At 45.7% G+C, this 71,758-nt stretch overlaps 3 protein-coding genes across 4 annotated transcripts; all 3 read right to left on the bottom strand.

Moving 5' to 3' along the window:
- Window positions 1-18,339: 18,339 nt before the first annotated feature.
- LOC100502328 (DBP transcription factor) lies at window positions 18,340-23,301 on the bottom strand. 2 transcript variants are annotated; one of them, NM_001196806.2, is made up of 4 exons: window positions 22,778-23,297; window positions 20,896-21,093; window positions 20,187-20,398; window positions 18,340-19,293 (listed from the first exon to the last, which is right to left on the bottom strand). In NM_001196806.2, exons 1-4 carry the CDS (start codon window positions 22,862-22,864, stop codon window positions 18,726-18,728), a joined length of 1,065 nt encoding a protein of 354 aa, NP_001183735.1. In that variant the 5' UTR covers window positions 22,865-23,297; the 3' UTR covers window positions 18,340-18,725. The 2 variants fall into 2 exon arrangements, with proteins under 2 accessions (NP_001183735.1, XP_008658987.1); XM_008660765.3 differs by lacking the exon at window positions 20,896-21,093 and having other exon boundaries at window positions 18,345-19,293; window positions 22,778-23,301.
- Window positions 23,302-37,269: 13,968 nt separating this feature from the next.
- On the bottom strand, window positions 37,270-46,124 carry LOC100276855 (uncharacterized). The gene is made up of 8 exons (NM_001371579.1): window positions 45,628-46,124; window positions 44,306-44,373; window positions 44,017-44,218; window positions 43,840-43,937; window positions 43,641-43,710; window positions 43,473-43,544; window positions 43,275-43,388; window positions 37,270-37,887 (listed from the first exon to the last, which is right to left on the bottom strand). Exons 1-8 carry the CDS (start codon window positions 46,009-46,011, stop codon window positions 37,813-37,815), a joined length of 1,083 nt encoding a protein of 360 aa, NP_001358508.1. The 5' UTR covers window positions 46,012-46,124; the 3' UTR covers window positions 37,270-37,812.
- Window positions 46,125-50,319: 4,195 nt separating this feature from the next.
- On the bottom strand, window positions 50,320-51,239 carry LOC103637991 (uncharacterized). The gene is made up of 2 exons (XM_008660991.3): window positions 50,926-51,239; window positions 50,320-50,835 (listed from the first exon to the last, which is right to left on the bottom strand). The coding sequence occupies exons 1-2, from the start codon at window positions 51,032-51,034 to the stop codon at window positions 50,642-50,644; spliced, it is 303 nt and encodes a 100-aa protein (XP_008659213.1). The 5' UTR covers window positions 51,035-51,239; the 3' UTR covers window positions 50,320-50,641.
- Window positions 51,240-71,758: the final 20,519 nt, after the last annotated feature.

Here is a 71,758-nt window from a genome sequence, read left to right as displayed (position 1 = left end):
GCAAAGCATACTTTGCCGAGTGTCATCCCTGGACACTCGGCAAAGTATATTTTTATTTTTTTTATTTTGTCTCTCGAAATTTTTGTGGTATGTTCCTACACTATGTAGACCTACATGTATCATGTGTGGACAATTTTAACAGAGTTTTCAATCGTTAGTAGATTTAGTTCGTTTATTTGAATTTCTTCGGAAAATTTAGATTTGAACTGTAAGTCACTCGAAACTTGGAAAACCGTGCATGCAAAAATGATATTCATGTTACTTAGCATTAGTTACGACCGATTACAGGAGCGGACCGGAAACTTCGAGCACCATGCTCACTCAACATGACCGTAAACTTGCCATTCAGGTGTTTAAAAATTGTATAAAACAGAAACAAAGTCAGAAAATCATGAAACCTGTCCACGTGTCATGATATCATATGTAGAGGCTGTGATAAAAATTTGAAAAAGTTTCGAGAAAGCTGTAACGCACTATGTGTACAAACCTAAGAGATCCACATTGAAACTCTATGATTTCATGTGTGGTTCTTTTAGGTTTCTACACATAATGTCTCACAACTTTCTCCAAACATTCTAAATTTTTTATCACAGACTCTACATATGATATCATGACATGTGGACAAGTTTCATGATTTTCTAAGTTTGTTTGTGTTTTATACAATTTTTAAACAGTTGTGTGGCAAGTTTACGGTCATGTTGAGTGAGCATGGTGCTCGAAGTTTCCGGTCCGCTCCTGAAATCGGTCGTAACTTGTGCTAAGTAGTATGGATATCATTTTTGCATGCACGGTTTTCCAAGTTTCGAGTGACCTGCAGTTCAAATCTGAATTTTCCGAAGAAATTCAAATAAACAAACTAAATGTACTAGTTATAGAAAACACTGTTATAATTGTCCCAAAATGGTACATGTAGGTCTACATAGTGTAGGAACATACCACAAAAAGTTTGGCAGGGAAAATAAAAAAAATAAAAAAGTAATTTGCCGAGTGTCCACAAATGACACTCGGCAAAGGATGGTTTGCCGAGTGCCAGCTGGATGACACTCGGCAAAGAATTGTAAAAGATTCTTTGCCGAGTGTCATCCAGATGGCACTCGGCAAAGAACACTTTGCCGAGTGCCCGTGATCTGGCACTCGGCAAAGAAAATTTTAATATTTTTAAAAAATCTTTGCCGAGTGCCAGATCACGGGCACTCGGCAAAGAAAGCAAATAAACGGCTCTCCCGTTCTTCCTTCTCCTTCTTTCTCTCCACTCCTCTCTCTGTTACGCTTACGCCGCGCCGCTCGCTCTCCGCCGCCGCCTCCCCGTGCCAGCCCGCTCGCCGCGCCGCCGCGCCGCCGCGCCGCCGCCCCGCCGCGCCACCGCGCCCCGCGCTCTCCGCGCCCGCGCTCTCCAAGCCCGCCCGCTCGCCGCGCCGCCGCGACGCGCGCTCGCTCGCGGCCGCCAGCCCCCCGCGCCGCCGCTGTCCGCCTGCTCGCCGCTGTCCGCTCGCCGCTGTCCCCCCGCGCCCGCTCGCCGCTGTCCGCTGTCCGCCCGCTCGCCGCGCCGCCGCTCTCCAAGCCGTCAGCCCGATCGCCGCTGTCCGCGCCTTCGTCCTCGCCTCCGCCGTCCTCGCCTCCGGTACGTAATTGAATAACGATGTAGAAATTAGTTGTAGAAATAAATGTGATTGTCGATTAAATGTGTGGATTAGGTGTAGAAATTAGTTGTAGAAATTAATATTAGTTGGTGATGGTGGATATGGATGTCGATTAAATGTGATTGTCGGCCATCGTGTCGTTGATATATGTGTGGATGTCAGCCATTGTGTTGTCAGTTTTATTTGCAGGTTTTGGAAACCTCCCCGTGCAGGGGAGATGCTGCCGAAATTTTTTATTTACAGACTTGTTTATTTTTTTGCAGAGGTCTTCCTAGCCGTTGCGGGTCTGCCTCGCGTCGCCACTGCACCGACCCGCCACAGCCCCACTAGCCTGACTCCACCGCCACCCTAGGTATAACCTCTACATCCGCATCATGGTCGTAGATCACGTAACCCTGTTAGGCGTCTCCCGTTCGAAAGAGATACGGTCTAGATATGCAGATCTTTGCATATCTACAAATGTATCAGTTTCGAATTGTCCACGTTTTTTGGACAGCCTGCGGTTGCGTAGATGGTGTTAGTTTCCATGCTCTACTCCGGTCCGAGATAGAGTTTCGGCGTCACCTCCCTGTTGTTCTCCGGACAGTACACTCTCCCTGTCAGGACGTGTATCCGGAGAACAGCGGGTAGGTGCTGCCGAAATTTTATCTCGGATCGGAGTAGAGCATGGAAACTAACTCTATCTACGCAACCGCGGGTGGGATTAGGACCTATCATCACCTATTAGAAGGTAGGAACGTAGTGTACATGCATTACATGTCTATATTAAACTATACTCGGTTATATATGTTAGAGGATGGAGGACCGTGAGTGGATGTACACGGGCCGCGTTCGACGTAATGATGTCACCCCAGAATGGATTAGGAAGACCGATGCTTTTGTGGAACGGGCATATGGCGAAGCTGCTAAAGGAGCTAGCCTAGTCCCTTGTCCGTGCAGCAAATGTGACAACCGGAAAAGAAAACCAAAGAAGGCCATGGTAGAACATATTTGGAAGAATGGATTTACGCCGGACTATACTCGGTGGATCTTCCATGGTGAAGCGCATCGCACGAGAGAGGAGGTGGTGAGACAACGCGTCGAGGATTACGATGCTGATGCCGGGGTAGCGGACATGTTGAACGACTATCACGAGGCACAGTTCGCCGAAGGATGTACGGAGGACGAGCCAGAGGCGACCGCAAAGGCATTCTACGACATGTTTGACGCGGCACAGAAACCCCTTCACGGCAAGACAAAGGTTTCTCAACTGGATGCCATTGGGCGTATAATGGCGTTCAAGTCGCAGTATAGCATGAGTCGAGACGCCTTCGATGGTTTGTTGACAGTTATTGGGAGCCTGCTTCCGGAGGATCACGTTCTCCCAAAGAGCATGTACGAGGCACAGAAACTCCTTCGTGCACTCAAGATGACGTATGAGCAGATACATGCTTGTCCGAAGGGCTGCGTCCTATTTAGGAAAGAACACACTGAGGCAAAGTACTGTCCGAAGTGTAAATCGTCTAGGTTCATGGAGGTAGACTCTGGTGATGGACAGAAGAGGCAGCTCGACATCCCCGTGACAATCCTACGCCACCTTCCGTTCATACCGAGGATCCAGCGTCTATACATGACAGAGGAATCCGCGAAACAGATGACATGGCACAAAAAAGGCAAACGATACAATCCTGACAAGATGGTTCACGCATCCGATGGTGAAGCATGGACCCACTTTGATGTCATTCACCATGAGAAAGCTAAAGAGGCTCGTAATGTTCGTGTTGCGCTGGCCACAGATGGGTTCAATCCCTATGGAATGACCGCTGCCCCATACACATGTTGGCCTGTGTTCGTTATCCCCATCAATCTCCCCCCCGGCGTATGCTTTCAAAGACAGAACATATTCGTGTCGTTGATAATTCCTGGACACCCGGGGAATAAAATGGGCGTGTACATGGAGCCTTTGATTGATGAATTGGTCCGTGCTTGGGAGGAAGGGGTATGGACGTACGACCGAGCTACGAAGACAAACTTCAAAATGCATGTTTGGTACCAGTACTCCATGCATGACTTTCCGGCGTACGGGCTATTTTGCGCCTGGTGTGTTCACGGTAAGTTCCCATGCCCAGTTTGCAAGGAAGCTCTTAGGTTCATTTGGTTGAAGAAGGGTGGCAAATATTCGTCATTCGATAAACATCGACAATTTCTCCCTCCTGACCATGCATTCCGACTAGACATCAAGAACTTTACGAAAGGTGTCGTGGTGACAGACCGCCCACCTGCAATGATGACTGGTGCCGAAGTTCGCGAAGAGATAGATGGTCTCGTGGCCAACCCAGAAGGTGGTTTTGTGGGATATGGTGAGCAACATATGTGGACACATAAGTCGGGATTGACTCGGCTCCCCTATTATGATGACCTGCTCCTTCCACACAACATTGACGTGATGCACACTGAAAAGAATGTCGCCGAGGCACTTTGGGCAACAATTATGGAGATTCCTGATAAGTCAAAGGATAACGTAAAGGCAAGAGTGGATCTGGCAGAGTTATGTGATAGACCAAACCAAGAGATGAAGCCGCCTAGTGGTGGTAAGACATGGAGAAGGCCTAAGGCTGATTTTGTCCTGAGCAGGGCCCAGAGGAAGGAAGTACTAGAGTGGATCAAGATGTTAATGTTCCCTGATGGGTATGCAGCTAACCTTAGTAGGGGGGTGAACTTATCTACTCTGCGAGTCTTAGGGATGAAGAGTCATGACTTCCACATATGGATTGAACGAATTCTTCCGGCGATGGTTCGAGGCTATGTCCCTGAGCATGTCTGGCTAGCGCTTGCTGAGTTGAGCTATTTCTTCCGCCAGCTTTGTGCAAAAGAGTTAGCTCGGACCATGATTGCAGACTTGGAAAGGATGGCACCCGTGTTACTATGTAAGCTGGAGAAGATCTTTCCACCCGGCTTCTTCAATCCGATGCAGCATTTGATTATTCATCTCCCGTATGAGGCACGAATGGGGGGGCCCGTGCAGGGACGTTGGTGCTATCCAATCGAGAGATGTCTAAAGACTATCCGAAAGAAATGTAGAAATAAATGCAAAATCGAGGCTTCCATTGCAGAGGCATACATACTGGAGGAGGTGTCAAACTTCACAACAACTTACTATGGTGACAAACTGCCGAGCGTGCATAATCCACCCCCTCGTTACAATGATGGCGACAATGAATCGAATCTCAGCATTTTTCGAGGGCAACTCGGAAGCGCAAGTGGTTCGACCACCAAGACCCTGAGACATGAAGAGTGGCGCCATATCATGCTATATGTATTGACCAACCTTGAAGAGGTGACGCCATACATGGAGCAATTTCTTCATGAATTCTGGCGTCGATCAAGGGACCCAACTCCACAGGAATATGATACCCTTCTTCGAAAGGGTGCGGGAAATGGATTGCCCGATTTCATTTCCTGGTTTAAACGTAAGGTACGTGCTTAGTTTGTCATTTGAAGTTGCTCTTACGTGCGAATAATATAACAATCTAGCGTGTTTGAACTTGCAGGGCCAAAGAGAGCCGTCTATGAGTGCCGAGTTGAGACAAGTAGCCAATGGCTTTGCCTATAGGGTCAGGAAATTTTCTGGGTATGACGTCAATGGATACCGTTTTCGCACAACAAGCTACGACCAAAGCCGGCCCAATCGAAAAACCACGTGTTCTGGAGTCTATACGCCCGGGCTTGACGAGGTCGAGTATTATGGAAGAATTGAAGATATATATGAACTCAATTTTTATGGTTCCAAACCTCTTACTCCAGTGATATTCAAATGTCATTGGTTTGACCCTGATGTTACGAGACGGACACATTCTAATCTTGGGCTAGTCGAAATTCGACAGGATTCCACCTTACCAGGAGACGATGTCTATATTGTGGCCCAACAGGCCACACAAGTGTATTATCTTCCATATGCGTGCCAAACGAAACAACATCTTAAGGGTTGGGATGTTGTGTATAAGGTATCACCGCACGCTAAATTACCTGTTCCAAACGATGAAGATTATAACTTAGACCCGGACACATATGACGGAGAGTTCTTCCAAGAAGATGGGCTCGAAGGGCAATTTGAGATAGACTTAACCGAAGCGATCGGAATGGAAGTAGATATTGAAATGGTTGTTGATGACGAGGATGATGAGGTGGAAAATGAGAATGACTTAGAAATACTTGAAGGCAATGCCAATGAAGAAATTGCGCCTTCAGATGATGTCGACTATGAAATGGTTGATAGTGATGATGACACTTATGATCCGGCTAACCCGGACACATATGAAGATTATTTTTAATCGATGTAATGCTATATTTCATTTATTTTGCATATGTTTCTAAATACATATTTTTTATCTGTGCTTAATTGTTTACTCTTAATTGCAGGTTGTTGGGCAAAGATGGTGGGCGGTGGGACGAGGACGAGGAGGGGGAGGGGGAGGGGGAGGAGGAGCACCCGTAGGACGGAGGAGGAGGCGCAGCAGGACGACGCCGTACAGCAGCAGGTGGAGCAGCAAGCCGCTGTCGATGCGGCACAGCAGGACGACGACGATGCGGCGCAGCAGGACGACGACGACGACGACGCCGCTCAGCAGGACGTCTCAGGTTCTGGCTCCTCAGGTTCGAGGAGTATCTACCTGCGAGGTCCCGCGAGCCTCCCTAAGCGACCCATACTTCGTGACAGACGTCCGCTGATACGACCCGATGGAGAGAGGTAGGTAACTTTACATATTGTTGCTGCCTTTTCATATTATATGTTCAAATTAATAATAGAAACTAATACTTCATCTTAATCACTTGGACAGGTCTTGGATGGTTTTGGAGACTGCAGGGGGTCACGGCCGCAACCCCAATGGCATCCTGGGCCTTCTATGCCGGGAACACTTCCCTGGACTTGTCGAGTACGCCGGAGTGACGAGCCCAGCATACACCTTCGACCACTACGCCGTCGCCCCCGATGCAGTAGATCGGGACGGCAGACAATTCAACAAGGCGGAGCGGGTGAAGCAAGAGCTGTGGGTAAGTCTTCATCGCACTATATTGTTTAATAAGTCGCATTTGTTGCATATTCTTGAAATAATGTATGGATACATCGTCTTTGTGTATGTAGGATTTCTTCAGGTGCGATGCTGGATATGAGGCCAGGGCGGATGTGGTGTCTACGACATGCTGTAAGAAGCTCGTCGTGGACATGCACTACGAGGCGCGCATCCAGGCCATCGTCACTTACCACGGCTCCGTCCTTGGGGAGAAGGTGAACAAGAAGGATGCCCGAACCATGTCGTTGACTCCGGACCAGTACTTGCAGGTAAATACAAAACTTTATTATTGGTACTAAATATGCTTATTTTTTTCTTCTGATATGCTGTGTACTTATATTTTTTTAGATGATTCCTCATTGGTGCGCCGCGCATCCTGAGTGCTGGGAGCAGATGGTGCAGAGGTGGTGCTCGGCTGAGTGGGATGAGGCGCACAACGCTAGCCGGGAACGGCGTTTGCTGATGCAAGGTCCCTCCCACCATCAAGGCAGCCGCAGCCTGGGCAAATACGCGGAAGCATGGGTACGCGCTCTTTTTTATTTAGGTATATAACTTTCGATTAGACATGATTTCTAACCATCTCGTTGGTTTTCTCGCAGTCGGCGGCACATGGTGGCGCGCCTTGCTCCACGTTCTCGGCATATGCCATGGCCCACAAGGGGAAGGCGACGTCCGACGTCACCTACAACCCGGATGACGGGCCCGAGGCGTACACCAACCCCGCCATCCACAGCCGACTCAGTGAGTACACCGCCATGGCCAAGGAGGTCCATGGGCCAGATTACGATCCGAGGACCGAGGACATCGACGGAGATGTCCTCATGAGGGTCGGAGGAGGCAAGAGGCATGGGCGGTACTGGATTGCCGACGGGGCAATCGACTCGTCCTCCACTCCCACTCTCTCTCAGGTGCGAGCAAGGAGCACGAGCGCGAGCCCAGCCATACGACCTCGGCAGGACACCTCACAGCATCGTATCTAGCAACTCCAGGTTATTCCTTATCTATTCATCGTTCATTGATTTTTATATATCTTCTCTTTGCATTATCGTAACATTAGGGCGAAATATTACAGACTCAGCTAGATGATGAGAGGAGGCAACGTGAGGAGCTAGAGAAGAGGATGGCGGAGATGTTCGCGTACATGCAGAGCCTTGGCGCCGCACAGGGTCATGCTCCACCACCTCCGTTGTTCCCTGCAGCTGACCCTACAGAGTTCACTACTCCTGTGAGTATCAAAATTTTAGTACTGCATGATATATATTCATATGTTCTCACACATACAATCTCTTCTCTGTGCAGGGTCAATCGGCGGCGTCGAACAACCCTCATGCTTCGTCCAGCCCTTCGCCGAACCAGTCCAGATGCCCACCTCGTTGATGATTTGTTTTGTGATGATCCAGACTTACCTTTATGAGTGTTGGTGATGTTAGTTACACTTTATCTTGTGAGATACTTGGTGATGTTAGTGATGATGCATACTTGTATCTGTTTTGTGATGATCCTGACTTTAGTGTGATCTGTTTTGTGAGACTTTGTGATATATATGGTGTTGATGATAAATGTGTTCATTCTGTGATGTGCTTGATATATAATGTGATGTGAATGATATATATCTTTTGTTTGTTTGGATGGAACAACAAAAGCAAATAAAAAAGGGACATCCTGGTCACTTTGCCGAGTGTAACACTCGGCAAAGGGTGGCTTTGCCGAGTGCTATGACCATGGCACTCGGCAAAGAAGGGAACCTGGGAACCGGTAAAGACATCTTTGCCGAGTGCTGACAGTGGCACTCGGCAAAGAAGGAAACCTGGGAACCGGCAAAGATATCTTTGCCGAGTGCTTTTGCCAAGACACTCGGCAAAGATACTGGCAATGGGGCCCACTGGAGGGTTCTTTGCCGAGTGCCAGGCCACCAGACACTCGGCAAAGAAACCTTCTTTGCCGAGTGCCATTAGGGCTCTCGGCACAGGGACTGATTGTGGGGTCCACTGGACCAGTCTTTGCCGAGTGTCGCCGTAGGCACTCGGCAAAGGATCCGTCACCGTTACTTGGCGCCGTGACGGTGACTTTTCTTTGCCGAGTGCCAAATGGCACTCGGCAAAGACTTTGCCGAGTGCCCGACAAAAAGTACTCGGCAAAGAAGCTGTTGCCGATGTACAGTTCGCCGAGCGTTCTTTGCCGAGTGTTACACTCGGCAAAGCCGTTGCCGAGTGTGAAATAGCCTTTGCCGTGTGTTTAGAACACACGGCAAAGAAGCTGATTCCGGTAGTGCATGTAGCGTTATTCATGTTATGAGAGAATAATATTATTGAGGTTCTTTTAGAGATCGATAGCTATCTATATCGATCATAGCGTTGAGGGTGCCCTCAGCGCTGCCGCTATGAGAACAGTAACGTGCAGGCACTTGATTGCTTTTTCTCCTGTGGCACTGCTTTTGCATGGAGTTGCCTGTGCATCATATCTGTCTTGCAATTCGCACGTGTACTTATCCCATGCATACAGGCACAGCCGATCGATATGTATAGAGCCTGTCTAACTGTAATGATCGTGGCAAATTCTTTAAGCTTCATCCACCTACTACCGCTGCCATTTCCTGTTAATTAATGTATGCTCAAAGTGGGCGCAAGATCGGCTGCCTTTTTCCGTTTCGAGTATTCGTGGCGCAATGATCGTAACGTCGTGTCCAGCGTGCGCCATTGATTCCAGATCGTCGGAGAACAGCCTGCGCTCCTATATTTACAGATGCATGTAGAATTGCATCGCGTTTCTTTTGTGTTCTCCCGTAGTCTCGTGGTCTTCGTACTCATGTAAATATATTAATTTATAGATTCTATATTTATAGATTCATTAGAGCAACTGCTGCAAAAGACTAGCCGAACGGCTCGTTAAGCTAAATTTTAGCTACTCAACCAATGACGAATGTAGACGAAAATATTGTCGGGATCATCAAGAGCAACTTTGCTATATGATATAGATTTTTATGAACTTTAACAGTGTTTTGCTAAAGTATTTATAAATTTTATTGAATCGGCCGACCTTAATAAACACCCATAAATTCGCCCATGTACTCAACAGCAAAATAAATATCCAATAGACTAGTACTCATCTAACTCGTCAAGCTATCTGACTTTCCAAACAGGCTCCCTCACTAACTAAATTCGGCTAGCCACACCAAGAGTATCTCTAAAAGACTAGCTAAATGGCTGATCAAGCCAAATTTCGACTACTCAACAGCCACACAAGGAGACAATTCAATATATACCGCTCCTAAGCAGGCGGATCTAAACAACACCACTGATAAGATGAGGGGTCTAAGATATACCACTCGTGAGACACTCTTTATTTAAATACTACCATGATACCTACTAATCACTATCTTTCTCTATACTAATCAAGTTTTAAGCTAAAATTTATGTACTTACACTTTACCCCTTAATATACAAAAACCACGATCTAGACATCCCATCAAAATAATATAATATATTTAGATTCAAAATAAAATATTAAAACGTCGCAAAATGTATCATAGTAATTATAATTCACGAAATTTCAGTGCATAATTAATCTGAGTAAAGGTTAGCACAATATTTTAAAATTGCATGCATCTAATTTAAATATTTTATGATGTTTTAATATTATGCATTTTGATTATGATTATTATGATGTATTTTATGATGTTTTATTTTTATTTATATTATTTTGATGGGATATCTAGATCGCGTTTTTCATATTGAGGGGTAAACTGGTCCAAGTACGTCAATTTTAGTGTTAAAACTAGATTAATATAGAGAAAGATAGTGATTAATAGGTATCATGTTATTATTTAAAGAAAAAGTGTCTTACAAGTGGTATATCTTAGGTACTTCATCTTAGTAGTGTGGTATTGTTCAGATCCACCTGCTTAAGAGTAGTATATATTGAATTGTCCCTAAAATAACTTTTCAACAGACTAGCCATCTAAATTGTCTAAGTTATTCGAATCTCTAAATTGAGTCCCTCACTAGCCAAATTTAGCTATCCATTCTGACTAGTCAAACTAGATAGATAATTTGTTGGAGTGAGATGCTATATATAGAGTGACAAGAACTCGATGATTCTTCACAAGATCACAAAGAGAAGAGAAGGGAAGAACTCAAGAGCAAAAGACTTCAAAAATTCAGCAAGGGTGAAATTGAAGCCAACCAAAAGCTGTGGACCGATCCGATGACCCTTCCTCAAATAAAACAATACAGCTCACAGACAGAGTCGATAGACAAAATCGTTCCAGATCTCTTGGCACAAAAGGTAACTACCTAGAGAGGAAAACTAAGAGTTCTAAACAAGAGAGACTAAACAAATGGCAGGCCATAGGTGTTGAACTAACCAGTCTTCCTCTCTATTTATAAATGGTTATTCTACTTTATAAAATACCCCTATTTACATAGAGCATATCCACTCTGCTAGGGGCAAAATAGACCAACTTCTAGGTTTTCGATCCAATGACCACGCACTCCACACGAAGTTGTTTCGCCTTGACGCACCCTTCGCGGCGCCGCCATGTGCCGCCACTGGTTCCCTCCGGAACCATCGCCGCCGAGTTTTGAGGCTCAAACTTAACAAAAACCGCCATCCATAGTGCAGGGTGGTTTTTAGGCTCAACCACCACTGGTTCCCTCCGAAACCATCGTAGTCGAGTTTTGAGGCCCAAACTCAACAAAATCGTCATCCGTAGTGCAGGGTGGTTTTGAGGCTCAACCACCAAATCGCCGTGAGTATCGCACCGTGTGCGTGTCCCCCACGTCCTGGATATGTGTCCTCCAGTCCTTGACCACGCCGCAACACGGCCTGCTCTGCCATGTCGTCACGCGAGTACGTGTCTCAGGTGTGAGCCACCACGGCTGGTCACCCGACGACTTCGGTCCCTAAGTCAAGTCCCAGTGTTTGTCCTTCACCGCTATGGTCGATCGGCACGAACTCGTATGACCTTCACCTTCGTCATCGTCTCTATACTCCGCACCTACACACCGCAATCCAACCGATATGGTTGCACATACATAATCTCACACTCTGGTCAGTCCATTGACTACCCCAGAGTGCTACCCATTGATAATCACTCATAATCAACCCGAACCACAAGGGACAAGTCAACCTTGTGTTCGCAGAAAGCAACACTTAATATGAATGAAGGCAATTCACAGCTCAACAATGAAAACAATGATTTCACACAAGTGGGCCAGAACTAAGATGAAACAGAAGAACAAATACCCCAAAAAACTACAAGATCAATTATAGGCCAGACAAGCAGAACTCAAGGAGTGTTAGAGAAGAGTAGGGAAAATATTTGAGTCAAAGAATTCAAGAAGTTGAAACCACTTTTAAATGTCCCCGAATGATGAAATCCAAAACATCAATCAAGATGACTCACTTAACAACCCTAGTTATGTAGCAAAGGCTTCACAAGAAAGAAGTTCACGACGATCATTCATATCAATCGACCCAACTTCACCACTTTAAACCAATCTACAAATGGCACAATGGCCACTAGATTACAAGTTCAAGATGCTTCCAACCTTCGATGGCCAGTCTGACCAAGACAATTTCTAATGAGCTTAGAAGGAGTAGTAATTTCAGGAGGGGACGACGAAGCTACCTTAGCAAAATCATTCATCATGGCTGTCAAAGCACCTCCCAAACAATGATATTCATCATTACAGCCAAGATCGATACAATCATATGATCAAATGATATCCAAACTCCTCATTAAATTCCAAAGATTCCAACCAATATTGTTCATGGTAGTTAGTCTTTTCAATTGCAGACACCACAAAGAGCTATTAGCTCAGTACTTTAGAAGATTTATCTCTATAAAAGCACGAGTCCCCAATATCCCACATGATGTGGTCATAATAAAAGCAATTCAAGGGCTTGAAATAATATAATGTACAACACAGCCCACTAGAGGGCCACCAAAAAATAGTTTCTAGGCTCTAAGAAGTCATGCAAAAAAAATTCAAATCAGACTCAGACCACAAAAAAGAGTTGACAAGGAAACAAGCTCTAGAATCCCAAACAAACAAATATACAATCAATCAAAAATAAATCTATTAAGAGTCAAGGCCATATTGGTTCCATCAAATAAACTAAATTGATAGCAATAATTCAATAGCTAAAACAATCTCCAAAAAAGAGATTACCACAACAACAAAACATCCAACTGAGAAGAATCAAATTAGAAAGGGCAAAAAGGTGAGCAAACCAACATTCACAAACCACTAAAACTTGAAGGCATGTTCTGTGTAGTACCCCAAAGAGGAACATGGTGGGGGTGTTAGTAGTACAGAGCGATGGCGCAGACAGAGGCAGCGATAGGCTCTCGTGTGGGCATAGTGTGAGCTGAGAGAGTGAAGCACATAAGAGGGAGAACGAAATGATGCTGGAGTATTCGGAATGATTAAATTTCTATCGGTCGTCTGGCAGAAGCCGATGGAAATCAGTATTTTCCTCGACTATTGTCACAATACCGATGAAATTAAGTGAATTTTGTGAATTGTCTCCCTGCCAACGGAAACTAGTCAGTTCACGTGGGTTTTAAAGACCCGCAAATTTATTTTTGGTCGATGAAAATTTTGGTTTTTTTGCTGTTGTGTAAGTCTCAAAACATGGTGTCCACACCATTTGGATGTTTGTAAAAGTAATGCTATATGCATGGTGGTAGGCTAGAAATAAGTCGAGACGAGATCGACTCAGCTCGATGTAGCTTGGTGCCCGACTGAGCTCATCCACTTAACGAGCTGAAGAATGAGGCTTGACTCGACCCAAAGTTGGCTCATGAATTGTACCCTAATAAATATTACTGTATTATATAATGAATTAATAATATGTAAATGTGGAATATAAAGTACTGGCATAGCTCGCGAGCCGGAACGAGTCAGCTTGGTTTGTTGCACCAACCAACCCAAAAAACTAGCTTGGCAATGGCTCGCGAGCTTGGAGCTTATTTTCTATCCTGGCATATGAGCCCAAAAAGCTGGCATAGCTCGCGAGCTCGATCTATGGTCATACTATCCTAGCATGGGAAACAAAGGGTACATATTTTGTGCAGATTGTGCAAATACACCATTTGACCCATGTCTTCAAAAGAACTTTAAAACTTAGCACATTCATAGTTCATCTATAATGTACTTTGTTACAAAGTTGAGATTTAAAACCGCTTTTTCTTGTATCGCATTTGTTCTGAACTTTGTCATGTTCATGTCATAGTTTAATCTTTGCCAAGAAGTACATATACTTGGATGAGCTATCTATGTGCCAAGTTCCAAAATTGTTCCAAGTTTTGAAGTATAGATTTTTTCGTATACGTGACATTTGCAATTGGAACATGAGTTGCATTTGCACAAGATATGTACCCGCTGGTAAACAAAAGAGGGATGACTGAGATGCGCGATAAATCCCATTCCAAGAACCGCTTGGTATCAAAGGCGGATCCAAAGGGAGGCAAAGTGAGCCATGGTCTCCCTCAATTTTGTACACCCTTTTATGTCTAATGATTATTTAGTGTTAAGTGTAGAAAAAATTAAAGTTTTATATAGTATAAAGTATTGTTATAAACCTATAAACCTAATAGCTAGTGGTTAAAATTAGCTAAGAGGTTTAGAATGGATCAACTAATTGTTAGATATACCCCTCAAATAAGTATTACTTGTTAGATGCCCAACCTAGCTAAAACCAGTTAACAATTAGCTCTAGAGGTTTAGAATATGACCTAAAACAACCCTTTCATGAGCCTCCTCATCGAATCCTCTCGGTCCAGTCCTTACATCTACCAGTCTGACCTTAATCTTCCCGACACCACCTAAACCAGTTTGCTTGTTGCCCCATTTTCGTCGCCGACCCATTCCCGATGCGATGCCGCCCGACTCCGCCCCTTCCTGACGCCTCCGTCCATTGCCCCATTTTCATCGTTGTAAGGAAAATGGACCCCGAGCCATTTGGCTCAAAAGGTTTTGATGTTTGATGATCAACATAACCTATGGACTAATATGTTTGCTAGTGCTTGTATTTATAGTTCACGAGATGCGAAGAGGATTGGACGAAGACTCTGAGGATGCAACACCTCAAAAAAACATAAAAGATGCGTAGAAGTCCAAGACTCAAGAGGAAAAGAAGCCCAAAAGAAACAGTGAAGAAATCCATGAAGTGGGCAGTTAGCCAGCGCACTGGTGGTGCCCCGGACACTGAATAGTAACCTGTCCAGTGTGCACCGGACTGTCCGGTAACGGTCGGATCCAACGGTCGACTGCTATAGACCACAACGGTCGGCTGACGTGGTAGGACACCGGACAGTGAACAATGCTTGTCTAGTGTGCACCGGACTGTCCGGTGCGCCCGTCGACAGAAAGCTGCTGCTTGTGTCCAATGGCTACAATTGTGTGGGGAGGCTACAAATACCCCCTCAACCGACCATTTGAAGGTGTGGGAGCCCAAGCAACATGCCAAGGCATATTGTAGACACTTCCAAGTGCTCATACACCAAAGTGCTTAATAGAATCAATCGGTGATTAGCATAGGTGTTTTGCGAAGTGCTTAGGTTAGTTAGACCACATTAGCGCTTGCTCTAATTGAATCCTTGTTAGTTGAGTGAGTTTAGAAAAACTACACAACCCCTCGGCTCTTGCGTGAGCCGTTGTAATTGTACCGAGTGGGGCAAGAATCTTGCGAGACCGTGACAACTGTGTTTGTGTCACGGCTGCCACCATGTACTGGAGGGAACGAGGCCCGCGACGTTTCGGCCGAAAGCTCGATAGTGGAGACGGCGGGGAACGTCCAAGAGGAGCCAGAAGCGGAGCACCACTTGCACGTGGAGAAGGCCCACACCTCTCTACTGAGTTACTCGACCGAGGTGCTTGGCCCTCGCGTGGGCTTCACTTTGCGTAGGGGCACTAACGAGGATTAGTCGGAACCTTGCGTGGTTCCGGATACCTCGGTAAAAATACCGGCGTCTTCTACGAGAGTTTGCATCTCTACCTTGCTCTTTACCTTCAGCATTTACATTAAGTATTTAAGTTTCAGTCTTGTCTTTTTGGTAGATTGTTTAGATTGAAACTTAGCCTTTGCGGTAGAGATAGCAACACTTAGACGAAATCTAGTTTGCACATTCTAGTTTAATTATTTGTATAGGTTTTACTCTAGGGTTTTATTTGTGGCCTAGTTTAGAAAAAAGTTTTTAGAAGTCCTAATTCACCCCCCCTCTTAGGCGTCACCGTTTCCTACAATCGTGACTCCGACAAACTAGATCTCACTCGTCGCAACGATATGACCTATCCCCGACGGTCGGCAGGCTTGGCGAACCAGCAAGCCATGGCTCTCATGTGGTCTTTCTGGCCCCATAAATTCTCGTCCTGGGTCCGCCACTGCTCGGTATGGTTCATCTTCCGGTTTTATGTACACATCTAATCAACATCAACCAAACAAACTATCAAAGAGCTAATGACTAGCTACAGTCACTAGCTTTGAAAAGTATGTTCATCTTTAACACATTTGGGGTTGTTTGGTTCAGCTTTTTCTGACTAGCTTTTATGAGAATCTGGATGTAGGGAGAATTTGGCGGTGGAGAGAATATGTGTATCGTTGAGATTACGTGCGGAGGAAGATGAAGATGTCCATAGGGTTCAGGATCTAGAAAGTGATGGATTCCTACTTTTGTAATGACTCGACCGATTATGTGTTTATGTTAATTTTGGACGGTTTTTATCAAATCGATTTTTATAGAAGCTAAGTAAAAAGTTGAGTACTTGACAGTTTGTAGTAGATTTTGGTGGTCAGAAGCTGAAAAAAAAAACTAAAACAAACAGGGCCAAAGAAGACTAATAGAATGTACTTTGGCGACGAATAGTGCAGCATATCCTGCAATGCTCAGCTATACGTGACACCAGCAACTGCATCTACGCATACAGTGTTGGGTAACTACAAGACACAACACTTATTCTTCTACTCCATACCGAGGTGACAATAGGCTCTAAATTGTACACTATAAAAATTAAGGTCGGATCAGTTTAGGAATTGTGTTGGAGTAACTATAAAAATATATTCTCTATTTCTATTCATTTCTGAACTAAAATATTTTTGGAGCCCTAACGAATTGTGAAGAAACATTTAGATCGAGATCCATTACCGTCCCTAGCCCCATAAAGCGGACCAAAAAGTGAACTACGACTATCTTTTATCTTTTTGTCCTAATATAGACGTGGGATATTTCTAGCTTTTGTAAATAAACTGCTAAATAAACTTACTAAGTGTTTGGCCTAAAGAACAGATACACATGGTGAATACCGCAGTTGCTTTGGAACTTGGACACCCAGCTGCAGCTCTCTAATAATCATGCAATTTGCTATTTCTTGATTGTTTTTTCCTTCAAGAATTAGTACATCAGTGGTGTTTCTTCCCCCTCTTCAAAGGGGAAACAATAAATGAATTACATCCTAAGTATTACTATCTGCTAGAGTAGGCAGCCTCAAGTGATGCGCTCACTAGTTTAAGGGGGTGCATCTGAAGATAGGGGGAAAAAGAACAGATGATCTTATTTTATCTGCTCAGTGGTGTCTAGATTTATGACCCCTTGGACCGTAGTAATCCACATGAATCTCCGGCAAACCGTGGCCAGCTCTATCTTTCTCTTCAGAGATGCTTCCCTCCATTTTTTCACCAGGCGACTCACTGTCAGCGTACGTCGCTCCCATCTCCCCGGGTTTCTGAAATAATCAAGAACGCACTACAGTTAATGAACTGCGGAAAGAGTCAATGCACTGTGTGTAGTACAAAATGCGCACGCGAATGACGATTACTTACACGAACCATCTGGTTGCTGAATGCCTCATGGCTCTCTGCATCCAGCCGAATACCCTGCACCCTTGCCATCACCAGGAACAGAACAATGACGACCGCCACCGCCACCAACGGCGAGGAACTCTTCTTCATCTTGTCTCTGCGCGAGGGTCTTGGACCAGTTCGGTGATGAAGCTCAGTTGGAATGGAGAAGACTGAAGAGCTGTGGTCTCTACTGCTTGAAGCTGAACCATTTGACTCAGATGAATATATACATCTTTGCTCTGGAACACTACCCTGGCCCCAAGCCCCATCCAGTGATCGGTGTGCTCATGTCTGCAGCAGAGGGGTTGCCTGAAGTACCAATGCGAAGACGTGGCAATAGTTTATGTTCTCTATGCCGGCCTTTGCAGAGGTGTGTCTACCCACAATATGGGCCTTGTTTAGGCCATTGCCCCCCTTGATTAGGTGCCAATGCATGCTTGAAAGTACCAAAGAGAATTATAATCTTGGCAAGTACTCTGCCTGGTCTCAGGTGTGACATACATCTGCCCCTAGAAACTTGTGCGCTTGTCTGCAGAGGAATGTACACGAGCGCGCATATTTTTTCCCCCCAGTGCATTCCTCGAGTAAAGTACAGCTGTACAGGCGAACTTGTCAGTTCGGTTGTTTCACTGGCATGTCGAAAAGGCATTGTTTTGACCTCGTTGCAAACCGACGACACCGGTCAGGCGACAACGGCCGGTGTTTCCGCAACCGAACCATTCTGTTGCTTACATTGTTCTCAACCGTGTCCAGCTTCATAGTTTTTGTATCATGGGAGAAAGACCACCCGAGTGAACAGTCGTGCGAGAACAGGAAATTTGACCCAGTCCTGACACATTTCAGTCAATGAATTGTTTTGTTTTGTTACATAACGGAAGGCAAACATTACACAGTGAGCTGGGAACTCACAGCTTCTTTGCCAGATATACTTTCATCTGCTTAAAATCTCTCACAGGACAGAGCTCAAATCTGTTGGTTCAGTCACCAACAAGAATAGTATCAGGTTTGTTGGTTCAATCACCAACAAGAATAATATCAGGTTTGTTGGTTCAATCACCAACAAGAATCGTAACACGTGTCGCAGTCGCAGCAACGGGTAACAGCTAACGACAATGAGGAGCCGAGATGACTACAAACAATTACAGCTCGGCAATGCGGCACAGCACCTAAAATCGCGACAAGAACGCAGCTACTGCCTTCCCAGGAGTATCCTGAGGCTATTGAGCCCTTCAGCAGATATGCTCCTCTCCACCCTACCAGGACGGTCCACTCTGATCCGAGGCGGGGCCTCCAGGTGGAACGAGACCAGCACTGCAGTCAAGTTATCAGTAGCCCCCCGCCTGATCGCCTCCTCGACGATTTCCCTGCAGCACAACTTCACATCGTTGTGCTCCTGGAGGCGCTTCCGGGCGAAGTCCACCGAGTTCTGGTTCGAGAAGACGTCCCAGATCCCGTCGCTGCCAATTATCAAGAACTCGTCATCCTTCGTCAGCGTGGTCATCTTGAGCTCTGGGTCAGCACTCAGGGGACCACCTGTCTCACCAGCTCCTTTCATGCCCTCGAGATGCCAGTCACCAAGTGCTCTGGTGACTCCTAGCAGACCGTTCAGATAGCCATCGTCCACGTAGCCACCAAGCGATTCTACGCGCAGTTTTTCGCTGAGACTGCAAGGCCTGTGGTCCATGGACATTTCGACTGCGGTGCCACACCGGGAAAGAACCGCCCTACAGTCACCGGCATTAGCGACCAGAAGAGACCTGCACGGGTCGTGCAAATTCTTAGCATTGGTCAAAGAGGTTCAACAGATACAAGTGCAAATAAATTTAAATGTATAAATATAGCATAAAGTTAGAGAGCGAGCCAGCGAACGACACGTCTGTGCATTGCCAATTCTGAAACGAGATTACAAATTTGAAAAAAAACCCTAAAAGAAACTAATAGATATTGGGTACATGCAAACCTGTACCAACCTATGAGGATCCATCAATGGCCTAAAGTTTAAACAATGGGCCTCTATGCTTCCGAATCCCAAATTGTTATATGCACACAATAATGGTTGAAGGTCTAAAGGAGAACAGAGAATAGACCATGATGTGTTGAGCACAATCAGTTCAATTTATATATGAACATGTGAGTATGTAAAAGTCAAATCATCTTTTCTGGTTCACAATACCTCACCCGATATTAACTACTGTGCTTTAAAAAAAAGAAAAGTGAGCACATACCATCGCACGTTAGATAATTTGTACAAGTTGATTTAGAATTTTGTGCTACTTGGCATCAACAGAAGTCAATATTCAAATGTTTGTGACAAAGATTAGAACATGTTGAAGACTAGACATAGTACAGCACAGTTTCTGAACAGCCATGGTACTAGCTCTATACATCTTTAAAAGGCAAAACTTAAAAGGAGATGAAATATTGTACAGACATGATTGAACACTGTAGCCTCAGTTCTAAAAGATACTTGACACATTTTCACCAGATGTTCACCAAAATATTTCTTATGTAATCCATATGATAGACATCGAACAATAAGGCTTTCTAAGGAAATCGATTACATTACATATACAACTCATGGTATCGATAAAAAAACTCTTAAATATACTATGAAAAGCTGGGGAAAATCATACTTGTGACAGGAAAGTACCTTCCAAAAACCATTGCTGTAAGTGCAGTTGTACCGGAGGACGATGCTCTATGGAGAGAGCATGTCTCAGCAAACTGGCAATCAATCTGCATAAAGGACCTTCTCACAACTTTTTCAAGCTGAAGAGGGAAATCTGAATCTTCCACAATCATCCTTGGTAAATTATCACAAACGAAATGGGCAGCATCTTTTCCACCGTGACCATCAAAGACCTGATTATTGAAATGGAGAAAATTGTTACCTAAGAGGAATATCAAGTTTTTGTGAATCATTCATGCATACTGACTAACATGATTATCTAGGTTAACTGATGATGAGCAAGTGTGCAACTCAATAAAATTATTGAGAGCCCAGATCTGAATTTGTTCCAGTGATCTGACAAAAAAACAACTGTGTACATCATAACAAGCAGAATCGTTTTCTGGGAGGAGAAAAAAATATTATAAGCCTATGTTCAGCTTCTGATATTACAATGAACTACACATATGATATACTTGACACAACGAGCGACCTCAACGTTCTACTGCTAGGCTGGTGCAGTATGGACCAAATTTGTTATGAAGTCCTCTTCTTTATATGGGGTGTTCTAATGATGTAGTCAGAATTTACCATCAGCATAGACTGCTTGTTGATTTGCATGTTTGGCAATATGATTGGTCTATGAAACTAGGAAAGGTAAAATAGAGTGGGCAAGACGGCAAGTGTGTACCCCATAGAATGAAACAACTTCATTATCTAATGATGGGAAACCAAAGTTCTTAGCAAGGTCTGGAATGCACACGTGGGTGTCTTCCATGTATTGGCGACCTCCAATATCAGACCAATCCCCCGATCGGATTACTGGGACAAAATTGCTTAACTTCTGCCTGAAATCAGCAGAAGTTGTATTTTCACAAACTCTCTCCATCTGCGTGTAAACAGAAAGGATCAGTGCACATGAATGCAATACAGGAAGCACTAAATGTGAATCTATAGATAAGCTAGCTGATCTAAATTACATGCAATCACAAAGTCAAGTTAGCGCAAGTAGCATTGCCATAACTACTTGAACATACTAATAAGGAAACTCCATTACGTCAATTAATCACAAACCAAAATCCAAATGTCAATCAATTCAACTTTGGTGCTTCCACTCAAACAAATTCAGAAGTTCCTGTCAGAAAGGAGCGCGTTAAACTATATGAGACATTAACTCATCTATTTTAATGAATTAGTTTCCCCTTAGTTGGAACAGTAAAAAGTTTTAGAAATAATTGTCCATATGCAGAGCATCAATGGCTAATATGGTGCAACAAACAGAGCCTGAGTTCGTAAATTGACAAACCATGTGAAATTACAATCTTCAGCATTTTTTGGTTATCCCTTGGCACAAATTAATGCTGGTAATCAACATTACCAGTCTATAAAAGGAAAACCCACCCATGACAGTAACACCTAAAATCAAATCACAGTAGCTCACAAGCCATGGAAGAAAAATCTAGCAGTTCCTAACTTCCTATCATGATGTGGGTACCAACCCTTCCAAAGTCAGTAATCACATGGACCACTTCAGGAAAATGATGCCTTCACTGGTATCAGCACGGAAAAAAACACGTTTTATTTCATTACATTTTAGCCTTGATAGAGAAATCAAGTACATGTGCCCTTGGCAAGTACGTACTACTCTGAAGAAATTTCAGCTAGTCAGAAATACACGGAAAATATGCTGTCTTGAAATATCCTCTCAAGAAATTTCTAGCATTTCCTGTTCGCTACGTACAATAGTCAGAAATTAGTACTACCTGTCTGTCACAGCACCTCAGAATGAGCAAGGAAATGATCGGACAGTTTGACAAATTTTAGTATAGAGTACAAAACCGAAGCAACTTAAGAAATAATGAAAAGCGTGGGCCAGCCGCAAACAAACAACTGCCACCGTTCACCAGGAAACAGCTACCTAACATTCCAGCCACAATTGTGGTAGGGGATTACCAGAGGTGGTAGATCTTAGGTTGTAATTGTGAGAAGGAAAGTGTTGAGGAGAGTAGATGGAATTAGCAGATGGGAACTAGGAGATAAATCTTGCTTATTGATTCTGAACCAAACCAGCCATATATATAGGCTGTTTACAAAGAGTCCCTAACAAATCCAACTAACAAAGATTTGATAACAGATCCATCTAATCTAAGGCCTAATGGGCCCATTAACTAAGCTGTTACTATTCTGGCGCCACCTAACTTACAGGCGCCCATATATGACACGATGCAAGATTAACTGTACAATGCAAGAAACCTAACTCTGCCTTATTGAACAGTTCAAATCACCTCCTGATCTACACCTTCATTAGCGCCAACTGAACACGAAATCGCCTAGATTCTAGCAGAACTCAAGGGAAAAAAAGAGAGACAGATGGATAAACATAGGCGTGTACTCGAAGCAAAGACAATCATTGTTTCCTTTTGAATCCATCCATTATACCAGGATCAAGCACTTAAACGAACCGACAGAAAAGTATACCAGATTCACGGATATACATCGAAAGTTTCATCCACGCAACAAGATAACCACCCAAAATCGAATCTTTAATTATGCACCCAGCCGTCAACACGAACCTGAGCCAAGGGAAACTTAGCGGGCTCCTCGACCCCTGGGTCTCCAAAACCAAACCGTTCGGCGTCCTTCGGCTCCTCCACGCACATGACGCCACCGTCCGGTGCCTATGCCGTTCGTCTAGGCACGAGGCACAGCGCGTAGCTCGCGCTCCGCTGGTAGGAAGAACAAACACGAGGAGAGGACAGAGATAACAGAGAAGCGAAGCAAGTCAGTAAGGAGAGGAATAATTGGAGTGGGAGGCGAGGAGGGGAAGAGGAATCCGAGGAGAGAAGCAACACAGAAGATTCTTTGGGAATATTTGTGGGAAAGAAAGAAGGGAAAGAAATCCTCATGTGAAAGAGAGATGGTGTGTGGGGAAGGAAGGAAGGAAGGGCATGGAGATTGCAGTGGTTGTTTGTTGGACCTCGGTTTTTTTTTATGGAGGCAGTCGGGTGGGGACAGTGGACAGTGGCGACTGTTGACTTGACGAGGAGAGGAGACTCAGGAGAGAGGAACGGAGGTGCGGTGAGCAGTAAACTCTGATCCGGCAGGAGAGCTGTGAAGAACCAAGGAGGAAGAAAGGCACGTGGTGAACAGGCGTCAGATCCGACATGACTCCAAGAGAAACAAGAAGTGAGAGAGGAAAAGAGCTACAAATTTACAGTCGGTTAAACGTAACGCTGGCGATATGGTACGTATATGGGTAAATAATTATAAATAATTATTTATTAGATATGGGTATATTAGATATGAGTATTGTGAAATTTGGTATCTGCAGGTACGGTTATGAATATAATAAGGTATCCGTGGATAATTTTTCGTGACATCTATACCCGTTACCCAATGAATATATGACATGTGGACTATTCGGATTTAATATATTATCATAAATTCTTATTTTTTATTTTTTATCCATGACATGTTGTTTGGTGTTGATTGAAATTATCATTTGATGCTGCTGGAATGATAATAATTTTAAAATGTGATAAAATTGTTGTTTGTGGTTGAATGCTAAAATTGTAATGGGTGGACGGATAACATGTACCCATCGGATAGCGGATACCCGGCGGGTACGAGTATGGATACAGATCCATATCCACGAACGTTTATGGGTACGGGTATATGTTGAGTTTTGTCTTGTGGGTATGGTTCGCGAACTATAAATCCATATACTAACCGCCTGATTGCCATTCCTACTCTCTATAGCAACATATATATTATCTCTGTATCATTCTATAGTGAATGTTTGTAATAGTGCATTCTATGGTGAATATTTGTAACAGTGTATCTATACAGATATCTATAATTGTCTTTAACACTTACACTCTCTATATCACCTCGATTTCTACATATAAGCTTACTCAGATTCATAGATAACATCACTCTTTCTTCATTTAATTCTTTGCCACATACGATAGATGCTGACATGGGCTCTTTATAGAGAGCTGACTTATTACTATTGTGGCTACCTTAAAAACTTTATTGGATAGAAACTTTATTGGATCATGTATTAATAGTTAAAAGATAGATCGCAAAAATCCTTACTTATGCACCCAGCCCATGTGGGGCTAGCCGAGGCACAACAAATTAATGTTGCTCGGAGCCCAACAGTTCATTAAGCACACCTAACTCAAGAAGAGGTCTAATCACCCCAAAAGACTAGTCCGATGGGGAAAGAGTGACTCTCTCTTTTAAGGTGGCTTTCTACTCTCAAGTTAAGCGAGGTGAGATAATTTTGAAGCTCACACGGTCGTCGTCCTACTACAATTGGGCCAATTGCGTCTTTGCCAACGGGTATTAGTGGAGGATGTCCTCATCATTCACACCTTTTTAAAATGAGCCCTAGCTCTGATACCAGATTATACACCCAGCCAGGTGAGGTTGCCCAAGACATAATAAATTAGGGCTGCCCGGAGCCCAACAATTCATTAAACACACCTGAAAGGGAATTAGGCTTACACCTTTTCCTAAAATGATTTTGGTGGTTGAATTGCCCAACACAAATAAATTGGACTAACTAGTTTGCTCTAGTCTATGAGTTCTAAAGGTGCCAAAGGTTCACAATAAGCCAATAAAAAGACCAAGACAGGGTTCAAACAAAGAGAGCAAAAGACATCCCAAATGGCATCCTGGTCTGGCGCACCGGACTGTCCGGTGTGCCACCGGACAGTGTCCGGTGCACCAGGGCACTCGACGCTGAACTTGCCACCTTCGGGAAAATGGGAGACCGCTCCGCTATAATTCACCGGACTGTCCGGTGAAGCACCGGACAGTGTCCGGTGTGCCAGCGGAGCAACGACTACTTCGCGCCAACGGTCAACTGCAACCGCATTCAATGCGCTACAGTGCGCGCCAGAGTCAGAGCATGCGCAGTTGGCGCACCGGACAGCCCAGAGGCCCCACCAGTCAGAGCTCCAACGGTCGAACCCTAACGGCCGGATGACGTGGCTAGCGCACCGGACAGTGTCCGGTGGCGCACCGGACTGTCCGGTGCGCCATGCGACAGCAGCCTCCACCAAACGGCTAGTTTGGTGGTTGGGGCTATAAAATACCCCAACCACCCCACATTCAATGGCATCCAAGTTTTCCACCTTCCAACATATTACAAGAGCTATAGCATTCAATTCTAGACACAACCAAAGAGATCAAATCCTCTCCCAAGTCCGGAATCACTCCAAATCAAATAGTGACTAGAGAGAGCGACATTTGTGTTCATTTGAGCTCTTGTGCTTGGATTGCTTCTTTTCTTTCTCATTCTTTCTTGTGATCAAACTCAATTGTAACCAAGGCAAGAGACACCAATTGTATGGTGGTCCTTGTGGGAACTTTGTGTTCCGTTTGATTAAGAAGAGAAGCTCACTCGGTCTAAGTGACCGTTTGAGAGAGGGAAAGGGTTAAAGAGACCCGGTCTTTGTGACCACCTCAACGGGGAGTAGGTTTGCAAGAACCGAACCTCGGTAAAACAAATCATCGTGTCTCACTCTTTATTTGCCCGCGATTTGTTTTTCACCCTCTCTCTCGGACTCGTTCATATTTCTAACGCTAACCCGGCTTGTAGTTGAGCTTAAGTTTATAAATTTCAGATTCGCCCTATTCACCCCCCTCTAGGCGACTTTCAATTGGTATCAGAGCCTGGTGCTTCATTAGAGCCTAACCGCTCGAAGTGATGTCGGGAGCATCCGCCAAGAAGGAGTTCGGGACCGGCGAGAAGCCCGCCACAAGCCATGGGAAAGCTCCATCCGGGGAGTCCGCCAACAAGGTGAAGGGATCCCCTTCACACAACAAGTCGGGGCGGAGCGGTGACAAGAAGAAGAAGATGAGGAAGGTGGTCTACTACAAGACCGACTCTTCGTCGCCATCCACCTCCGGCTCCGACACGCCGTCCGTAACTTCTAAGCGCCATGAGCGCAAGAAGTTTAGTAAGATTCCCCTACGCTACCCTCGCATTTCCAAACGTACTCCATTACTTTCCGTCCCATTAGGCAAACCACCTATGTTTGATGGTGAAGATTATAATATGTGGAGTGATAAAATGAGGCATCATCTAACCTCACTCCACACTAGCATTTGGGATGTTGTTGAGATTGGAGTACAGGTACCATCACCGGGGGATGAAGACTATGATTCGGACGAGGTCGCCCAAATCCGACACTTCAACTCTCAAGCCACCACTATACTCCTCGCCTCTCTAAGTCGAGAGGAGTATAACAAGGTGCAAGGGTTAAAGAGCGCCAAGGAGATTTGGGACGTACTCAAGACCGCGCACGAAGGAGATGAGGTGACCAAAATCACCAAGCGGGAGACGATCGAGGGGAGCTCGGTCGGTTCCGACTCAACCAAGGCGAGGACCCTCAAGCAATGTACAACTGGCTTAAGACCTTGGTGAACCAACTGCGCAACCTCGGGAGCACAAAATAGGATGACCATGAAATGGTTAAGGTTATTCTTAGGTCACTTGTTTTTCTTAATCCTACGTAAGTTCAATTAATTCGTGGTAATCCTAGATATACAATAATGACTCCCGAGGAAGTGATAGGAAATTTTGTGAGCTTTGAGTTGATGATCAAAGGCTCAAAGAAAATCATCGAGCTAGATGGCCCCTCCACGCCCGAAGCACAACCGGTCGCATTCAAGGCGACAGAGGAGAAGAAGGAGGAGTCTACATCAAGTAGACAACCCATCGACGCCTCTAAGCTCGACAATGAGGAGATGGCGCTCATCATCAAGAGCTTCCGCCAAATCCTCAAGCAAAGGAGGGGGAAAGATTACAAGCCCCGCACCAAGAAAGTTTGCTACAAGTGTGGTAAGCCCGATCATTTTATTGCAAAATGTCCATTATCTAGTGATAGTGACAGGGGCGACGACAAGAAGGGCAAGAGGAAAGAAAAGAAGAGGTACCACAAGAACAGGGGCGGCGATGCCCATGTGTGCCGCGAGTGGGACTCCGACGAGAGCTCCACCGACTCCTCCTCTGACGAGGACGCCGCCAACATCGCCGTCACCAAGGGCCTCCTCTTCCCCAACGTCGGTCACAAGTGCCTTATGGCAAAGGACGGTAAAAAGAAGAAGGTAAAATCAAAATCCTCCACTAAGTATGAAACCTTTAGTGATGAAGATAATGCTAGTGATGAGGAGGATAATTTGTGCACCCTTTTTGCCAATCTCAACATGCAACAAAAGGAAAAATTAAATGAATTAATCAGTGCTATTCATGAGAAGGATGACCTCTTGGACTCTCAAGAGGACTTCTTAATTATAGAAAACAAGAAGCATGTTAAGGTTAAGAATGCTTATGCTCTAGAAGTAGAAAAATATGGAAAATTATCTAGTGAGCTAAGCACTTGTAATGATATAATTGCCAACCTTAGAAATAAAAATGCTAAATTAATTGCTAAGGTTGATTCTAATGTTAGTGATGTTTCAATTCCCAATCTTAGAGATGATAATGTTAATTTACTTGCTAAGATTGAAAATTTGAATGTTTCTCTTGCTAGCCTTAGAAATGAAAACAAAAACTTGATTACTAAGGCTAAGGATTTAGATGTTTGCAATGTCACCATATCCAATCTTAGAAGTGAGAATGACATATTACATGCTAAGATTGTTGAACTAAAATCTTGCAAACCCTCTACATCTACCATTGAACATGTTTCCATTTGCACTAGATGTAGAGACATTAATGTTGATGCTATTCATGATCACCTAGCTTTAATTAAGAAACAAAATGATCACATAGCTCAACTTAATGCTAAAATTAATGAGCATGACTTAGAAAATGAAAATTTTAAATTTGCTAGAAGCATGCTCTATAGTGGGAGACGCCCTGGCATCAAATATGGCATTGGCTTCCAAAAGGGGGACAATGTCAAACTTAATGCCCCTCCTAAGAGATTGTCTAACTTTGTAAAGGGCAAGGCTCCCATGCCTCAGGATAACGAGGGTTACATTTTGTACCCTGTCGGTTATCCCGAGAGCAAGATTAGGAGAATTCATTCTAGGAAGTCTCACTCTGGCCCTAATCATGCTTTCATGTATAATTGTGAGACATCTAGCTCTAGGCAATCAACCCGTGCCAAATTTCCTAGAAAGAAAACTCATATTGCATCAAATGATTCTAACATTTCATTTAAAACTTTTGATGCATCTTATGTGCTAACCAACAAATCAGGCAAGGTAGTTGCCAAGTATGTTGGGAACAAACACAAGGGCTCCAAAACTTGTGTTTGGGTACCCAAAGTTCTTGTATCTAATGCCAAAGGACCCAAAACCGTTTGGGTACCTAAAATCAAGAACTAAACTTGTTTTGTAGGTTTATGCATCTAGGGGCTAAAGTTGGATCATCGATAGCGGGTGCACAAACCATATGACAGGGGAGAAGAAGATGTTCTCCTCCTATGAGAAAAACCAAGATACCCAAAGAGCGATCACATTCGGGGATGGAAATCAAGGTTTGGTCAAAGGATTGAGTAAAATTGCTATATCACCTAACCATTCCATTTCAAATGTTTTTCTTGTAGATTCCTTAGATTACAACTTGCTTTCAGTTTCGCAATTATGCAAAATGAGTTACAATTGTCTTTTTACTGATACAGGTGTTACTGTCTTTAGAAGAAGTGATGATTCAATAGCATTTAAGGGAGTGCTAGAGGGTCAGCTATACTTAGTAGATTTTGATAGAGCTGAACTCGACACTTGCTTAATTGCTAAGACTAACATGGGCTGGCTCTGGCATCGCCGACTAGCACATGTTGGAATGAAGAATCTTCACAAGCTTCTAAAGGGAGAACACATTTTGGGACTAACAGATGTTCATTTTGAGAAAGACAGGGTTTGTAGCGCATGTCAGGCAGGGAAGCAAGTTGGTGTTCATCATCCACACAAGAACATCATGACGACTGACAGGCCACTCGAGCTCCTACACATGGACCTATTCGACTCGATAGCTTACATAAGCATCGGCGGGAGTAAGTACTGTCTAGTTATTGTGGATGATTATTCTCGCTTCACTTGGGTGTTCTTTTTGCAGGAAAAATCTCATACCCAAGAGACCTTAAAGGGATTCTTGAGACGGGCTCAAAACGAGTTCGGCTTAAGGATCAAGAAAATAAGAAGCGATAACGGGACGGAGTTCAAGAACTCTCAAATTGAAGGCTTCCTTGAGGAGGAGGGCATCAAGCATGAGTGCTCTTCTCCCTACACCCCACAACAAAATGGTGTAGTGGAGAGGAAGAATCGAACTCTATTGGACATGGCAAGAACCATGCTTGATGAGTACAAGACTTCGGATCGGTTTTGGGCCGAGGCGGTCTACATCGCTTGCTACGCCATCAACCGATTGTATCTACACCGAATCCTCAAGAAGACATCATATGAACTCCTAACCGGTAAAAAGCCCAATGTTTCATATTTTAGAGTGTTTGGTAGCAAATGCTTTATTCTTGTTAAAAGAGGTAGAAAATCTAAATTTGCTCCTAAGGCGGTAGAAGGCTTTTAACTAGGTTATGATTCAAACACAAGGGCATATAGAGTCTTTAACAAGTCCTCTGGATTAGTTAAAGTCTCTTGTGACATTGTGTTTGATGAGACTAACGGCTCTCAAGTAGAGCAAGTTGATCTTGATGAATTAGGTGGTGAAGAGGCTTCGTGCGTCGAGCTAAGGAACATGTCCATTGGGGATGTGTGTCCTAAGGAATCCAAAGAGCCTCCACAAACACAAGATCAACCATCTTCCTCCACACAAGCATCTCCACCAACACAAGATGAGGATGAGGCTCAAAATGATGAAGGAGAAGATCAAGAAGTTGAGCCACCTCAAGAAGAGAGCAATGATCAAGGGGGAGATGCCCATGATCAAGATAAGGAAGATGAACAAGTTCCAAGACCGCCACACCCAAGAGTCCACCAAGCAATCCAACGAGATCACCCCGTGAACATCATTCTCGGCGACATTCAAAAGGGGGTAACTACTCGATCTCGTGTTGCTCATTTTTGTGAACATTACTCTTTTGTTTCCTCTATTGAGCCACACAGGGTAGAGGAAGCACTACAATATTCGGATTGGGTAGTGGCGATGCAAGAGGAGCTCAACAACTTCACTAGGAATGAGGTATGACATTTAGTTCCACGTCCTAACCAAAATGTTGTAGGAACCAAGTGGGTCTTCCGCAACAAGCAAGATGAGCATGGTGTGGTGACAAGGAACAAAGCCCGACTTGTGGCCAAGGGATATTCACAAGTCGAAGGTTTGGATTTCGGTGAAACCTATGCACCCGTAGCTAGGCTTGAGTCAATTCGCATTTTACTTGCCTATGCTACTTACCATGGCTTCAAGCTTTACCAAATGGACATGAAAAGTGCTTTCCTCAATGGACCAATCAAGGAGGAGGTCTATATTGAGCAACCTCCCGGCTTTGAAGATAGTGAGTACCCTAATCACGTATATAAACTCTCTAAGGCGCTTTATGGGCTCAAGCAAGCCCCAAGAGCATGGTATGAATGACTAAGAGACTTTCTTATCACTAATGGCTTCAAAGTCGGAAAGGCCGATCCTACTTTATTTACTAAAACTCTTTACAATGATTTGTTTGTATGTCAAATTTATGTTGATGACATTATATTTGGGTCTACTAACGAATCTACATGTGAGGAATTTAGTAGGATCATGACACAGAAATTCGAGATGTCAATGATGGGGGAGTTGAAGTACTTCTTGGGATTTCAAGTAAAGCAACTCCAAGAGGGCACCTTCATTAGCCAAACGAAGTATATTCAAGACATTCTAAACAAGTTTGGAATGAAGGATGCCAAGCCCATCAAGACACCTATGGGAACCAATGAGCATCTCGACCTCGACACGGGAGGAAAATCCGTAGATCAAAAGGTATACCGGTCGATGATAGGTTCTTTACTCTATTTATGTGCTTCACGACCGGACATTATGCTTTCTATATGCATGTGTGCAAGATTCCAAGCCGATCCTAAGGAAGCTCACCTTACGGCCGTAAAACGAATCTTGAGATATTTAGTTTATACTCCTAAGTTTGGGCTTTGGTACCCTCGGGGATCCACATTTGATTTAATTGGTTATTCGGATGCCGATTGGGCGGGGTGTAAAATTAATAGAAAGAGCACATCGGGGACTTGCCAGTTCTTGGGAAGGTCTCTGGTGTCTTGGGCTTCAAAGAAGCAAAATTCGGTAGCTCTTTCTACCGCCGAAGCCGAGTATATTGCCGCAGGCCATTGTTGCGCGCAATTGCTTTGGATGAGGCAAACCCTTAGGGACTATGGTTACAAATTAACCAAAGTTCCTCTTCTATGTGATAATGAGAGTGCAATCCGCATGGCGGATAATTCCATTGAGCATAGCCGCACTAAACACATAGCCATTCGGTATCATTTTCTAAGGGATCACCAACAAAAGGAAGATATCGAGATTGCATATATTAACACCAAGGAACAATTAGCCGATATCTTTACCAAGCCACTAGATGAACAAACTTTTAACAAACTTAGGCATGAGCTAAATATTCTTGATTCTCGGAATTTCTTTTGATGTTTTGCACACATAGCTCATTAATGTACCTTTGATCATGTCTCTTTTATATGCTATGACTAATGAGTTTCCAAGTGTATTTCAAACCAAGTCATATATTGAAAGGGAATTGGAGTCTTCGGCGAAGTCAAAGGTTTCCACTCCACTCCATCGAAATTACTCATCCTTCGCCGTCACTCCGCGCCACTCTCCAACTTTGGTATAATCTTCACTCACAATTTGTTTGCCAAAGGGGAGAAAGTAGTTATAAAGAGGGCTTATATTTCACTCAAAGTATCCGTTTTTGGCGATTCATGTCAAAGGGGGAGAAAGTATTAGCCCAAAGCAAAAGGACCGCACCACCACACGCACCACCACCAATTTTGAAAATTTGAGTTAAGAAAAAGTCTTGAAATGATGAATTTTTCAATTGATATCTTTTTGTATTCAAAAGGGGGAGAAAGTAGGATCTTCAAATTGGTATCTTAAAACCCTCTTGAACACTAAGAGGAGGATTTTATTAAGGGGGAGTTTTGTTTAAGTCAAAGGAAAAGCATTTGAAACAGGGGAAGAAAATTTCAAATCTTGAAAATGCTTCTCAAAATCTTACTCATTTACCTTTGACTATTTGCAAAAGGACTTTGAAAAGAATTCACAAAAGAATTTGCAAAAACAAAACATGTGGTGCAAGCGTGGTCCAAAATGTTAAAAATAAAGAAACAATCCATGCATATCTTATGAAAATTTATATTGGTTCAATTCTAAGCAACCTTTGCACTTACAATTATGCAAACTAGTTCAATTATGCACTTCTATACTTGATTTGGTTTGTGTTGGCATCAATCACCAAAAAGGGGGAGATTGAAAGGGAATTAGGCTTACACCTTTTCCTAAAATGATTTTGGTGGTTGAATTACCCAACACAAATAAATTGGACTAACTAGTGTGCCCTAGTCTATGAGTTCTACAGGTGTCAAAGGTTCACAATAAGCCAATAAAAAGACCAAGACGGGGTTCAAACAAAGAGAGCAAAAGACATCCCAAATGGCATCCTGGTCTGGCGCACCGGACTGTCCGGTACACCACCGGACTGTCCGGTGCACCACCGGACTGTCCGGTGCACCACCGGACAGTGTCCGGTGCACCAGGGCACTCGACGCTGAACTTGCCCTTCGGAAAAATGGGAGGCCGCTCCGCTATAATTCACCGGACTGTCCGGTGTGCCAACGGAGCAACGGCTACTTCGCGCCAACGGTCGACTGCAACCGCATTCAATGCGCTACAGTGCGCGCCAGAGTCAGAGCACGCGCAGTTGGCGCACCGGACAGTCTACAGGACCTGTCCGGTGCACCACCGGACAGCCCAAAGGCCCCACCAGTCAGAGCTCTAACGGTCGAACCCTAACGGTCGGATGACGTGGCTGGCGCACCGGACAGTGTCCGGTGGCGCACCGGATTGTCCGGTGCGCCATGCGACAGCAGCCTCCACCAAACGACTAGTTTGGTGGTTGGGGCTATAAATACCCCAACCACCCCACATTCAATGGCATCCAAGTTTTCCACCTTCCAACATATTACAAGAGCTATAGCATTCAATTCTAGACACAACCAAAGAGATCAAATCCTCTCCCATGTCCGGAATCACTCCAAATCAAATAGTGACTAGAGATAGCGACATTTGTGTTCATTTGAGCTCTTGCGCTTGGATTGCTTCTTTTCTTTCTCATTCTTTCTTGTGATCAAACTCAATTGTAACCAAGGCAAGAGACACCAATTGTATGGTGGTCCTTGTGGGAACTTTGTGTTCCGTTTGATTGAGAAGAGAAGCTCACTCGGTCTAAGTGACCGTTTGAGAGAGGAAAAGGGTTGAAAGAGACCCGGTCTTTGTGACCACCTCAACGGGGAGTAGATTTGCAAGAACCGAACCTCGGTAAAACAAATCATCGTGCCTCACTCTTTATTTGCCCGCGATTTGTTTTTCACCCTCTCTCTCGGACTCGTTCATATTTCTAGCGCTAACCCGGCTTGTAGTTGAGCTTAAGTTTATAAATTTCAGATTCGCCCTATTCACCCCCCCTCTAGGCGACTTTCAACACCTAACTCAGAGAAAGGTCCAATCGCCCCAAAATACTAGTCTGATGGGGGAAGAGTGACTCTCCCTTTTAAGGTGGCTTCCTACTCTCAAGTTAAGCGAGGTGGGATAATTCTGAGACTTAGTCAATTGATTTATACTCTAACTATGTTTGTCTAAGTCACAGAAAGGTCCTCCCAAGAGTTGAAATCAAGTGGAGAACAGTTGGAGAAGTTTCGCGCTGTCTGGGCCTCACCCGACAGCCGACCAAGACGTCCTTGGGTGAGTCATGGTCATCGGAGAGTTAGTTAGCCTGTCCACCTCGCAGAGTTAGTCGATGAAGTTGGTCACCTTCCGGAGCATCAGCCGAGATGCCCTCGGGCGAGTCAGAACTACGTCTCTCGCTCGAGATTGGTCTCGGGCGAGTCGTGACTGCGGGAGGTCTCGAGCGAGCCGTGACTATGTCTCCCGTCCGAGGTTGGTCTCGGGCGAGTCGGAACTGCATCTCTCGTTCGAGGTTGGTCTCGGGCGAGTCGGAGCTATGTCTCCCGTCCTAGGTTGGTCTCGGGCGAGTCAGAACTGTGTCTCCCGTCCGAGGTTAGTCTCGGGGCGAATCGAGACTAAGTCTCCCACCCGAGGTTGGTCTCGAGCGAGTCATTACTGCGGGAGGTCTCGAGTGAGCCGTGACTACATCTCCCGCCCGTGGTTGGTATCGGGCGAGATGTGAATGTGGGAGGTCTCGGGCGAGTCGTGACTATGAGAGGTCTCAAGCGAGCCGTGATTGCATTTCCCGCTCGGGGTTGGCCTCGGGCGAGTTGTGACTGCGTCTCCCGCTCAGGGTTGGCCTCGGTTGAGTCGTGGCTGTATCTCCCACTCGGGGTTTCTTCGAGCGAGTCGTGACTTAGGTCCCTCGTGCCTTGTCCGGTGTGCCAGGTGGTCGAAGGCTTCAACGATTGGCATAATCGTTTAAGGAAAGCAATCGGAGACTGCTCACAGTCCGATGCCCCACAGAAGTGGTAGTTTTTCCCAGGATTGAGTCTTCTTCACAAGGAAAGGGGCAACTGCTAGGGGCTCAATTAGGGAAATAAAAGGACCTCTAGGTGCCCATTTGAAGTACAACAGTGCAGCAAAGAAACCTATACATCAAGTGATCATATTCTTTATCCCTCTCTTGTGTATCTCTCTAGTTTGTGTAGAGGCACAATTATAAGCCATTAGAGAGAAAGAGAGGAAGTGCTGCTGAGAGCAAGAGCAAGATCTTGAGCATTGTTACTCTGCCGAAGTTTGTCAAGAAGACTATAAATAGTCGTGGCATCGTTGTAACCATCATCAACATAGTGGAAGGCTATATTTGTCACATTGACAGATCTGAGCAAACGAAGAAATGAGTTCAAATAGACTCCAAGCCAAGGTGTGGCTAACTCCAACGAGGACTAGGCAACCATTTCAAGCTTGGCTGAACCTCAAGATAAATCCATGTGTTTGTGTGCTCTGCTCTGTGTTGTGTTCTGTCTCTTTGTCTTTTTGCTTTTATACTTGCACTTCAATACTTATTTGTGGTATAAGCTATCTTTGAAGTGCAGGATATTTTGAGACAGGAACTTTATTTCCGCTACGATCTACTCGAAGTGTCTTTATTCCTCTGCAATCTAGTTTTTTAGTAGAGTAAGAAACTCTAGTTTTAAAGTGTTATTTTTATTCGCCTATTCACCCCCTCTAGGCGACACCTAGATCTTGTTCCCGGACAAAGGGAACTTTCATATATGAACTTCTATATAACATTTCTCTGATTTAGTACCAAAATTTCATATAAACAAGGTTTCCTTTAAAAACCTCAAATCTTTTCCCACATACTTGAGATAAGTTGTCATCAATCACAAAAATGGGAGACTGAAAGCGTCTAGGTCCTAGTTTAGTTTTGGCAATTAATGATAATACAAGATTATTTGCCTAACATATATTTTGTAGAGATACTATAAGTTAGGTCATAATAATGCAGAATGTTTGCGCTTAAGAGGTTTTCATGCCCTTGTTGATGGTGATCAATGGTTAGTTTTTAAAGGAATGAACAAAAATGTTAAAGAACAAATAGTTCTAAGTGTCAATGGAGTTGATGGACACTTATAGTGTGTTTGGTTTGAGGAATAAGGTAGTTCCTCATCTTCTCACTCATCACTTTCTTGTTTGGTTTGTAGAATGGAATGAATTGATCCATCACCATTTTATTCCCCATAGGCTCATAATTAGTAATAATATGGGAAATGAGTTTATTCCACCAAATTTGTGGAATGAACTCATGATGCACTATCCCATCTAGAATGGATTGATTCTTCAAACCAAACACCCCCTTATAGTAGTGATAGGACCTTTATTTTACTTTAACCATACTAGGAAGGGTACTTGAGATGGATAACTTGACCTAGACAAGTCTAATTAGGTGTGGTGGTGCACACTTGTAAAAACTAGTGGTTATGTAAATCTAAGAGGTCTCAAGAAAAGTTTGAAAGCAAAACCAAATAAAAATTATTAGAAATACAAGTTGAACAATCTACAGTAGCACCTATTGCAACCGGTGTTTCACCGGATACCACATCGAATGAAAGATGTGCCCTATGTAGCTTCAGACTTGCACCAACGTGTATAGCGTGTACCAAGTACAATGCATCAGATAGAGCACCTAGAGGGCCTACAAACCAGTTTAGAAATAGTTCACACTCACTAGCGTTTGATGCTCCACCGGATGTGGCACCAGACATGATACCAAAGCGCATGTAAACTATACAAAAGTGGCCAAGTAATCACCTGTGTGTGTCATCGAACATGGCATCGAGTGGGGTACATAGAAAGCATGTTTATTGTGTTATTTCAGTTTGTTCTCACCGGACACGTCCGATGTAACACCAATGCTCACACCGGATGTGAGGCACAATAAATGGCTTTTTTGGAAAACTAGTCGTTCGAGAGGCACTAGTGTGTGCGGCGCAATGAGAAAGTTGACATTGGGCATGTCTGATGTCCCAAAAAAGCTCACTAGAGTTGTAACGACTAATTTTTAGGCCATGTTCGGTTTTCACGGATTGGAGCCTTGGAATAGTTTCTAGCCAGATTACTTATCTAATTTATATAAATTTTGATGAGCTGGAATGAATCCGGGTTCATTCCTGAAGAAGCGAACAGGCCCTTAGGGTGTCTTGCCTCTTCCAATAGCTCTTTTCCGATAGCTGAAGCAACCCCTTGAGAGAAAGTAAGACCTTTGTATATTGAGAAAATTAAAGAAGTGATAATTTTGCAGTTAGTAGCCTCATTAGTGCATAGAGTGACATGTGTGCATCTAACACCCACATTAAGTAAGCTTGTCATGGTCAAGTGAGAGTCTAATGTAAATGGCTGAATTTTGTATGAGATCAAATAAACAAATAATTACGTAAATAAACAACAAATAAATGTCTCACAAGTTGTTGGTACCTCCAGAGGGTCGGCTTATATTGCACATTGAGTTTGATTGATGCAACTTTTCACAGCTTCATTCCAAATGAATAATCGAGTAAATCAAGCATTAGGAAAACCAGTACACAGGAGGTTTTGCGTTTGTCAGAGCAGCGCCTGACTCTTTTTTTTCTTCTTCTAATAAGCACATTCAGATCCAGATAAGAACATCACATCTCTCAGTCATCTACATTGCAGCTTTCACCAAAGGTGAGTGTGTTTTGACATATTGTGTCATGTGCTGATGTGCATGTGTTTAACAAAATTAGGAGAAAAAAGGGATGGCATTGCACCATATATTATCAGGATTCAATCAGAAAGGTAAGGAACCGGCAGCCTTGTGTAAAACCTGGTATGCATTCCACTGTATCATCCACTCATCTTCCATGTTAGGCAATTATCATGTATCAAAGTCAGCTGGAATGGAAATATCTGGCAAACAAAATTGTGAGCCAAATTTGTAACAGGTTAAAAAGCAGCGGCATAGGAGTCCCAGTTTGGTATGTTGGCTGTTGCTTCATTGACCATTTTCACAAGTGTCACCTGTGCGCAACACAAAAATCCGTGGCATGGGTTACTAACTATTACAAGAGTTGTAGAGTATAACAAACTGGGTTCAAAGCAAAGAATCATTGCCATGTTCTGTGTGTCACTGAAATGTCTCAACTATATAAGATAATTGTTGGGATTTATGACAGACAACTTTTTTATCATAAGAAAATGCCTCATATAATTCTGTGATAAAACATACAAAATATTTAAATAATTCATAGTAGCCTTAAGTGCTTCAGTCATCTTCCTTATTGCAATTTCAATGGCTAATTGGCTGTAATAATATGTTTTTTCCTTTTGCTTTTTATGTACCACAATATACTAACAGTTTCATACTAGTACTCAAAAGCCTAGATTGCCAATGAAACATTGTTTCACATCCGAATGAAATGGAACACAAATATTCGAACAAAAATGTCAAATATTTGCTGTTGAATGGGAAAAACCCTAACCCTAGAATAGGGTTGGGCAGTGTATTAATAGACCAAATAACTGGGCCAGGCCCATTACAAGAGACGGGTATCTAACACCCCCCCGCAGTCACAACTCTATCCTGTACAGATGTTGAGACTGGATCGAAAGTCCAAAAATACACTCGACGGTAACCCCTTGGTGAAGATGTCGGCGAACTGCAGCGTGGTGGGGACGCTGAGAACCCGAACGTCACCGGCAGCGACACGCTCGCGGACGAAGTGCAGGTCGATCTCCACATGCTTCGTGCGCTGATGTTGTACAGGGTTGGTGGAGAGGTAGACCGCGCTGACGTTGTCGCAGTAGACGAGAGTGGCGCGCTGGAGGGGACTGTGGAGCTCGTGGAGGAGCTGGCGCAGCCAGGAGGCCTCGGCCACGCCGTTGGCCACAGCACGGTACTCGGCCTCAGCGCTGGAGCGAGAGACGACGGGCTGACGCTTGGCGGCCCAAGAGACGAGGTTGGCGCCCAGGAACACGGCGTAACCGGAGGTGGACCGGCGCGTGTCGGGACAACCAGCCCAGTCAGCATCGGTGTAGACCACGAGCTCCGACGTCGGGGATGGTCGGAGAAGGAGGCCGTAGTCTAGGGAGCCGCGGAGGTAGCGCAGAATCCGCTTGAGCGCGGTGAGATGGGGCTCCCGCGGAGTGTGCATATGCAGGCACACCTGCTGGACGGCGTAGGCGATGTCGGGCCTGGAGAAGGTGAGGTACTGGAGCGCGCCGGTGAGGCTCCGGTAGGACGTCGTGTCGGCGACCGGAGGCCCGTCGTCCTCAGAGAGCTTCGCCTGAGTGTCGACAGGCGTGGAGCAGGGCTTGCAGTCAGACATGCCAGCCCGCTCCAGGATGTCGATGGCGTACTGGCGCTGGTGGAGGAAGAGACCCTTAGGCCGGCGCTCGGCGGTGATGCCGAGGAAGTGGTGTAGGGGCCCCAGGTCCTTCATCGCGAACTCCCGCTGAAGGGCGACGATCGTGCGGTGTAGAAGGTCGGCGGTGGATGCCGTGAGCACAATGTCGTCGACGTAGAGCAGGAGGTAGACGGTGTCGTCGCCGCGCCGGTAGATGAACAGGGACGTGTCCGACTTGGCCTCAACGAAGCCGATGGAGGCCAGGTAGGAGGCGAAGCGACTGTACCAAGCCCGTGGCGCCTGCTTGAGGCCGTACAGGGACCGATTCAGCCGGCAGACCAGATCCGGACGGTCAGCGTCGACGAAGCCGGTGGGCTGGCTGCAGTAGACAGTCTCCGTCAGAGTGCCATGGAGGAAGGCATTCTTGACATCGAGCTGATGGATCGCCCAGTCGCGGGAGAGGGCGAGGGAGAGGACGGCGCGAACAGTGGCGAACTTGACGACGGGGCTGAATGTCTCGTCGTAGTCCACTCCGGGGCGCTGTGTGAAGCCCCGAAGGACCCAACGGGCCTTGTAGCGGTCGAGGGAGCCATCCGAGGTCAGCTTGTGGCGAAATAGCCACTTGCCGGTGACCACATTGGTGCCTGGTGGACACGGCACCAGGTCCCAGGTGTGGTTGGCCAAGAGGGCCGCGTACTCCTCCTCCATAGCACGACGCCAATGTGGGTCGGCGAGGGCAGTGCGAACGGAGGAGGGCACCGGGGAAGCGTCGGGTGGAGTGCTGGACGTGTCAGCTGCCAGGATCAGCCGGTCGACGGGGCGAAGAACGCCAGCGGCGCGCCGAGTCACCATCGGGTGGACGTGTCCGGGGTCGCGGTGGATGGCGACCGGGTGGTATACGGACGGCTCGGAGTGGACCGCCGGAACGTCGAGAGCGGCGGGTGTGGCCAGCTCGCGGCGGTGATAGACGACGGCGGGGTCGGCGAAGCGGGTCGCGCTCGTCGACGGGCCCGAGTCGGGGGACGCCGAGGTAGTGGCGTGGCCGCGGCGGTGGTAGACGAGCGTGGGGTTGGCGAAGCGAGCCGGGTTCGACGGGGCCGCGCGTGGCGCAGGCGGGGTCGACGGGGCCGCGCGTGGCGCAGGCGGGGTCGACGGGGCCGCGCGTGGCGCAGGCGGGATCGACGGGGCCGCGCGTGGCGCAGGCAGGATCGACGGGGTCGCGCGTGGCGCAGGCGAGGTCGACGGAGCCGTGCGTGGCGCAGGCAGGATCGATGGGGCCGCGCATGGCGCAGGCATGATCGACGTGGCCGCGCGTGGCGCAGGCGGGGTCGACAGGGCCGCGCGTGGCGCGGAAATGGGCGCGTGCTGTGGCGTCGTGGCTGCACGAGGAGCAGGTAACGGCGCAAGACGAGGCGCCAGGGGTAGGGGGGAAACCGAGTCGGACTCGAGGAGGGAGTCAAGATCGGTGGGTGGGGTGGAGCCTGCAAGGGGAAACACATCTTCATCGAAGACGACGTGACGAGAGATGATGATGCGGTGGGAGGTGAGGTCCAGGCACCGATACCCCTTGTGGTCAGGGGAGTAGCCGAGGAAGAGGCAGCGAGTAGAGCGAGGAGAAAGCTTGTTAGGGGCGGTAGCGGAAATGTTAGGGTAGCAGGCACAGCCGAACACGCGCAGGTGGTCGTAGGAAGGGGTTGTGCCGTACAGGGCGAAGTGAGGTGTAGGGTGGCTCACCGCCTTCGAGGGAAGACGGTTGAGGAGATGTGTGGCGGTATGAAGGGCCTCTGCCCAGTAGGTGGCAGGGAGAGACGCCTGAAAGAGAAGGCAGCGGATCATGTTGGTGGTGGTGCGAATCATGCGCTCGGCCCGGCCGTTCTGAGCAGAGGTGTAGGGACACGAGAGACGCAACTGGATGCCGTGAGTGAGGAAGAAAGAGCGGGATGCGTTGTTGTCGAACTCGCGACCATTGTCGCACTGCAGGGCACGAACCGGGCGCCGAAACTGGGTGGATACCCAGGCGAAGAAGTGAGTGAGGGTGGTAAACGTGTCGGACTTCAGCCGAAGGGGGAAAGTCCAAAGGAAATGGGAGTAGTCATCCAGAATGACCAGGTAGTATTTGTAGCCGGAGAGGCTAAGGACAGGAGATGTCCAGAGATCACAGTGGACAAGATCAAAGGCTTGAACAGCCCTGGACGTGGAAGTGGAAAAGGGAAGACGGGAGTGACGGCCGAGCTGACAAGCATGACAGAGGCGCTCAGAAGAGCCCCGAGTGTATGATATGTCGGAGTGGCCGGAAAGCTGGGACATGACGTCAGGTCCAGGGTGCCCGAGGCGACGGTGCCAAATGGCGGAGGAGGTGGTGGTAGTAGTAAGTGCAGGAGATGAGGCTACTCTGGTGTGGGGAGTGGAGGGCAAGTGAAGAGAATAGAGGGGGCCGGAGCTGTCACAACGAGCGAGCACAGCATGTGTGGGAAGGTGACGTATGGTGAGGCCCCAGGGGTCGAACTCCATAGAGCACTGGTTGTCACTAGTGAAGCGACGCACCGAAAGGAGGGGATGAGTCAGTCCGGGAGCAACAAGGATGTCGTTAAGGCAGAATGGTCCTGGAAGAACCGATGTACCTACTGAGGTGACCGGGAGGGTGGAACCGTTGCCGACGACGATAGAGGTAGGATGTGAGGGGTGGGGTGGATGGGAGTGGAGTAACGAATTAGTGGTGGGGGTAGTGTGGAAGGAGGCCCCGGAGTCAACCACCCAATCGGTGGTGGTTCGGGAAGGTGGAAGTGGCGAAGGAAAGGTGTGAGCGGAGAGGGCCAAAGAAGGTGCCCCGACAGAGGCACTAGAATGGGAGGGAGATGACACGGGCTCAACCGCTAGGGAGGCGATCGCAGCACGTGGGAAGACAAGCGGGCCAGGCACGTGACGACCCGCCTGAGGGTGGACCTCGACGCAGTCCCGAAGAATAGGGTTCCAGACTGGATCGAAGGACACGAACATGCCCCGGATGAGCTGACCGTCGTGGAGGAGAACACGCACAGCCACGAGAGCGGCGGGCGAGGTAAAGCTCATGGCGACCGGTGCAGGAGGGTCAAGGCACTGCGGGAGCCGGGGCGTGGATAGCCGGCGCAGGACAGCAGGGGCGCGGGTCCTCCGGGCGAGGGCTCCCGGACGGCGCGGGGTCGACGGGCGCGAGCAGAAAGGGCGCGGTTGCCGGTGGGGGCAGCAGCGCCTGAGCTGGTCGGGGAAGCTGGCGGCGGCTGGGGCACGGCCTGCAGGGGGCGGCGGCAGGGGCGCGACCTGAGCAGCGGGCCGCCGACGCGGTGGAGAAGCGGGGTGTCGGTCGGCCACCGCGGGGGAGCGGCAGCGGGTCGCGCAGGGGCAAGAGCAGGGGCAGGGGCGGAGGTAGGCTGCCGCAGCTGCAGCTCCCGCAGCCCCCGACGCAGCCGGCCTCGACGGCCTGGGCGCGCGCAACGGCGAGCGCGAGGAGGTGGTCCGGAGGCCCGAGATGGCGACGGCGCGAGCAGAAACGCCGGGCGGCGCCGACCAGCAGAGGAGGGCAGACCGGCGCAGGGGGCAGACCGGCGGCTGAGGGCGCGTCAGGACCTGTGGGTGGGGGCGGCGCGTGGGGAGAAGGAGCGCGCGACTGGATGCGCGCAGGTCGGGGCCTGGGGTCGCGGTAGCAGGGCCGGTCGGGCGCTCGGCCGCGGCGGTTGGCTCCCTGGCGCGCGGCGGGCAGCAGGGCTGCTGGGCAGCGGCGGCGGCTGGAGAGCAGCAGGGCTGCTGGGCAGGGCGCTCGGCCGCGGCGGTTGGCTCCCTGGCGCGCGGCGGGCAGCAGGGCTGCTGGGCAGCGGCGGCGGCTGGAGAGCAGCAGGGCTGCTGGGCGGCGGCGGCGGCTGGAGAGGAGAAAAGAAAAAAAAACTACAGTGGCTCTGGTACCATGTTGAATGGGAAAAACCCTAACCCTAGAATAGGGTTGGGCAGTGTATTAATAGACCAAATAACTGGGCCAGGCCCATTACAAGAGACGGGTATCTAACATTTGCAAATAGAGCAGAACCATACCACACTTTGAGCTACACCATGTGGTGGTAACGGCAAATTTCTAGGTGGAGGTTTGTCCGTGTATGATCTCTTGTCAAATCTCCATTCTCCAATTTTGCCATAAGTCAGCTTACCCTAGTGCAAAAGAAGAACATGCTATAAGAACAGAATCATGAGTCAGATTCCCTGAAGTTCTGCATCATAATATGAATCACATACCGTCATGTCATAATCACAGCCATAAGTATAATGAATAATAAAAGAATCACCAACTTCCAAGTCCCAAGGTGGCTGAAAACAATCAAATTATCATCTAAGAACAGAATCACACAACTTCCTGAATCCTGCTATGGATGGCCACAAGATATAATCAACCGAATTCCAAACCTGAATCATAAAGTCCTTGCGTAAGATGTTGCCCACTCCATGGAGAGCAGATGCCACGGCATAGGCATACCTGTTCCCCAAAAACACAATACAAAAAAAATTAGATCCCTACTCACATTATGAATAAAATAGCATAGAACATGGGATGCATAAACAGACCAAAATATTTAGACAATAAAAATTGATTGCATGACATTACATTTCAAGAACCCAGCCAAAAGATTTATCTGCGTCAGGATCTTTTTTCATTGCTAATGAAACATTCATCCAAGTCGGTGCAATCCTTCCAAGAGATTCCTAGAAAAAGATGAAAGTAATAGGATCATTTCTGTAATTTCAAGTAGATGCTTTGTGTACATTGAAGAAAACAGCTCACCTTCTCAATAATGACAGGAGAGTTTCCTATAGGATCAATCTTAGTGATTGGCCCCTTGTCTTCAGGGAAGAACTTACGCAACACATTCTCATATTTTTTAGGCTCAATGTAAAAGAAAGGGAAAGCTGCTGCCTGACCATCTCTCGACAAGTTTGGGATAGGCTTGACAATTATGTGATCTGGCTCTGCCATCAAAATATAGCTGCACATAGTATGAAATTAACTAGCTATTGAGTCTGGGCTCTGAAGGGTGATTATTGCTTCTCAAATAAACTAACTGTAAACTTACTCTTCCTTTATGTCTGCTTTCTGGAGCCACTGAACAAATGCCCATGGCCTATTGAGAACGATGTATCCCTGAGATTTAAGATGAACACTGTTAGGAGAAAATTCCAGCAGCATCTAGTTTCTAGTAGTAAAATTGAGCCACAAATTCCTGTATGCTCTAGAATTGCTAATTCTTTTTGGACAACTCGAATTGGTAATTCATCAAATTACTTTGCAACAATGAAAAATCAGCAATGGACAGGATACAGAAAAGCAGCAATGCTTGCAGTTCACAACAGGCCGCCATGATGGCATGGCTACAGCTGACCATTACTAGCAACTGGCATACCACATCAATGATGATTTTTAACTCTCTTCAGACGCAATATGATGAAAAGCTGGTATCAGCAGGTTCCAGTCATGTTTACAAGCCTGACACTACAAGCCTTTTCACCATATGATATCCTAGCTGCCAATCTGAACTTGGCCCTCACTATTTTCTCATTTCATGTGTCCACATTCTTTTACAGAACAAACTAGCACAGTTGTTATTTGTCCAGATGTTTTATGTTTTCATGATTTTTTCAGTGTTTCCAAACCTTGTGTCCAATATATTTGCCTAATCAGATAGCCACACGTGTTGGAACACCTATGTCACATTGCAAGTGGTATTTGGCGCATCCCAAAAGAAATTGGGACAGCTGCGTCCAAGTCGGTCACTGACGCCCACACCTGTGTCCATATGTAGCAATGGATTCCTTGACTCAAAATTTCCAGTGAAGCAGGCGCAGGACTGCGGGACTTTGCAAGGACATTGGATTTGTACATGGTACTTGCAAATGATAATGGAGGATATGAAACTGAAGCCATACAGCCAGACAAAGCAGACCACTTTGTATTCATAGCGGCAATGTAAGGCTCTTGCAATCAATCAATTTAGGTGGGGGATTCTCTCCCCTTCAGTCGCCCTTAAAAAAACGAAAGGAAACCACGCTAGATGCTAGGTACTCCAAGAACTACTGTGAGGTTCTCACTTTTCTGCTACTCAGTTAGCAACTTTATATTATTTGTTTTGGTGGGGATATTCAGATATCAACTGATATCACGAAAAACTGAAATGTCTTGCGTGTACCTTTTGAAAATTGAAATATCAACTCAATCACGGAATCTCACCTTAACTCCTTGAGAAACATGGGAGTAGGCATTTTCTCGATTTCGTATAATTTGAACAGTTAGATTTGTCCACAATTCCAAGTTACCAGCAACAGCAAACCAAAGAGACAACATAGGAAACAATGAAACATGACTAACTTTGCCGTTTCGCGAAGCAAAAAGCAACAATACCTGATCCCCATCGGGGAGTGGGTCGGCGACGAATGTGGGGATCTCATCGACGAACTCGTCGGGTTTCCCGGAGTGCAGGATCCTGGTGAACCCGCCCATCTCGTCGCCGCCCGGCGCCCGGCGCGCCTCCTTGAACCAGTGGTACATGACGCGGCACTGCCACGTGTTGTACGCGGACCCTGACGCGGTCACCGCGGTGTGGAACGCCCTCCGCCTGGCGGACCCCGCGGCGCCGAAGCGGCGGGAGGCGGTGGGGAAGGAGGAAGGGAGGGGCTGGAGGGAGGAGTGGAAGGAGATGAGCACGTTGTAGGTGAGGAACGCCGCGGAGAGAGCCACGAGGACCAGCGTCAGCGTGCCGCCGCCGCGGCCGCACGGCGCGGCCATGGCGGGGCGCGCGGGCGAAGGGACGGGCGCTCTTGATTGAGGGAGAAGGCGGCGGAAGTGACACTGAAACGGCCCAGTCCCGAGTGTGCAGTGTTTGGCAGTTTTGAGTTCTCGTCTCGTGATGCGAGTTTGTCGAAGACTTGCAGAGCTGGTTTCTGGAGGGATTATACTAAGATTTTTTTATATATAAATATGATTCAGATATGTACTCCAGTACTGAATTCATTTTTGATTTTAGAGCTTTACTCTACCTATATATCTATATATCTGTATCTATAATATAACATAGTATAGTGTAGTATAATATAATATATTTATGTTGAGCACAGAAAAAGATCTGGTTCGCGGTCCGGACTGTCCGCTGTAGTGGCGCAGACCGTCCACAAGTACACATAATCAGTTAAGGTTTTGGATTTCTTACGGAATTTGTTGGCTAAATCTGCAGGATTAATTTGAAAACCGACTTGTAATGGGTTGAGACCTCTCCCTTTATATAGATAAAAGGCTACGGCCGATTGAACCCCAACAATTGATCCAATAAAATCTACTTATCGTTTTACCTTATGCATTAAGAGTAGCTCTAGTTTAGCCTCCCTCTACCTCGAATCTTCACCTCTCTTCGGCTCTACATCGACTAGAGACGTCTTCGGTGGTCTGCCGACGCCAAGACACATCATAGGATCTCTCCTCTCCGACAGAGTCCCTCCCGAGAGGCGAGATCTAGGTCTGTTGTGAAGAAGACGACACTCTGCAGCATCGCGGACCGTTTGATCCCCACGTGTGGACCATTCGGACTACGCAGAGGAGGCTCCTGTGCCTAGGTCGTGGACCATTCGCGCCTCCTCAGATAGCACCGCCACGTAGTTCGTTCTAGTGTTTGGCGCCCAGATCGACGCCAACACACTTTTTGTAGACTCCGTTGGGGATCAGGTGTCTAGATCTACTAAATATCAGACCCTCAAATGGTCGGTTCTAAAGATCACACTGATATCTCACTAGACGATATCTTGAAGTCGGCTGTTGAAAGTCTGATGGCCGATGAGCAACAGCAATACAAGGACTACATGCGTTAAGCGAAGGAGAAAATTTTGTCACAATACACGGTGGATCACCATGAGAAGGTTGTCAAACATGGAGAGATCGACGTCGCATCTCTTCTATCTTCACTTCAAGTCCCCAACGTAAGTAAACTCGACGACATCCAATCTATTAAATTGTATGTAGATCAGCAACAGAATCAAATGAAACAACATATTAGAGGGTTAGAAGAATCAATTAGAAAATTAACACGTTTGTTGGAGAAATTTGTTCCTCCTAGTTTTCCATCATATGAAACTAGTAATAGGATATCTATGTCTAATACATCAGCAACAAATGGGGATTCGCAGCCCCAGCCATTATATGGTATACCAATGAACTCATATCCAGAGCAATACCACCACTGTCGTCTCTGCTTGGCAGATCGACACCCCTGGACACGGTCGGACCATCCGAGTTTTTGCTCGGACGGTCTGGCCCTTACACGAACCGTCCGGCTTTCCTTGCCGGGCAGTCCGCGACCGCACCAGGACCACCACGTGGTGCCCCAATAGTAGCAAACACAACCGGACAGTTCGGATTTACCATTGGACAAACATGATATGCATACGTAGAACCTACTGTTGCACATTATGCACCCAATAACTACACACCACATCAGCAGTACGTTCCACCCCCTACATATTTAAACCATAGCGCACCATATGATCACAGGCCGATCAACATTATTGATCGGTCACGGCAAAAAGATCGGCATAGCAACGCCCAACCGAATGTGCCCCACGGCCCAAGGTCCGGTGGTCTGCCACCGGGCGCAATGGAGAAAATTAGGGAAGAGATGGCTGAATTATTTCGAGATAGGCTCGGAGTTAGTGTAGCCAGAGTAGGGCAGTCATATCAAAAGCATATGATCCCCGGTTTGACACTATCATGTACCCACAAGGGGCAAGGATACTCGAGTTTTCTAAGTTTTCTGATGAAAGTGGTAGAAGCACACACGAACATGTAGGTCAGTTCCTAGCACACCTATGTGAATTGCTCGATAGGGAAGCCTTTCGTGTTTGTTTATTTTCTTTATCCCTTACTGGTACCGCTTTTGCATGGTACACCACCATGTCTCCTAATTCCATTAATTCCTGGAATGATTTAGAGAGTAAATTTCATTAGCATTTCTTTTCAGGTGAATATGAATTAGGGTTGGCTAATGTAGCCTCAGTCCGACAGGGACACTAGAAACCGATGTTTTTTAATCCATGTCACAGACAAAGAGCTAGCAAGGCTAGCTTTTAATGGGTTGCTATCCTATTTAAGAGATAAATTAGATGACACTTAGTTCTTTTCAATAGCTCAGCTACATCAGTGGTTTTTGGCCTGTGAAAGTCGATTTAAAGAGACAACAAAATCGACCGCATGTACTATCCATCTAGTAGAGCGTGATAGTTCAGATGATGAATCCGCAGATGTATATACCGCTGAGCTTGTTTTACCAACAAGGCCAAATCTTCTGCATGTTCTTCTTTACATTCGATTCAAAAGAATCGACAAGCAGAGGTTAAATTTTACTTTTAATGTTGCCAAATGCGATAAAATATTTGACGAGCTACTAAAAAATGACAACATTAAATTAACACATGATGTTTCTCCTATGGATGAATTAAAGAGACATGCTTATTTCAAGTGGAATAACTCTTTTTCCCATGCACTAATGATTGTAATGTTTTCGTCGACACAATTGGCCAAAAATGAGGGCTGGATGGTTTTTCAGGAGATGTAAGTGGACACACAACCATTTTCTGTCAATACAATAGAACCCACAAGCAAAAAAGTTTTGGTTCGGCCGCAAATGGCCGATAAAGGCAAGGGAAAAAAGCATCGTCATTGGTGATCATCGCACGTCAAACATATCGCAAAGAGGGATTGCTCGGAAGGCTCCAGACAAGAAGACTAATAAGTCCGAAGGCGTCGAGAGGCAGACTCAATTGAGGAGTCAAGCACGACAACCTAACCCGAGCATCGTGGACGGTCCGACACCTACGCGCAGACGGTCTGGTGCTCAGACAGACGGTCTGGTGCTCAGACAGACGGTCCGGCTGTTTCAGCCGGACATCCGCCCATACTCAGGGGCGTCAGCCTTCACATAAAGAAAAAGGGACACAGGGGCAAAGCAAACATAATGCACATGGTCGGCTGGTCAAAGCCGACCCTACTTTCATTGCTCTCCAAATATGCTAGCAAGAAGACCGTTCTATGCGATCGACCAACAAAGAAACCCTGGTCACCCGCTGAAACAAAATGGCCGAATAAAACGGCTCAAAAGGCGACGCAACAAGCAACGCCTATTCATCGTGTGATGCCATAATACTTTCCACCCGCCTACTCATCGTCGGTATGTTGTCCTATTCAAATGTGGAGTGGTACGGCGACGAACTTGTGGTACATACATAGTTCATCTGCATATTCAGGCTATATTCAGGCTGGGGGCACCTCCATTCTTACCTTTTGATCTTTTGGTCAGATGATCAGGGCCGAGAAGGATGCAATCTGAAACGTCCTTTATGCATTAGAGCTCTATTGAATGATCACTATATTAGATTGAAAAGCCGGTGACTTGCATCAGACTTAGTGCATATGCTTTTGGTTCGTCAACCTCCACTAAAAGGCAGAGGACATATGTTGAGCACGGAAAAGAAAACCTAGCGGACGGTCTAGCCCTGAGACCGGACGATGCATGGTCCGGACTGTCCGCGGTAGTGGCGCCGACCGTCTGTCCGAATTTTTTGCGGGAGTTGTTAGCTAAACCTGCGGGATTAACTCGGGAACTGACTTGTAATAGATCTAGACATCCCCTTTATGCAGATGAAGGGCTACGGCCGATTGAACCCCCACAATCGATACAATCAAAACTACTTATCGTTTTTACCTTATGCATTAGGAGTAGCTCTAGTTTAGAGCTAGTTTAGTCTCCCTCTACCTCGAATTTTCACCTCTTTTCAGCTCTATATCGACTAGAGACGTCTTGGTTGGTCTGCCGACGCTAATACACACCATAGGATCTCTCCTCCTCGACAGGATCCCTTCCTGAAAGCCAGATCTAGCTCCGCTTCGAAGAATACAACGCTCTGCGTCATGGGCGACAACAATTTTAATTATATCTAGTTTTAAAGAGAGAATTGATTTCTTGTCTTTTTTTACATCTGATAATGTTTTTTATTCATATTTAATTTATATGTGATTTAAACTCATAATTTGTGTTCATATACGAGTTAGATGTTAGAATAATATGTATCTAATAACCATACAAAATCTATTTCCTCCAAGAGATGTCGTATAAAGCTCTTGACCTATTGGAATCAATGAGGATCGTCGAACAAATCTTCGAGGCACACAAATACTTCGATCACACACGTCGGTAGTACGTTCGTAGACGGACAGCTGAAGCAGCGTACGTATGCAATCCTGAAGCATGCATACGGCATACCTCTCCAGAAAGAAGAGGCCAGGCATTCAGGCACAACAACACACTCGACGGGAAACTCCTCGCAGTCGCAGGTCGCAGCAGCAGAGTCCAGCCGGCCAGCTCGGCAGCTCGACATCACACCTGCGGCGGCGGGGGCACGGGCATCGTCCTGGGCGAGTTCCACAGCGGCGACGGCGGGGACCACCACGACCTGCCACCCAAAGACCGCCTGCTGTTCCAGATCTCCCTCTGGCCACGGGAGGCGGCACCGCCCGCGGCGCATGGCTCTGGCTCGTCGTCCCTCGCGCCGCCCCCATCGTCCGCAGCAGCTACATCTCATACGTTAGTTGACGACTCGACGTCGTCGCCTAGCTAGAAACCCAAAACCAAACTTAACTTAGTCGCCGGAATGTATGTACCGAGAGGACGCGAGGAGGAGGAGCAGACTGCTCTGGCGGCGCAATAAGACCACAGGAGGACGGCGACGGCGACCGCGAGCGTCCAAGCAAAGAACCTGCTGCGACTCATGGCGACCAGAGCTGGCCAGGGCGTCGTGAGCCGGCTGTCTGAGAGATTGACGCGCGTTAGCGCTTGGAACTTGGAAGCGTCTCAGACGGGACTGGGAGTCTCGTCAGCTAGCTTTGGCCGGTTAATGTACTTGCCGACCGGATTGGGATCGATCGATGCGTTGCGACTTGCGAGGGTGTCGACCGCCGAACTGCCGAAACCGATCTGGATTTTGGAGCTAAGCAGGCTGGCTAGTAGGTAGTAGGTATTTAGGTGATTGTGTTGGGTGTGTCCTCTACAGCCGGTCAATAGAGACTGGATTGGGCTTAACCCAACTATCGTTCCTTTAATCGGGCCCTTGATCGGGAGGACCCATACTAATCTCGGTTGGAGCCCCCAGACACACGATGCTATATATATATATATAGGACTAATGGGTCGCAGGAAAGACTAACGCTAGTACCTCACCCCAAAACCCTAGTCCTCAGAGGCCCCCATCGCCTAGGCGTCGGAGTGTTTGGAAACGCGACAACCTACAGCGGCTCGGATCCCGATGCCTGTTGCTTCTCTGCAGGGCGACGGTATGAAAATAGCAACAACAACAAAGGTGTGTTTCCCCGTTCCTCTCATTAGATCAGTAGATCAGATCTACACGTCATCAAGGTTTTACTTTCAATTACGGATTAGTATTCTAGGGACTTAGGAATCGATCCTAGACAGTATAGATTCCAACAGATTGTAGTGTAGTATATATTTGTATTTTTGTATAGCACCGCCGTTGGGGCTGGTGAAACGTATTTGTCAATAATTGCAGCTCGTGCGCGGGTTTTCAATTGAGATTAGCTCAGTGTGTTAGTCTGTTAGATTCATCAATTGACCCCTGAACTGCAGGCATCGGACGCGGGCCAAATACAAACAAAACGATATGATAGCCGTCTCAGGTTCATAAAAACTGGCAATTTTCATGAAACGCTTGCCCTTTGCCATGTTTTTAAAGTTCATGAGAAGTGTCAAATTACCTGTTTGGACAAAATCGAGCTCAGAACTTCGGTTTCTCAAAAAATATATAAATCAACTCTGATTAAACGGGGTTTTCTGGTTTCGTTTACAGGAGAAAAAGATGAAGTTCCTGATTCTGACTCTGAATCATAAAACTGCTTGTAGTGACTCCTCTGTTTTTTCCCACTGGTTTCATTTTGCAAGATTATCATTTTTTTTCTTTGAGAGAAACACCCTTTTTAGAATGTCCACGTAATTGTTACTGATAGTTATTTAGTCCCAGGACTGTTTCTGACTTTTTAGGGACCTATGACGAAATCCGATATAAAGATCCCATCGACCCAGTAGCTGATCCACCATTCAGACACCACAGGCCACGGCCTAGACGGCTTTGCCAGCTGAAAGTGCAGCTCAAGTCCAAATATATATGATCTTTTTGTATGAAATTAGCTAGAGTTATTAGCACTTGATAATCTCATCTAGGCTATCTTTAATTCCAGGGTTCGCTATTGTGTGTGTTTGTAAAAATATACACATATTATTAGATATTCAACATATAAAAAACTTTTATTCAATGCTTAAAAGTTTATAAGATGACAAATGTAAAATATATCCATAAACACTTACTTGTTACTTGATATCACGCTAAAAATATCTTCTAACATTTTTATGATACAAAGTCGTCGATTATACCATTGAGATCAATCCTATCCAACAACTTCTCGATACATAAAACCGGTAAACCATTTAACTTCTCTTGAGTCATTGTTGACCTTAAATAGTTCCTCGATAATTATAATTTTCAAAAGGTTCTCTCTACCGATGCAACCGTCACGAGTATAGTAAATAATATTTGATAAGTAATTGAGACATTATGATAATAATCTAAACGAGACAAGATGGTGGTGCGACACTCTTTGTGTGTTTATGTTTAGGGCAGATAGACTTCACAGAAAAAATTGTCAGTGTCAATCGGTTAGGGGTCCATTGTTTCTAGGGGCCCGGTACGGCCATACCCTCGGCACCCCTCAAGGATGGCCCTTATTAATCCCTTAATGCTAATAGTCATCTGCTAAAATTAGATGAACACATTAAAACAACACATCTAATAGTTTACCTGAAGATATGCAAACAGTCCTATATAATAGTTTAGCTAACTATTAGCTTCACTCTCAACTATTCAGGCCCTGTTTGGAAATAAAGTATTCAAAAACTACAGTTTTGAAATACTACAGTTTTGAAATGTCAAGGCATACCTACAGTTTTTTTACCACAATATTGAAAATTTTGGTCTGGAGCTAAGTTTCCAAAACTGTGAAAGTAATGCAGCATAAACAAAACTACAGTTTTGAAAACATAGCTTTTGAATAGTCCACCAAACACCGTATTGGGAAAAAATACCACAATATCTAAAATACTACAGTGTTCAACCTAACTATTAGTTAGCTAACTAATTTCACTAGTAATTTTATAACCAACTAACTATTAGCTCTACTGTATTCAAACAGAACTTTAGTTCGTTGTCAACCTACTTTAGAAAGGCAAAAGCCAACCAAAAGCTGAAAGCCCATAACTGTTTTTTAGGGAGAGGGCAAAAAACAGCTTTTGGTCTAGCCCAAATCCTATAGTAGCTGTGAAGGTAGGTAATCTTTAAAAAATATCCACCTACCATGTGTCATTTTACTCCTAATTCCTCACTCTCGTGTGCGAGCATAGACGAGTGCTTGCACACCGGCGAGGAAGAACTCATGACCTAGGGTTTCGGACGTCGGCATCGGTCTTAATGACTGACTTTTGCACGACTCTTGGTCAGTCGTTACTCCCTGACGAGTTCATCACAACTCAAGGACGGACCAGGGTGCATTGGGGGAGGGCAAAGTGGGTCATGGTTCCCTCAAATTTTAAAACCTCTTATACCTAATGTTCATTTAGAGTTAAGTACAGAAAAAACTAAAGTTTTAGATGGTGTAAACCCTAAAAATAATGAGTTAAGAGATCAGGTATTTCTTCTATGTATTTCATATGAAGTAATACTAAGAAATCGCGTAAACATAGGAATAAAATAATTAATATAAATATATAAAAATATATATATTTTGCCTTATGGAAATATTTTGGATTGTTGGATTGGAACATAAATTTGAAATTTGGATTTTTATGTGGATTTGAAAAAAAACTGAAAACAAAACAAATATAAAAGAAAATGAATACAGAAATAAATAAAGAAAAAGGGTGAACCATACCTGAGTGGGCCTAAATCACGGGCGCGCGGCCCATCAGTCCCCTCTCCATTCCTTTTTGCGTGGGTCACTGATCATGTGGACCCCACCTGTCGGGTTCACCCTCATCCTGAAGCCAGGCACTGGATGGCAGTCCGCGACCTTCGCTTTCTGCGCAGCTTCACCGTCGCGCATCTCGCGCCCTTAGCCCAGGTTTTCCGCGCCTGACTCGATCGTCATCCACTAGGACCGGCTGGGACTTGGCTGAAGCACCGCGATACCCGGGTCGTCCTAGATCTGCGGCTCGTGCAGAGCTTCTGGCCATTAAATCGGATCCTGGCAACAAACTTCTGCGGGAGTTCAACAATTCCCTTCGGCCGGCCGCATCGGAACCGGCTGGACCTCCCAGTGCTGGTGCTTAAATACAGAACTAGACTTTCCTTTTTATTTTTTTTTATCCGCCATCTCGAGCCGTCGCCTCCGTGCTCGATTCTTCCGCCTCGTGCTCGTCGTTCCGTGCTTCTTACCTGCTCGGTCCTACATCACCTCCCCATCCGCCTTTGGCCGCAACTGGCGGCCCTTGCCGTTGATGGACTCCAACTCCTCCCCTTGTGCCGAGTGCAAGTACCCGCGTCATAGCAGAAACAGAGAGAGTGAGAAAGCAGGGAAGGCGAGAGTGCTGCCGCGATGGGAGCACGTGTGATGGCGTCGGGCTTCCGGGTGGTGGTCGGAGGCGATAACCAGTGACCGAGGATCGTGCGCGAGCTTGCTATCTGGCGTAAGCGTCGCCCTGGACCAAAGAATTTCTCGCCGTCGCTATTTTGCCGCCGTAGGGCTGCTGTGTCCCGTGGCCAGGGACATTGGGCGCATGACTCGAGGTATGGATACTTCCCCTTGATTCGCGTTGGCCGCCGCTTACTCTAGGATTTGTCGGTTTGGGTAGTAGACCATAGAATCCTCGGTCAGGGGGGCTCGCCGATGTGAAATTGTGACCATGCTTGAGCACCGCCGTGGCTGCGTGCGGAAGATGGAAGATGGGCACTGGCCGTTGATCTGATGATGGGCGGCCAAGAATAGAAGGTAGCTACCCCTTCGGTTAGGAAGAACCCGGACCGTAGATCTCGCAATGTACGGTAGAGATCCGATCGCGGGTTCATTAAACCGAGACCGTCGGATTCAGATCCGAGGACTATGGCTGCATAACGGTTCGGTTTTAAGCGATCTAATCTAGGCCATAGACTTTAGATCGTGCGGCCCACATCATCAGATACCCTTTGCCTTGGCTTATATGCTAAAGAAACCCTAGGCTTCTGAGAAATCAACCCGCCGTCCTACTGCATAGTGTTCTGAGTCTCAGGATCTTTTGCGCCTGGGCCCCTGCTGTTCTCAGATTTTGTGGCCCAGTCCAGAATAGTTTTTAACCCGAGAATTTAAATTTCAAATTGATTTTTAATGTATAAATAATGTCTAGAACTTATAAAATTCATAGAAAATGCATATGAACTCCAAATCACTCCATTCCAGTTCCTAAAATTTTGTAATATTAATATCTATCATCTAGAGTCTCTGTTTTGTCATGAAAACAGTAAGAAATTTATTTATCACTTAATCCTATTTAAAGCACATAAAACCTTTGAAAATGCATAACTTAAATTCTATAACTCCAAAAATTATGATTCCTGTTCCTAGAATTTTATTTTATTATGTAGAATATCTCTGTGTATTTTGTTTACATGCTTGGTGTAATGTTAATTTTCCCTGTATCATGTGCTTGTTTGTAATGCGGCGAGTAGAAGAACCCGTTGCTGAGGATCCTGGTGAGCAGCAGGTTGAAGTAGCTGAGCAGGAGCTCATTGAAGGCAAGTTGTGCCCTTGACCACATTTTACCCAATAATGTTCTTTAATATCACTCATCCATGCATAGGATAATTTTGATGGGACCCAATAGGTCACCCTAGATTGTTTATCTCATTACCTTGTTTACCCCTGAATCACTTGGGTAGTTTGCTATTGCTTTACATGGTTTTGGGATAATCATTTATTACCTCTATGTTCCAATTCTTTTTGTTATTCTATTTATGTTCATGTTGAGATCATTAATGTTAATTGGAACATAGAGCTTAACTTGAGAACCACGTGCCACCACAAGGGTTTAATGGGACGCCCTTGGCTAACTAATTAGGAAAGCTAGTGGAAGACTACCTTACCCGAAAGGGGCAAGGGCAGTAGGGGAGTGGTCAGTGTAGGGAGGTCCCTGGTTGATTTTGCTGCGATGGCGGTCAGCCAGGAACCCTGCATTGGAACTTCCTATAAACTGTAGCGGGTTTTCGGAAGCTAGTGGAACTTTGTAAAGGCCTCGTAGTGTTGCCCTGCCGCGCTTCCTAGGTAGAGGTGTATGGGATTCGCGACCCCTTGGCAGATGGGTAGCATGACTTGTGGGTAAAGGGTACAACCTCTGCAGAGTGTAAAACTGGTATACTAGCCGAGCTCACGGTCATGAGCAGCTCAGGACTCTCTGATGATTAAATTATGGAACTTAAATTCAATTTTGTCATTTGCATATGCATGGGTTTATTATTAATTTGTTCTATTACTTTATTTAAGGTTTGGTATTTACTTACATCTAGTAATTGCTAATAAAAGTTTGACCAACTACTTAAAAGCAATGCTCAGCTTTAACCATTCTCTTTGATAAGCCTTACACTCCATGAGCTCCCACCTTTGGTGAGTTCATGTCACATTATTCCCCACAACTTGTTGAGCGATGATCATGTGTGAGCTCACTCTTGCTGTCTCACACCCCCCCACAGGAGAAGAACGGGTGGTTCAGGAGGAGCCACAAAGCGAGGAGTATGATCTGATCTAGGTGGCGTTTCTCAGTTGACTTTGGCGCCAACGATCCTTAGTTCGTTTTATGTTTATTCTTTTATTTTGTAATAAGTCTTCCGCTATGTAATAAATACTCTGATTATTGTGACATTTATCTCTATACACTCTGTTATTATATATGTTGTCTTCTTGGCGCATGTATGAGATGCACCTGGCTTTGTTCCTTAAAGCCGGGTGTGACAGAAGTGGTATCAGAGGAAATGTTGACTGTAGGACGAAACCTAGATAGAAATGGACAAACCCTTATCTACTTACCTTCTTCTGATTCATTCTATACTTACCTTACTCTTATTCTCTCTATACTTATCTTGATCCTGTCTCACCTTTTGCTTTCCTACTCTGATTACTCTTACCTTCTCTACTCTGAGACGAGATGGATTTCACACCTGGGAATCCTACATCTATGATATTTTAAGAGATAGGAAACCTAAGACAAAATTATAACTATTTTCTATATTTAAAAATGTTGGTTGATTGTTCTGATGATCAATGCCTGATTTGCTTCTTTGATTGAGTGAAATAGTATAGACGGGCATCTTAGCATGTACCACCATAAGGTAATGTATTAGCTTTAGTGGATAACACACTAATCTACTTAGCTAATAAATCCCCCGCAGTAACATTTCTCATAATTACTCGCCTTGTCTACAATTCTTCCTTTCTTACCCTTTGTTTCTAACTCAGATGAACTACCCCTATAGTGTTAGAAGAGAGCACTATAGAAATGATCCTTGGTATATCATGGTTAAGAAAGGCAAAGGTAGTATATACACTGTGCTAAGGGAACCGTAGAACTCACCCGTTCCAAAGGAGAAAGATTTGAAGTTGGAACTGCAGTAACTACCGTCACCAGACTAGTGGCATTCTTAGTAGATGAGAAGTTTGTTGGTGTCAACATCCGGGTGGCTAGAGATTTTCCGGATGTCCGTAGGGGAGTTGAAGGAACTGAAGAAGCAGTTAACTGAGTTACAAGAGGCTGGGTACATTCATCCGAGTTCCTCACCTTGGGGAGCGCCGGTCTTGTTTGTACAGAAGAAGGATGGATCGCAGCGGATGTGTGTGGATTATAGATCTCTTAATGATGTTACGGTGAAGAACAAGTATCCGTTGCCCCGTATTGAAGATTTATTTGATCAGATGAGAGGTGCAAGAGTATTCTCGAAGATTGATCTCCGATCGGGTTACCATCAGATGAGGATTAGACCATCGGATATTCCCAAGACGGCTTTCTCGACTAGATATGGATTATATGAGTTTACTGTTATGTCGTTTGGATTAACTAATGCACCAGCTTATTTTATGAACTTAATGAACAAGGTGTTTATGGAGTATTTGGACAGATTCGTCGTGGTTTTAATCGAAGATATTATTATTTATTCCAAGAGTGATAGTGATCATGAGGAACATCTGAGATTGGTACTACAAGAAGCTACAAGATAATCAACTCTACGCCAAGTTTAGCAAATGCGAGTTTTGGATTGGCGAGGTGTCATTTCTTGGTCATATTATTTCTAATGGAGGAATTTCAGTGGATCCTGCTAAAGTTAAGGAGATAATGGAGTGGAGAGTACCCACTACAGTTACTGAGATTCGGAGTTTCTTGGGATTAGCAGGATATTATCGGAGATTTATTGAAGGATTTTCTAAGATTGCTAAGCCTATGACTTCGCTTCTGGAGAAAGGAAGAGAATTTAAGTGGGACGAGAAGTGCCAAGATAGCTTTGATCAATTGAAGAAAAGATTGATGTCGCCACCAGTATTGGTTATGCCAGACCTACAGAAAGGATTTGATATCTATTGTGATGCATGTGGCCAAGGCTTAGGATGTGTGCTCATGCAAGAAGGACATGTGATTGCTTATGCTTCTCGTCAGTTGCGGAAACATGAATTGAACTACCCCACTCACGTCTTGGAACTAGCAGCAGTTGTGCATGCTCTTAAAATTTGGAGACATTACATTATGGGAACCAAGTGTCAAGTATATACGGATCATAAGAGTCTGAAGTATATATTCACTCAGAAGGATCTCAACCTTAGGCAACGCCGTTGGTTGGAGCTTATTAAGGATTATGATTTGGAGATTCACTATCACCCGGGCAAGGCAAATTTGGTTGCAGATGCCTTGAGTCGCAAGGAGCATGTTCATTCAGCTAAGGTTGCCCAGCTACCCGATGAGATTGTTGAGGATTTCAGGAGACTTAACCTGGGGATAGTTGCTCATACTGAAGGAGTTACTATTGATGTGGAACCTACTTTGGAACAAGAGATCCGCAAAGGGCAAATTGGTGATGCTAAAATAAAATAGATTAAGGATCTGATTACTGAAGGTCGAGTTCCGGAATTTACGGAAGATGAGCAGGGCACCGTATGGTTCAAAGACAGGATGTGTGTTCCTGATATTAAAAGCCTTCGAGAGACTATTTTAAAGGAGGCCCATGATTCGGATTATTCTATTCATCCTGGTAGTACCAAGATGTATCAGGATTTGAAGCGGAAATATTGGTGGTATGGATTGAAAAGAGATGTAGCTGCACATGTGGCTATGTGCGATGTATGTCAAAGAGTTAAGGCTGAACACCAGAGGCCAGCTGGATTGTTACATCCACTGAAGATACCCGAGTGGAAGTGGGAAGAGATTGATATGGATTTCATCACTGGATTGCCTCGCACCCAGAAAGGATATGATGCTATATGGGTGATTGTGGATAGATTGACTAAAGTGGCTCACTTTATTCCTGTGAAGACTACTTATAAAGGTTCTCAGCTAGCAGAGTTATATATGGCTCGGATTGTGTGTTTGCATGGAGTACCAAAGAAGATTGTGTCTGATCGAGGTTCGCAGTTTACCTCAAGATTTTGGAGAAGCTTTCATGAGAACATGAGTACGAAGTTGAATTTCAGTACAGCTTATCACCCTCAGACTGATGGACAGACTGAAAGGACAAATCAAGTTTTGGAGGATATGTTGAGAGCATGTGCCCTTCAGCATGGAGGAAGTTGGGATAAGAGTCTACCTTATGCTGAGTTCTCATATAATAATAGTTATCAGGCCAGTCTGAAGATGTCACCTTTTGAAGCTTTGTATGGGAGGAAGTGCAGGACTCCTCTATATTGGGATCAGACTGGAGAAAGACAGTTCTTTGGGCCTGAACTGATTCAAGAAGCAGAAGAACAAGTCCGTATAATTCGAGAGAATTTGAGGGTGGCTCAAACCAGGCAAAAGAGCTATGCTGATAATAGAAGGAGACCACTGGAATTTGAAGAAGGAGATTATGTGTACCTCAAGGTGTCACCACTGCGTGGAATGAGAAGATTCAAAGTTAAGGGCAAATTGTCCCCTCGCTATATTGGACCATTCTTGATCTTTAGGAGAGTTGGGGAGATGGCATACCAACTCGAGTTACCTGCTAGCCTATCGGATGTGCATAACGTGTTTCACGTATCTCAACTAAAGAAGTGTCTCCGTGTTCCCGAGAAACAGTTACCAATGGAAGAGCTCAGTGTTCAAGGTGATTTGACTTACACAGAGTACCCGATCAAGATTCTTGATACATTGACTCGAGTTACAAGAAATATGGTGATAAAGAGGTGCAAGGTGCAATGGAACCATCAAAGAGAGGATGAAGCTACTTGGGAGAAAGAAGAAGAGCTTCGCATAAATTCTCCCCATCTTTTCCCTAGTCCTTCCTAAATCTCGAGGACGAGATTCTTTGTAAGGGGGGTAGGATTTGTAAACCCTAAAAATAATGAGTTAAGAGATCAGGTATTTCTTCTATGTATTTCATATGAAGTAATACTAAGAAATCGCGTAAACATAGGAATAAAATAATTAATATAAATATATAAATATATATATATTTTGCCTTATGGAAATATTTTGGATTGTTGGATTGGAACATAAATTTGAAATTTGGATTTTTATGTGGATTTGAAAAAAAACTGAAAACAAAACAAATATAAAAGAAAATGAATACAGAAATAAATAAAGAAAAAGGGTGAACCATACCTGAGTGGGCCTAAATCACGGGCGCGCGGCCCATCAGTCCCCTCTCCATTCCTTTTTGCGTGGGTCACTGATCATGTGGACCCCACCTGTCGGGTTCACCCTCATCCTGAAGCCAGGCACTGGATGGCAGTCCGCGACCTTCGCTTTCTGCGCAGCTTCACCGTCGCGCATCTCGCGCCCTTAGCCCAGGTTTTCCGCGCCTGACTCGATCGTCATCCACTAGGACCGGCTGGGACTTGGCTGAAGCACCGCGATACCCGGGTCGTCCTAGATCTGCGGCTCGTGCAGAGCTTCTGGCCATTAAATCGGATCCTGGCAACAAACTTCTGCGGGAGTTCAACAATTCCCTTCGGCCGGCCGCATCGGAACCGGCTGGACCTCCCAGTGCTGGTGCTTAAATACAGAACTAGACTTTCCTTTTTATTTTTTTTTATCCGCCATCTCGAGCCGTCGCCTCCGTGCTCGATTCTTCCGCCTCGTGCTCGTCGTTCCGTGCTTCTTACCTGCTCGGTCCTACATCACCTCCCCATCCGCCTTTGGCCGCAACTGGCGGCCCTTGCCGTTGATGGACTCCAACTCCTCCCCTTGTGCCGAGTGCAAGTACCCGCGTCATAGCAGAAACAGAGAGAGTGAGAAAGCAGGGAAGGCGAGAGTGCTGCCGCGATGGGAGCACGTGTGATGGCGTCGGGCTTCCGGGTGGTGGTCGGAGGCGATAACCAGTGACCGAGGATCGTGCGCGAGCTTGCTATCTGGCGTAAGCGTCGCCCTGGACCAAAGAATTTCTCGCCGTCGCTATTTTGCCGCCGTAGGGCTGCTGTGTCCCATGGCCAGGGACATTGGGCGCATGACTCGAGGTATGGATACTTCCCCTTGATTCGCGTTGGCCGCCGCTTACTCTAGGATTTGTCGGTTTGGGTAGTAGACCATAGAATCCTCGGTCAGGGGGGCTCGCCGATGTGAAATTGTGACCATGCTTGAGCACCGCCGTGGCTGCGTGCGGAAGATGGAAGATGGGCACTGGCCGTTGATCTGATGATGGGCGGCCAAGAATAGAAGGTAGCTACCCCTTCGGTTAGGAAGAACCCGGACCGTAGATCTCGCAATGTACGGTAGAGATCCGATCGCGGGTTCATTAAACCGAGACCGTCGGATTCAGATCCGAGGACTATGGCTGCATAACGGTTCGGTTTTAAGCGATCTAATCTAGGCCATAGACTTTAGATCGTGCGGCCCACATCATCAGATACCCTTTTGCCTTGGCTTATTGAAAGGGAATTAGGCTTACACCTAGTTCCTAAATAATTTTGGTGGTTGAATTGCCCAACACAAATCTTTGGACTAACTAGTTTGCCCAAGTGTATAGATTATACAGGTGTAAAAGGTTCACACTCAGCCAATAAAAAGACCAAGTTTTGGATTCAATAAAGGAGCAAAGGGGCAACCGAAGGCACCCCTGGTCTGGCGCACCGGACTGTCCGGTGTGCCACCGGACAGTGCACAGTTCCTGTCCGGTGCACCAGGGGACTCAGACTCAAACTCTTCACCTTCGGGAATTCCAGGGGCGACTCGGCTAAAATTCACCGGACTGTCCGGTGTACACCGGACAGTGTCCGGTGCGCCAAAGGAGGTCGGCCTCAGGAACTCGCCAGCTTCGGGAAAAGCCAACGGCTCGTCCGCTATAATTCACTGGACTGTCCGGTGTGCACCGGACTGTCCGGTGCAACTCCGGGACAACGGTCGTCTCCGCGCCAACGGCTCTCTGCCGCGCATTCAATGCGCCGTCTGCGCGCGCAGAAGTCAGAATCGCCCATGCTGGCACACCGGACATCAAACAGTACCTGTCCGGTGTGCACCGGACACCCAGGCGGGCCCACATGTCAGGAGCTCCAACGGCTGGAATCCAACGGCAGTGATGACGTGGCAGGGGGCACCGGACTGTCCGGTGTGCACCGGACTGTCCGGTGCGCCATCGCGCAGACGCCTCCAGCCAACGGTCAAGTTTGGTGGTTGGGGCTATAAATACCCCAACCACCCCTTCATTCATGGCATCCAAGTTTTCTACTTCTCAACTACTACAAGAGCTCTAGCATTCAATTCTAGACACACTAAAGAGATCAAATCCTCTCCAATTCCACACTAAGCCCTAGTGACTAGTGAGAGTGATTTGCCGTGTTCATTTGAGCTCTTGCGCTTGGATTGCTTCTTTTCTTTCTCACTTGTTCTTGAGATCACAACTCCATTGTAATCAAGGCAAGAGGCACCAATTGTGTGGTGGCCCTTGCGGGGAAGTTTTGTTCCCGGCTTTGATTTGAGAAGAGAAGCTCACTCGGTCCGAGGGACCATTTGAGAGAGGGAAGGGTTGAAAGAGACCCGGCCTTTGTGGCCTCCTCAACGGGGAGTAGGTTTGCAAGAACCGAACCTCGGTAAAACAAATCTCCGTGTCTCACTTGCTTATTCGCTTGGGATTTGTTTTGCACCCTCTCTCTCGGACTCGTTTATATTTCTAACGCTAACCCGGCTTGTAGTTGTGTTTATATTTGTAAATTTCAGCTTCGCCCTATTCACCCCCCCTCTAGGCGACTATCAATTGGTATCAGAGCCTGGTGCTTCATTAGAGCCTAACCGCTCGAAGTGATGTCGAGAGATCACGCCAAGAAGGAGATGGAGACCGGCGAAAAGCCCACTACAAGCCAAGGAAGTACTTCATCGGAAGAGTCCCGCACCAAAAGGAGGGAGAAGAAGAAGAGCTCCTCCAACAAAGGGAAGGAGAAGAAATCTTCTTCTCACCACAAAGAGAAGAAGGAAAAATCTTCTTCCCACAAGCCGCATCGGAAAGGCGACAAGCACAAGAGGATGAGGAAGGTGGTCTACTACGAGACCGACACCTCATCAACTTCTACCTCCGACTCCGATGCGCCCTCCGTCACTTCTAAGCGCCAAGAGCGCAAGAAGTATAGTAAGATCCCCCTACGCTACCCTCGCATTTCCAAACATACACCTTTACTTTCCGTCCCACTAGGCAAACCACCAACTTTTGATGGTGAAGATTACGCTAGGTGGAGCGATTTAATGCGATTTCATCTAATCTCGCTCCACAAAAGCATATGGGATGTTGTTGAGTTTGGTGCGCAGGTACCATCCGTAGGGGATGAAAACTATGATGAGGATGAGGTGGCCCAAATCGAGCACTTCAACTCTCAAGCAACGACGATACTCCTCGCCTCTTTAAGCAAAGAAGAGTATAACAAAGTGCAAGGATTGAAGAGCGCCAAGGAGGTTTGGGATGTGCTCAAAACTGCGCACGAGGGAGATGAGCTCACCAAGATCACCAAGCGGGAAACGATCGAGGGGGAGCTCGGTCGGTTCCGGCTTCAAAAAGGGGAGGAGCCACAACACATGTACAACCGGCTCAAGACTTTGGTGAACCAAGTACGCAACCTCGGGAGCAAGAAGTGGGACGACCACGAAGTGGTAAATGTTATTTTAAGATCTCTCATTTTTCTTAATCCCACTCAAGTTCAATTGATTCGTGGTAATCCTAGATATACTAAAATGACCCCCGAGGAAGTTATCGGGCATTTTGTAAGTTTTGAGTGCATGATAGAAGGCTCGAGGAAAATCAACGAGCTTGGCGACCCATCCGAAGCCCAACCCGTTGCATTCAAGGCAACGGAGGAGAAGAAGGAGGAGTCTACACCAAGTAGACAACCAATAGATGCCTCCAAGCTCGACAATGAGGAAATGGCGCTCGTCATCAAGAGCTTCCGCCAAATCCTAAAGCAAAGGAGGGGGAAGGACTACAAGTCCCGCTCCAAGAAGGTTTGCTACAAGTGTGGTAAGCCCGGTCATTTTATTGCTAAATGTCCTATATCTAGTGACAGTGACCGAGGCGACGACAAGAAGGGGAGAAGAAAGGAGAAGAAAAGGTACTACAAGAAGAAGGGCGGCGATGCCCATGTTTGTCGGGAATGGGATTCCGACGAAAGCTCAAGCGACTCCTCCGACGACGAGGACGCCGCCAACATCGCCGTCACCAAGGGACTCCTCTTCCCCAACGTCGGCCACAAGTGCCTCATGGCAAAGGACGGCAAAAAGAAGAAGGTTAAAACCAACTCCTCCACTAAATATGAATCTTCTAGTGATGATAATGCTAGTGATGAGGAGGATAATTTGCGTTCCCTTTTTGCCAACCTTAACATAGCTCAAAAAGAAAAATTAAATGAATTAGTTAGTGCTATTCATGAAAAGGATGACCTTTTGGACTCCCAAGAGGATTGTCTAATTAAAGAAAACAAGAAACATGTTAAGGTTAAAAAGGCTTATGCTCTAGAAGTAGAAAAATGTGAAAAATTGTCTAGTGAGCTAAGCACTTGCCGTGAGATGATTGACAACCTTAGACATGAAAATGCTAGTTTAAATGCTAAGGTTGATTCACATGTTTGTAATGTTTCAATTCCCAATTCTAGAGATAGTAATGATGATTTGCTTGCTAGGATTGAAGAATTAAACATTTCTCTTGCTAGCCTTAGATTAGAGAATGAAAATTTGATTGCTAAGGCTAAAAATTTTGATGTTTGCAAAATTACAATTGCCGATCTTAGAAATAAGAATGATATACTTCGTGCTAAGATTGTTGAACTTAATTCTTGCAAACCATCTACAACTACCATTGAGCATGTCACTATTTGTACTAGATGTAGAAATGTTGATATTGATGCTATTCATGATCATATGGCTTTAATTAAACAACAAAATGATCATATAGCAAAATTAGATGCTAAAATTGCCGAGCATAACTTAGAAAATGAAAAATTTAAATTTGCTAGAAGTATGCTCTATAATGGGAGACGCCCTGGCATTAAGGATGGCATTGGCTTCCAAAGGGGAGACAATGTCAAACTTAATGCCCCTCCTAAAAATTTGTCTAACTTTGTTAAGGGCAAGGCTCCCATGCCTCAGGATAACGAGGGTTACATTTTGTACCCTGCCGGTTATCCCGAGAGCAAAATTAGGAGAATTCACTCTAGGGAGTCTCACTCTGGCCCTAATCATGCTTATATGTATAAGGGTGAGACATCTAGTTCTAGGCAACCAACCCATGCTAAGTTGCCTAAGAAGAAAATTCCTAATGCATCAAATGATCATGCCATTTCATTTAAAACTTTTGATGCATCTTATGTGCTTACTAGCAAATCCGGCAAGGTAGTTGCCAAATTTGTTGGGGGCAAACACAAGGGCTCCAAGACTTGTGTTTGGGTACCCAAAGTTCTTGTGTCTAATGCCAAAGGACCCAAAACCGTTTGGGTACCTAAAGTCAAGAACTAAAATTGTTTTGTAGGTTTATGCATCCGGGGGCTCAAGTTGGATACTCGACAGCGGGTGCACAAACCACATGACCGGGGAGAAAAGGATGTTCTCCTCATATGAGAAAAATCAAGATCCCCAACGAGCTATCACATTCGGGGATGGAAATCAAGGTTTGGTCAAAGGATTGGGTAAAATTGCTATATCTCCTGACCATTCTATTTCCAATGTTTTTCTTGTAGATTCTTTAGATTACAACTTGCTTTCTGTTTCTCAATTATGTCAAATGGGCTACAACTGTCTATTCACTGATGTAGGTGTCACTGTCTTTAGAAGAAGTGATGATTCAATAGCATTTAAGGGTGTGTTAGAGGGTCAGCTATACTTAGTAGATTTTAATAGAGCTGAGCTCGACACATGCTTAATTGCTAAGACTAACATGGGTTGGCTCTGGCACCGCCGACTAGCCCATGTTGGGATGAAGAATCTTCATAAGCTTCTAAAGGGAGAACACATTTTAGGATTAACAAATGTTCATTTTGAGAAAGACAGGATTTGTAGCGCATGTCAAGCAGGGAAGCAAGTTGGAGTCCATCATCCACACAAGAACATCATGACGACCGACAGGCCGCTTGAGCTACTCCACATGGATCTATTCGGCCCGATTGCTTACATAAGCATCGGCGGGAGTAAGTATTGTCTTGTAATAGTGGATGATTATTCTCGCTTCACTTGGGTATTCTTTTTACAGGAAAAATCTCAAACCCAAGAGACTTTAAAGGGATTCTTGAGACGGGCTCAAAATGAGTTCAGCTTAAGGATCAAGAAAATAAGAAGCGACAATGGGACGGAGTTCAAGAACTCACAAATCGAAGGCTTCCTTGAGGAGGAGGGCATCAAGCATGAGTTCTCTTCTCCCTACACTCCACAACAAAATGGTGTAGTGGAGAGGAAGAATCGAACTCTATTGGACATGGCACGAACCATGCTTGATGAGTACAAGACACCGGACCGGTTTTGGGCCGAAGCGGTCAACACCGCCTGCTACGCCATCAACCGGTTATATCTTCACCGAATCCTCAGGAAGACATCATATGAACTCCTAACCGGTAAAAAGCCCAACATTTCATATTTTAGAGTTTTTGGTAGCAAATGCTTTATTCTTATTAAAAGAGGTAGAAAATCTAAATTTGCTCCTAAAACTGTAGAAGGCTTTTTACTTGGTTATGACTCAAACACAAGGGCATATAGGGTCTTTAACAAGTCCACTGGACTAGTTGAAGTCTCATGTGACGTTGTGTTTGATGAAACTGACGGCTCTCAAGTAGAGCAAGTTGATCTTGATGAGATAGGTAATGAAGAGGCTCCATGCATCGCGCTAAGGAACATGTCCATTGGGGATGTGTGTCCTAAGGAATCCGAAGAGCCTCCAAATGCACAAGATCAACCATCCTCCTCCATGCAAGCATCTCCACCAACTCAAAATGAGGATGAGGCTCAAGTTGATGAAGGGCAAAATCAAGAAGATGAGCCACCTCAAGATAATGGCAATGATCAAGGGGGAGATGATAATAATCAAGAAAAGGAGGATGAGGAAGAACCAAGGCCGCCACACCCAAGAGTCCACCAAGCAATCCAACGAGATCACCCCGTCGACACTATCCTCGGAGACATTCATAAGGGGGTAACTACTCGATCTCGGGTTGCTCATTTTTGTGAACATTACTCTTTTGTTTCCTCTATTGAGCCACACAGGGTAGAGGAAGCACTTCAAGACTCGGATTGGGTGGTGGCGATGCAAGAGGAGCTCAACAACTTCACCAGAAATGAGGTATGGCATTTAGTTCCACGTCCTAACCAAAATGTTGTAGGAACCAAATGGGTCTTCCGCAACAAGCAAGATGAGCATGGTGTGGTGACAAGGAACAAAGCTCGACTCGTGGCCAAAGGGTATTCACAAGTCGAAGGTTTGGATTTCGGTGAAACCTATGCACCCGTAGCTAGGCTTGAGTCAATTCGCATATTATTGGCCTATGCTACTTACCATGGCTTTAAGCTCTATCAAATGGACGTGAAAAGTGCCTTCCTCAATGGACCGATCAAGGAAGAGGTCTATGTTGAGCAACCTCCCGGCTTTGAAGACAGTGAGTATCCTAACCATGTTTATAGGCTCTCTAAGGCGCTTTATGGGCTCAAGCAAGCCCCAAGAGCATGGTATGAATGCCTTAGAGATTTCCTTATTGCTAATGGCTTCAAAGTCGGAAAAGCCGATCCTACACTCTTTACTAAAATTCTTAAAAATGACTTGTTTGTATGCCAAATTTATGTTGATGATATTATATTTGGGTCTACTAACGAGTCTACATGTGAAGAGTTTAGTAGGATCATGACACAGAAATTCGAGATGTCAATGATGGGGGAGTTGAAGTATTTTCTGGGATTCCAAGTCAAGCAACTCCAAGAGGGCACCTTCATTAGCCAAACGAAGTACACTCAAGACATTCTAACCAAGTTTGGGATGAAGGATGCCAAACCCATCAAGACACCCATGGGAACTAATGGGCATCTCGACCTCGACACGGGAGGTAAGTCCGTGGATCAAAAGGTATACCGATCGATGATTGGTTCATTGCTTTATTTATGTGCATCTCGACCGGACATTATGCTTTCCGTTTGCATGTGTGCAAGATTTCAATCCGACCCTAAGGAATCACACCTTACGGCCGTAAAACGAATCTTGAGATATTTGGCTTACACACCTAAGTTTGGGCTTTGGTACCCTCGGGGATCCACATTTGATTTGATTGGTTATTCGGATGCCGATTGGGCAGGGTGCAAAATTAATAGGAAGAGCACATCGGGGACTTGCCAGTTCTTGGGAAGATCCTTGGTGTCTTGGGCTTCAAAGAAGCAAAACTCGGTCGCTCTTTCCACCGCCGAAGCCGAGTACATTGCCGCAGGACATTGTTGCGCGCAATTGCTTTGGATGAGGCAAACCTTGCGGGACTACGGTTACAAACTAACCAAAGTCCCTTTGCTATGTGATAATGAGAGTGCAATTAAAATGGCCGACAATCCCGTCGAGCATAGCCGCACTAAGCACATAGCCATTCGGTATCATTTTCTTAGGGATCACCAACAAAAGGGGGATATCAAGATTTCTTACATTAACACTAAAGATCAATTAGCCGATATCTTTACCAAGCCACTTGATGAACAATCTTTTACCAGACTTAGGCATGAGCTCAATATTCTTGATTCTAGAAATTTCTTTTGCTAGCTTGCACACATAGCTCATTTGAATACCTTTGATCATATCTCTTTTATATGCTATGACTAATGTGTTTTCAAGTCTATTTCAAACCAAGTCATAGGTATATTGAAAGGGAATTGGAGTCTTCGGCGAAGACAAAGGCTTCCACTCCGTATCTCATACTTCGCCATCACTCCGAGCAACTCTCTATTCTTTGGGGAGAAATGAGCATCAAAGAAAAGAACTTCATCCTTGGGGAGAGAGTAAAAGCTCAAAAGCAAAAGGACCGGACTTCGTCTTTGGTATAATCCTAACTCGTTTACTTATGACCAAAGGGGAAGAAATTACTTCTAGGGCTCTAATGATTCCGTTTTTGGCGATTCATGCCAAAAAGGGGGAGAAATGAGCCCAAAGCAAAAGGACCGCACCACCACCAATTTCAAAAACTTAGTGTTTTCAAAAAAAGTATTTATCAATTGGTATCCTATTGTGTTCAAAGGGGGAGCAAGTAGTATTTCAAAATGATATATCAAAACCCTCTTGAACACTAAGAGGTGGATCTCTTTTAGGGGGAGTTTTGTTTAGTCAAAGGAAAAGCATTTGATTCAGGGGGAGAAAATTTCAAATCTTGAAAATGCTTTGCAAACTCTTATTCATTTACCTTTGACTATTTGCAAAAGATCTTTTGAAATGGATTTACAAAAGAATTTGCAAAAACAAAACATGTGGTGCAAACGTGGTCCAAAATGCTAAATAAGAAAGAAACATTCCATGCATATCTTGTAAGTAGTTTTATTGGCTCAATTCCAAGCAACCTTTACACTTACATTATACAAACTAGTTCAATTATGCACTTCTATATTTGCTTTGGTTTGTGTTGGCATCAATCACCAAAAAGGGGGAGATTGAAAGGGAATTAGGCTTACACCTAGTTCCTAAATAATTTTGGTGGTTGAATTGCCCAACACAAATCTTTGGACTAACTAGTTTGCCCAAGTGTATAGATTATACAGGTGTAAAAGGTTCACACTCAGCCAATAAAAAGACCAAGTTTTGGATTCAATAAAGGAGCAAAGGGGCAACCGAAGGCACCCCTGGTCTGGCGCACCGGACTGTCCGGTGTGCCACCGGACAGTGCACAGTTCCTGTCCGGTGCACCAGGGGACTCAGACTCAAACTCTTCACCTTCGGGAATTCCAGGGGCGACTCGGCTAAAATTCACCGGACTGTCCGGTGTACACCGGACAGTGTCCGGTGCGCCAAAGGAGGTCGGCCTCAGGAACTCGCCAGCTTCGGGAAAAGCCAACGGCTCGTCCGCTATAATTCACCGGACTGTCCGGTGCAACTCCGGGACAACGGTCGTCTCCGCGCCAACGGCTCTCTGCCGCGCATTCAATGCGCCGTCTGCGCGCGCAGAAGTCAGAATCGCCCATGCTGGCACACCGGACATCAAACAGTACCTGTCCGGTGTGCACCGGACACCCAGGCGGGCCCACATGTCAGGAGCTCCAACGGCTGGAATCCAACGGCAGTGATGACGTGGCAGGGGGCACCGGACTGTCCGGTGTGCACCGGACTGTCCGGTGCGCCATCGCGCAGACGCCTCCAGCCAACGGTCAAGTTTGGTGGTTGGGGCTATAAATACCCCAACCACCCCTTCATTCATGGCATCCAAGTTTTCTACTTCTCAACTACTACAAGAGCTCTAGCATTCAATTCTAGACACACTAAAGAGATCAAATCCTCTCCAATTCCACACTAAGCCCTAGTGACTAGTGAGAGTGATTTGCCGTGTTCATTTGAGCTCTTGCGCTTGGATTGCTTCTTTTCTTTCTCACTTGTTCTTGAGATCACAACTCCATTGTAATCAAGGCAAGAGGCACCAATTGTGTGGTGGCCCTTGCGGGGAAGTTTTGTTCCCGGCTTTGATTTGAGAAGAGAAGCTCACTCGGTCCGAGGGACCATTTGAGAGAGGGAAGGGTTGAAAGAGACCCGGCCTTTGTGGCCTCCTCAACGGGGAGTAGGTTTGCAAGAACCGAACCTCGGTAAAACAAATCTCCGTGTCTCACTTGCTT

This window comes from Zea mays, chromosome 9 (assembly GCF_902167145.1).
Source record: "Zea mays cultivar B73 chromosome 9, Zm-B73-REFERENCE-NAM-5.0, whole genome shotgun sequence".
Taxonomy (NCBI): Eukaryota; Viridiplantae; Streptophyta; class Magnoliopsida; order Poales; family Poaceae; genus Zea; species Zea mays.
Note: the sequence above shows the minus strand (reverse complement) of the source record. Positions and strands in the feature narration are given on the sequence as shown.

Bases quoted from the DNA above. Each gene is read 5' to 3' on its own strand.
- LOC100502328 (NM_001196806.2), bottom strand. From the start codon at position 22,864: ATGTGCGTGGAGGAGCCGAAGGACGCCGAACGGTTTGGTTTTGGAGAC. The intron at 21,094-22,777 runs GTTCGTGTTGAC...GTTTACACGCAG, and splicing joins CTAAGTTTCCCTTGGCTCAG to ATGGAGAGAGTTTGTGAAAA. The intron at 20,399-20,895 runs GTACACACTTGC...TTCAATAATCAG, and splicing joins AAGTTGTTTCATTCTATGGG to GTCTTTGATGGTCACGGTGG.
- LOC100276855 (NM_001371579.1), bottom strand. From the start codon at position 46,011: ATGGCCGCGCCGTGCGGCCGCGGCGGCGGCACGCTGACGCTGGTCCTC. The intron at 43,545-43,640 runs GTTTGGAATTCG...GATTGTTTTCAG, and splicing joins GCAAGGACTTTATGATTCAG to CCACCTTGGGACTTGGAAGT. The intron at 37,888-43,274 runs GTATGGTTCTGC...TGTTGCGCACAG, and splicing joins ATGGTGTAGCTCAAAGTGTG to GTGACACTTGTGAAAATGGT.
- LOC103637991 (XM_008660991.3), bottom strand. From the start codon at position 51,034: ATGAGTCGCAGCAGGTTCTTTGCTTGGACGCTCGCGGTCGCCGTCGCC. The intron at 50,836-50,925 runs GTACATACATTC...TATGAGATGTAG, and splicing joins CTCCTCCTCGCGTCCTCTCG to CTGCTGCGGACGATGGGGGC.